Source organism: Protobothrops mucrosquamatus, unplaced genomic scaffold (assembly GCF_001527695.2).
Source record: "Protobothrops mucrosquamatus isolate PMUCROS unplaced genomic scaffold, P.Mucros_1.0 scaffold209, whole genome shotgun sequence".
NCBI lineage: Eukaryota > Metazoa > Chordata > Lepidosauria > Squamata > Viperidae > Protobothrops > Protobothrops mucrosquamatus.
The window spans coordinates 1,274,974-1,343,706 of record NW_015386563.1 but is presented as its reverse complement, the minus strand read 5'-3'; the positions used below and the strand labels follow the sequence as shown (position 1 = coordinate 1,343,706).

Here is a 68,733-nt window from a genome sequence, read left to right as displayed (position 1 = left end):
GCCTTACCTCCCTTGGGCTGGGCCAGCTGGTGGTCGGCCTGCTCCGTCTCTGCCGCTTGCCAGCTACGCCTCGGCCGGCGCAGGGGGCGGAACCACGCATGCGCGGCGCTCCCGGGCAGGGAAAGTCCTCGACTTACGACCGGTTGGGTAGTCCTCGACTTACGACCGGTTTAGTCCTCGACTTACAACCGGTTTAGTCTTCGACTTACGACCGGTTGGGGGTCACGGCATTAAAAAGGTTGAGAACCACTGCAATAGAGGTCACACATTCATTAGATCTGGTCTGTCTTGGGGGAGGTTGACATCAGCTGCTTGCCATGGTCAGATCGGCCCATCCAGCCAACGGGTAGGTTTCAAAAGGAGTTGGGGGTCTTCTTGAAGCTCTGACATGTGGTTTGGCTAAAGCACGGGTGTCAAACTCACCACGTCACGTGACATGTCGCAACGTATCATGACTTTTTTCGCATTGCTGGAGCTGGAGTGGGTGTGGCCTCCGCACGATGCAACCAGCCCACGGGCCGGCAGTTTGACACCCCTGGGCTAAAGCCTCAGTCACAGCTTAGAATAATCTGACAAGGCTCCTGAATCAAACTCGCCTATGCAGATTATCTGGATCATGGATCTAACAGGTTATCCAAGGAGCTAGGAGAGATGAAATAACACAAGAGACTCAAGAAGGGACGCAAACATGACACAGACTTTAGAAGAACATTGGGCTTAAGCCACATTTTCCAAACCCCTTGAATGGTATCTTAGGAACACTAGAAGCCATAACTCTAGTTTTAAGTCAGTCACTGTGAAATGTGCTCTTCCCCAAGCCAGTTGCCTTGTTTTCTGCTACTATGGAGCTCTATTCAAATCTGCTGCTGCACAGCAACCAGGGGAGATCGTTTGTGTTAACTACACACTACTTACCAAGTAACTATGCAGCAACATGGACAGACTCGCAAGGAATGCTATCACATTTAGGCAAGGGAAATCAAGGTGGGACTGAATGACTCAGCCAGGGTAAATGACTCACATTCCTCTGAACAAAAAGGCCTGACTATAGCAGGCAAAATCCATCAGGAATTTCCCATATGTTCAGCCCTGGTGAATTTCAGTGAACTGTAGTGGTTGAGTAAGATCACAGTTGCAATCTTGCTCAATTTCTATTCAGATAAATCTAATGGGGGTGAAGAAGACAATGCCAGGAGATTAGGTGTCACCATTTTTACTGGACTGTACTTCTCTCAGGTATCAAAGGTAAATTTACTCTGCCACTTCCCATATAATAGCTTAGGAGTCTACATAACTCATTTTGCATATAGACGGCATGCCCTTGGATACTTGCTGTAGAACATTATCTCATGAGAGGTTTGATTCAGGCATCACACTGAATTTTGTCTTAGCATAAACAAGGAATGACTTCATGCAGCGCTACTCAGTTGTCTCCCTTTGGCTCCTATCACTGGTGGAAACAGCTGAACAAACCAGCAAATATTCATCTGTAATTTTTGCAGGGCTAGCCAGCTTTTGGCCAACCGCATGTTTCTGAATTATAATTCCTGCATCCCTGACCATCAGTCATACTAACACAGGATTGAATTCGGACAATGTCTGAAAGTCTAAAGGCTACTCATCTCTGATTCAATATAACATCATGATCAAAGCCACAACATCCTAAGAAGCCAGAGTTTGAGCCAAGGACAAAGCTGCTTATTTACACTAAGCTAGAATTAGAACAATTCTTACTCTGTGGTATCCAAATATAGTTCTTAAATGGTGCTTTCCTCTGTACCTACTGTCCCTGATACAACCATCAGTGGCTGAAGCATATACTTCATCTCCATGCATGTGATACATACATACTAAATATCAACAATGGTGACTTCTGACATATATCCAGTGTGTGATCCATACTTCTCACATGCATAAGTAAGTGCACTATCTGCATATCCAGACAGCATATGAGAAGCCAAATACTAAAGTGCAGCCTATGATCTCATGGCTATATTAATAATGAATTAGCTCAAATTATGTCTAGCCCAACACATGTGTTAAGGACACACACACATAATCTCAAATTCTGCATTGGGCTAATGAAAGCAATAATAAATGGGTGGAAAGATTTATTGGGACAACAGACCAATATTTATGTGATCAAACTTAAATTAGTACATTCATTGAACAAATAAATAAATCTCTACATAAATCTGTAATAGACTATTGAGTAGGGGGATGAATGTTATGATCCATCTCTGGAGGAGAAGAATCTAAATGTTTTTGGTGGCTTTCAAGATATTTTCCTACAGATTTAAATCCATAGGGGAAAATATAGAAATGTTTTGAGTCTCAGAGAGGCTGAGGAACTTATTTAGAGCTGTCTAACAATTAGTTATGAGAACAAGCAACAGGACCTTACTAGTAGTCTCTCACTTGTGAATTGCTTCTGATTGTTATCTGCCAGATTCTATCTTCAAGAGCCAAAAGGTGTCTTACAGATTATCTACAAATAAGTAAATAAACCCATAACAGGGTACAATTGAAAAGATTAAAAGGCCTTTGCAATGTTTCCAAATCATAGAACTGATACCAGTCTCACCAGAAGAATATTACAACTGTGAAACCTCTAAGCCAGGGGTGTCAAACTGCTGGCTTCACGTGGAAGCCGCGCCCATCCCATTGCCTGCAACGGCAAAACAGTCCCGATACATTGCGTGATGTCACGTGACGTCGCGAGTTTGACATGTCTGCTCTAAACCAATTTTCATTTGCCTTATCCCAGACTAAAGAAGGATTCCCAAAAGTTATTCCAAAGTAATTTGCACTGTCCAATCTGGAATATTTGCTGTTTTTTAAAAACTGGTATCAGTTCTTTTTTTAGTCTTGAAATACCTTATAATCAAGAAGGTTTCATAAAGACCCTCTTCTTTTTGTCTCAAGCATCTATCTCGGGAGTTGTTAATCTGGGATCCAAATTAAGATTTCAGGAGTCTATGAACTTGGAAGGGGAATAAAAGGTACAACTTTATTATCACAGACCTCTAAAATTTAGCATTAAATTCAATAATGGATAGAGGCACCTAATTGATTTTTGGCTTCTAGACCTCCAAAGTATTTATTAATCTCTCTCTCTAAAATTATATGACTTATTTTAAATACTTTGATACTTGTGTTTGAACATAATGGGCTTCCTTTCTAACACAATCCATGCTAGAGGGAATCAGAAAGAGCTACAGATTTACAATTAAAGAACCCTTAAATTTGACTTACTAATACAGAATAAAGCAAAATAATGGGTACATTGAAGGATGTAGTTGAACCATGGACCCAGAAATTAATCTAAAAAGCTCTTGCCACTGCAAATAGACTGTGCCTAAAAGATGGTGTGGAAGAGGAACAAATTATTGGATAAGACTGAGAATGATTTGAAAGTGGGTTTAAAAATGACAGATTATTTGTATGATATGGAAAAAGATGCTATACTAACTGAGTGGTCCTTGGTGTTCTCTGAGCTTGGTTGTTTCCTTGCAGACATTTCATTACTCAAACCAGGTAACATGATGTTACCTGGTATGGGTAATGAAATGTCTGCAAAAAAATAACCAAGGTCAAACAGCACCAAGGATGCCTAATTTCAACCCTGAACTACAAATATTCTCCTTTATTGGAACCAGCTGATGTCTTAATAATTAAAAGAGATATATAAATAACAAACCAAAGGAGTGACCTGGATAACTTTCCTATATTGGTTACAAAAGAGACAGTTCTTAAGGAATTTGTGAGAAGGGACAAAGGAAAATGAAAAGAAATCAAACTTTAGGACAGTATTTCAAAGGATTAAAGATCAAGGTGGTTAAAAGTAAAAAGAAGGACTATAAAGTAGGTTTATTTGATCAAGGTTACATAAATATGTTATCTCTGGTAATATTTAATGGGCTTTGGTTGACTAGAACTCAAGAATGAGATTTTAAGCATTTGTTTACAGATAAAGGATATGGGAAGAAGAGATTATTTGTTGTATTCTGATGAGTGATGTCACTAAGATTGTTTATACTTATGATGAAGAGAGAAGTCATTTCTTTATATATATTTTGTATTATTTTTCCTATTTTTCTTTTTCCTCACTTTCTATTTTTTCTTGTTATGCCTTTGTTGTTTTTAGTTTGTATTAATCCTTGTCTTTTTAACGGCAATGTTCAATAAAATTATTATAAAAAGAAAGGAATTGTTGGGGAATGAAAAACTCTTTTAAGTTATGATCACTTGAGTAAAAGAAACCTGAGAGGACAGAGCGACATCGGCGGCGGGTGAGGGGAGTGGGAGAGTGGTTCAGAGCTTTCCCACAACTTGAACAATCCTTCGGGATTCCCTTAGCCTTATCGTCTGAATCCGCAAGGATTTCAAGGGGGCGGCGATTGTTTTGCAATGTTTTATTCAAGTGCTTGCAGCCAGCGAGACTGCCGCCTACCCCTTCGAGAATGTTTTTAGAAGTATCCAGGAGGTCTGGAATGTGCCTTAGGTTTAAGGTGACTGATGCCCCTGCCTCCGGCGGCGACGTCCGCCCTGCTATCTGAGGTTACCTCAGCGTGTCAGCTTCGGCTCCAGCAGCTTGCAAAGGAGGCGACTCCAAGGCTGGAAGGAGCCAATTTGAACGAGGAAATGCCGCGAGAGATCGCTAGGCGGCGCATGATGGAAACGATCAGCCACACATAGTAACCTCCGCGAATTGTCAAACATTGCCATGGTTAAAAGGGCCGGAGAGAGACAGTGATCAGGTAATGCGAGCCACAGACTTTTTTTCCCCCTCCTCGTTGTTTCGGTTTTTCCCGACTGCTTCTCATTTGCGAGGGTTTAATGTATACTGGTTGGGATGGTGCGTTTGCTTGTTTTCCTCACCTTTCTTTTTGGAATGCATCCTTCGTGTTTCTTTTTCGTTGATTTTAATTCACATCCAGGCTGCTGAACCAGGTGGGAGTCCTTACGCATGAATGAAGCAAAGCTTTCTCCCGCCCTTCCTCCCCTTCTTTAAGAATAAAACAAAATTAAGCCTTAGACTATAAATATCCTCCCATTTGCAGGCTGGAGTTGAGAGATTTTATAGCTTGAAGAACCCACTAGGAAAAACTGACGGAGAAAATACAGTGACTATAGTGGTCACACTTACTAAAGATCTAAAATGTAATAGGGGACTGTGAGTGTCATCTGGCTTCAGCAAGCAGTGGCTTTGCTTGGTTCTGTAAAATATATGTGGCAGATAGAGCTTAAGGGGGAAAAAAGATTGAAGGAATAAAACCTTTACAGATGTTTCAAATAAATTGAAACACATTTTCTACACTGTCCAGGATTTGCTTCACTCTATTGTAACACCTTAAGCTAAAAGTAGGCTGATAAATCCTCAATACATTTTTTATATTGCATGCAATGTATTTTTTTAAAAAAATAGAGGATAATCTAAAATCTACAAATCATATTGTCTAAATTGAAATGTGATGGTTCTTATGCTTTTTTTCCCCTTTTTTTCCAATCTCTGCTTTATATCAATTAGTTTCTGTTTTGAACAAATGTGTTTAGGGTAGTGAGATTGCTTTAAAGATAAGAAAATCTGTTTATTTCCTTTTAAAAATTGCTTACATTTAATAATGCCATTTAGATCTTTCTTTAACATGGAGCCGTACATGCTGGAGATAAAATGCTACATTTCCATAAAGTTTGTAGTCTACATCAATGTCACTCATCTGATAAATTTGATTAAATATTGCAGGAGTGAACAGATTTTTGACAGTATTGTAGATTTGTATTGAAAGAGCTAATTCAGCACTGGCAGAAGCAGGAAAAGATTGGTGACCTTGGACCTCTTTTGAATGTAAAGGGGGAGGGGGAAGCAGCTCTCCCCTCTTTGTGGCACTGTGCTTAGGCCTGACAAAATAATCCTATACAAGACCATGTGATTCTATGTCATTCAGTTCTAAGAAAGACTTGAATCCTTCTTCCAAACTCAAGCAAAAATCTTCAAATGTCTCTAGGAAAAAGCTTAACTCTTCATACGTGTAGTGAAAAAACATGCACATTTCTACTTATTTTTGCTACATTACCATCCAAGGTAGAGAAAAGGATCCAACCTATTACAGTTTTAATTTTTCACCCACTGATTGTAACATAAAAAGGTTATAATATAGCAACATTTTGGCTTTATCTTATACATTTGCTTTATAATGCTATGGAAGAAGGATGATCACTTTAACATATTATACTACTTACTTCTGAGTGATTTATGAAGATAAGGCTGTCTGAGCATTTTTCTTGCACAATTACTGCTGCCCTACAATACTGTCCCTCCCCCCACACACATACAAACTTCTCCTTGAAAATGATAGTGAAACAAGGCCAACATAAATCCTATTATTGCTACTTACTGAACCAAATCTATAAATCACAATAAACCACGAAGTCCAGAGTCATATAGGAATACTTTGAAATGTTGCAAAGCCATCTTTGGAACTGCTGTATCACTAAGCATTCTTCATGAGGAAACAATTTGAATACATTGGTCCTTTGTAGGAAGCTTTTACCATCAATCTATAGAGGTTGTGAAAGGTCCATTTCTGGAGATTTTGAAGAAACAATGGAACAGCCACCTCTTGTAGATGATTTAATTGGTTTTCCTGCATATTCCACAGAGGTGGACAAGTTGATCCTTGTAACTTTCTCCAATTCTGCACTTCTAAGATTATATAACACAGAGTACCTACATTTGCAACAGACTCCAAAGACATGATCAACTGTTCTTGCAGTGTTAAAATCAAATCAAATACAATACTTCTCATCCACCCTTTCTACGTAGTTCTAGATTTATCTGTAACACACAATGACAAGACCTATATACAGACTTTAGAAACAAAAATCTCAGAACTATTTTTGCAGTAAATCCTTCAGAACTCAGTAGGACCTAATAGTTAAGATGCAAATTACTGGATTATCCTTTGTCCCCTGAACATTTAGGATTCTATGCTATGCTACCTCTTCAGAATGTCTGCTTTGAAAATCTCCTGAATTTATAGAAGAAAAATTACCTGGAAATTAATTGCTTTCTGTTTCTACTTGTACACTTAAATATAGCTATTAAGAAGCTCACTGAATACTATAGGACTAAGCAATATAAATTATATAGCCAAGTAAGTACTCATAGAATGGTACTGATATATTTCCTGTAAAAATTACAAATCTAGTCAATCTTGCTGAAATGTAAGAAACCCACTGAATACTATAGGACTTATCAATATAAAGATATATAGTATTGAACACAGTGGAACATAGATCTACCTGGAGAGAGAATTACTCATTAGTCAGTTGTAAATATATGGCACAAAAAGAAAATGTCATTGTTCCTTAATCTTGATTTCCAAGTATAGAGTTGTTCACATATTTTATTTGGGGATTATATTTAAAGTAATTGGAAACAGCTTATGCATGAGATGAAACACATCTTGTCTGAAATTTTATAGAAATCAGGGAGGACGGCCTATTGGAGCATTGTTTTCCCTCAAATTCTTCAAAAAAGGACTTGAAGGAAAAGAACCCTTTTTTTTAAAGCAACAATCAAGTTTATTAGCAGGACCTGAGAGTTTAGTATCCCAATATTCTCTTTGAAAGGAAATATCTGGCCTTTTGGACACTGGCTCTGCAAGGGCACAAGCACATGGTTCCTGAATGTGCTGAGTTTTGGAAAAATCCCTTTTCTTGGGATCAATTTATCCTAAAGAGCATGGAAATTAACTGAACTCTTCTGGAGTAAGCTATTCATGGCTACAATCCAGTCCATACTTCCTTGGAAATAAAATCCACTGATTTCCTTCCAAATACACATACTGTACCAGCATATATGTTATACACGTATTTAGATACTCAGAGGAAGTGTTAAAATTGATCCACTCGAGATTTGGCTGAAACAAAATGGACTCAACTGGCAATCGGAATGCAGGGCTAACCTGTGTTCTGCTGGTAAAACCAGAAAGATGGTTTGTCAGTAGCCACTATCAGTGACGGCAGAAGACATTTACTTTACTTGGGAAGGTCTCTAGAAATCTGGATGCCGAGTGGCGCGTGTGTTTTACCCATCTACTTACTCCAGGTAAAATATCTGCTTTGCAGCGGGACTGGAAAGAAGACATCCCGCATGCTTAAGCCAACAGAATGCCCAGAATTTAATCTATGCTTTGCTTGATTGTCAGCAACAGTACCGGGACGGAAGCAGTTTAGCCTGGATAATCACTTGACCCCTCCTGTAGGCGTAAGCGTGATGCTTCTAAAGCGCTCAAGTGTGGGGCAGACGGGAAACCTCGTTCCTAAAGGGTAACTCGCTTGGTAAAGCTGGAGGAGAGGGGGTGGGGGAGGAATCAAAACACCTTCTCGTTCCATAAGTACCCTAATGTCGCCCATTGTTTCAGGATTCCGTTGTGGAACGTTCCCGGGAGGGAAGCATTGTGACGTCAACGCACCTACTAATCCTCCCTGTTGAGGGGGAGCCTGGAGCCATGAGGTCATCGAAGCGGCCAGTGTAACTATCCCGAGAGCAGCGCCAGCGCCAGCAGCAGCAGCAGCAGCAGCTTCAGCGGCGGGGGAGGGGAGCCTGCCCAAGCAAGGCCGCCTGGGATCTCGCAGCCGCACTCCAGCTGCAACCGAGGCTCGCCGCCGCCGCGAGTTTCTGGCAAAAGCATGGAGGAGGCTGACACGAAAGAGCTGCAGGTCGGCTCCTGGCTGCCGGTGCTGGTGGAGCAAATGGTGAACGATACCCTGGTAGTCACCTTGAGCTGCGGGGAGAGGCGGTTTACCGGGATCCTTCTGGATTGCACTAAAAAGTAGGAGCATTAATCGCTTTGATGATTATTCTCTTTGCCCCCCCCCCCCTCCATAGAAAAGAAAATATAATTTCGGGAAAGGAAAGAGGGGGAATTGTAGCTGAGAAGTTTACTGTCCCCACTAGGCCCTGCTGGAGGGCGAGGACAGAGCAGCTGGGCAGAAGGCGGGATTAGGCCATAATCAGATTAAAGAGTTGCATGGCTCATTGCATGGGGGAAGGGAGAAAAATCAGGGAGAGGAGAGGAGTAAATGGTCACGTCGGTTCTCTTTCTCTCTCCCTTTCCCCTCCTTTTTTTTTTTTTATAATGGCATATTTTAGTTTCATTTTCTGTTCGGAATCCAGCGTGGAAGAAATGTTTCTCTTTCTGAAAAAAAAAAAAAAAAGTCAGCTTTCTAGTTTGTGCACTGTACAATCATGTCCTCCTTCAGTGACGTTTTCGAAGCGGAGTTGCTGTCGTGCTTTTCTGAAAAGGCTGCTGAAATGAGCCATATTTTCCTATGGGGTTAGGCCCTTAAAAAAAGGTGTGTCTCTCGCTAGTGGGGGAGGGGAAGGGAAATTATTGTCTTTACCTTCCAGGAACAGACTCCAGAAGATCAGGTCGCCTCCTTTTGCAAACCTTACAACTTTGCTGAAGTTTTTTTTTTTTTTTTTTGCTCTCCTCTATTTCTTGAGGAGATTTCATTGGTGCTACATATGGACTGCTGCTGATGTAGCACAATAATGTTCTCATGAAGACACATGTTGCCATAATTACAGACTTCTTTGTTTAGGAGATTCTGCACACTTCAAAAAGCTTTTATCTTGAGTTGAAACTGCCCCAGCTTGCCATTTTTTCCCTTTTCACATTCAGCAAGAAAGATGGGCCTCCTTCAGAGAGGGTTTGCATGCCTGAGAAACATAATGCATACATAAATGCAGAGTAACAGCAACGCTTATTTCCTTTCCTGTTTTGCAGTTCAGGATACATTCACTTATTTAATGAAACACCAGTGCCTATAAATAGTGGTTGAGTTAATAATGTAATACTTCCAAAACTGCATCTCTTTCAGGATCTTCCAAACAAAAGAGTTGCCTAGATTGGCTATTACTGGAGATGTAATAGTTTGATAAAAGTATACAAATAGCTCTATAAAGGCAGAATATCTGAAAAGCTGAAACTTGGCAAGCTGTCAGTGCTAGAAAAATGAAAGCCTACTTAGTGGCCTTCTATTTAAAACATTTTCTATTGTTTCTTTCTGAACAATTGGATATAATCTTTCTCCCTCCTGTCCTTGGTATGCATGCCTTCAGTACAAAACAAAATTTCAAATAATCTGTTGGCAGGCAAGATTCCCAAAGCCTGGGGTTGTCTCCTTACCATTGAATTTTCTGAGTAGAAATTATAAATAAATGCCTGCCACTTTTGAAGGCCCCAAATTCATTTTTCTTAATGAGAACTCCATCTTGGCGACAGCTTCTCCATTTCCTCCCCTCCCCCCCAGCAACATGCATTCATTAGCCTTTGACAATTATCTGCAAGAATTATCTAATTAGCAGATACACCAGCATCCATTAACAGTAAACAGATGTAACTTAACACAGGGCTCCTTATAAATCTCAAACAAATAGTTTGTATGTAGACATACATAAATTTTCTGTTTAAAATGTATGATAATATGTTTAAGCTAACTGGGAATGCTGTGTTACTCTCCTTTCCTCCTGCCATTCCATTGTCCTGATGGCTAAGTTAATGTTGCTGATGTTGTTAAATAGGCACCAAAGCCTTGCTGCAGCTGTATTGATTTCTTTCTGGCACTTGAGACTGTGAAGCAAATAAAAATGGCATGATGCACTGGGAATCTTTGCACATGAGCAGGTTGCCACAAATTGCAAGGATGCAAAAACTAAGGAGAATTAAAAAATATCATACTAATTTTCACAGGCCAAATACAATAATAATTCTCTGCTACATTGTGACTATGAGCTGTGTTATGCCTCTGTATCAGTGTATTCCGTTCTCTCGATGCATGGCTCATAGATTTGAGAGTCTTTTAAGATTCATATGGTTAAACTCTGTGTGGGACTGAAACAACCAGGGAGTGGGGGCAGAGCCCAAATATGAGTCCCTTTCCTCTCCTTATTCTGCAGGAAAAAGTCAGGTAACTCTTATCTAACATCCTTTGCAAGGGTGATTTGAGTTTAAGATCTAACATGAAGTTAGCCTTATAACGGGCTAAAGCCCTAAGGCTGCAAATTGTTTGCCCCAATTTTAAATGGTGTGAAACCATTGGTCTTGGTAGCTTACTTCTTGCTTACTACTCCAAGGGACAGCATTTCTCTGCATGTAGGAAAAGCCCTTTTTATCACCACTGCTCAGGTCCTTTTATCTGTAGAGTCCCAAGACAAGGCATACCATTAGCCCCTCCCTATGCTATATAAGCAGAAAAGTTGCCCTTGATTTTATACAGTTTTAATGCATTATTACATCCACCATCTTAGCTCATTTGACATATTTACTGGATACATAATTGTTTTCCAGAAAAGAAGTTTAAGGAACATCTGTGCTGACATTCCTGGCTTGGCTGGAGAATTGTTTGCCTTTGAGGAGACCTTCCTAAATAAATTGGATCTTTCAGTTCCTTAAGTGCAAGGCTTAAATAGCTTTATCTCATGATTTCTTTTCCAAACCACCCAGCCAGTTCAAAAGCTTGATGTGTATCCATTCTGAACATGCTTCCCCTCCTCCTGGTTTTTCTAACCTCCTCCTTCTATTTGGAAGGATAAGTTGCTTCAAACTAGTTGAATATATTCCGTATCAGATGGTAAAAATGTTTCCATCCAGCTATTTTTAATATTCTAGAGTCACTCTGCCTATTAATATGTAGTATTGAATGTTGATCATGCATTCCCAAATATTCCAGTAAAGCCAGAAGTCTAGATGGTTACCACAAAACTCTTAAGTGCTTTGAAGAAGATGAAAATGAAATAAGGGAGAGGAAAAATCTAAAATAAACAGCATTGAAACAGCTCAGCAGACAGTAAGAAATTAAAGGCAAATTAGAAGGAGGGAGAAAGAGGCCTGGACCATAAATCAGTGCAGATGAAAGCAGACTAACAAAAAATATTTGAAAGGAAGTATCTAGAAAGGAAAATTAAAAACTCGGGAATGAAGAGCTAAAATGTTTAAAGATAACATTCCTGGAAATAAATGTGAAAATGTTAGAGTTTGATTTAGGAAGGAGCTTGTCCTAGAACATTTTTTTAAAGATTTCCAGTTCTTAGCTGTGTAACAATAGCAGCAAATCAAGATTTGTGAGCCTGTTCCCATCATACTGCTGAAGAAGCCTGAAATAATAGTTGATATTTGCAAGGAGATGGAACTTCAGTTAAAATCAGTTCCTGCACTACCAACGCCTTATTTCCAAATATCTTTACTTAACACCACATTCTACTTAAGGGGATCATAGAAGTTGCTTGCAGATGTATGTGTGTGTGTTGTGTGTCTCCCCTTTATTACCCACCAGACTGTCCCTTACAGGGATCATTTGTGCATACGCTCTCTCTCGCTTGTTCATTCCCCTTCCTTCAAGAAGCTGTGAGCAATTTTGCTGGGAAGAGAGTCAGCCTTCTTCCGTCTAACAATCTATTGCAGATTGCTGGTTTTCCATTATGAGAAAGGGTGACTTCAGGCAGTCATGGGAAAGGGAGGATAGGAAGAGAAAAAGGTGCCCTCCCTCTCAGCTAATTGCAGAGGGAAACAAATGATCTTAAGCTGGGTCATTGAAAGGAAAAGAGAAAGCAGCAAGGTTTTATAGCCCCTCTACAAGCTGCTGGTTTTTCATTGGGCTTAGCAGGAGAGAAATTAGGGAAGGGGTCTCTGTTAGCCAGCTGATTAGCTGGCTCCTGGGAGAAGCTGGTAGTGCTTTGTATGCCAGGATAAACTACTTTTTTGGGGGGAGGTTGATTTAGGACTAAATATATCTTGCTTTAGTGGGCTTTTTTTCTTTTTGATAAAAATTCAGAGACAGAGATTAATTGATTTTCTGTAGGCTTGAAGTATGGGCGTGTTGTTGATTCCAAAAGAGATGGCTTTGTCTTTCAGGTGATTTAATTATGCACAGGAATGTTTAGATTGCATTTAACTAATAGTAACTGATATTAGCAGGAAGCTTTTTGAGTAGGCTTTAAAAAAAAAGGTTTTCAGTTTCTAACCATTCTGGATCTCTTCTGGTAGAGAAATTTGCATCTGATGTTGCTTTCCCATATGGCGAGATTCCATCTCTGGCTGTTCTTTCATATTTCAACGGTGATTAAGAATGAAATAAAATTCTGCTTATTTATATATTGTTCGGGACCCAGAAGACATGAGTCTGCTCCCATGTCAGCTGTTATTTGTGGTGGATTTCTTGATCACAATAAAAGGGCTCAGGAGGGAACAGCAAGTTCTCCTTTCACGAGTGCATTGATATAGAGCAGGGGTGTCAAACTGCCAGCCAGTGGGCCAGTTGCATCATGCGGAGGCTGCGCCCACCCCAGCTCCAGCAATGCAAAAAAACTTGTGATATGTTGCGACATGTCATGTGATGTGAGTTTGACACCCATGATATAGAGGGTACTAAGAACCCAGAATTTTGTCTGCTGCAACAGAGATTTCTGTTTCTGCCTTTCTTCCAACTTCAGGGTAATCCTCAACTTATAACCACAACTGGGACTGAACTTCCATTGCTAAGTGAGGCCATAATTAAGCAAGTCATGCTTGATTTTATGACCTATTTTGGCACAGTTCTTAAGTGAATCACCATAGTTAATCTGTGGTTGTTAAGCGAATCCAGCTTCCACCATTGATTTTGCTTGTCAGAAGCCAGCTGGGAAGGTTGCAAATGGTGATCACGTGACCCCGGGGTATTGCAGCAATTGTAAACACATGCCTGTGGCCAAGCGCTCAAATTGTTATCATGGGACTGCAGAGATACATGTAGTCCTCAACATACAACTGTTCACTTAATGACCATTCAGAGTTACAACGGCACTGAAAAAAGTGACTTATGACCATTGCAGCATCCCCGTGGTCATGTGATTTACATTCAGACACTTGACAACTGACTCACATTTATGACGGTTGCAGTGTCCCAGGGTCACATGACCCCCTTTTGCAACCTTCTGACGAGCAAAGTCAATGGGGAAGCCGGATTCACTTAACAACCGTGTTACTAACTTAATAAACTGCAGTGGTTCAGATTTAGCAAGAAAAGTCGTAAAATGGGGCAAGATTCACTTAACAAATTTCTCACTTAGCAACATACATTTTGGACTCAATTGTGGTCGTAATTTGAGGACTACCTGTACCGCAATGGTCATTACTGCAAGGACCGATCACTTTTTTCAGCACCGCTGTAACTGAATAAGTTGCTAAACAAATGGACATAAGTTGAGAATTACCTGTATAATGAAGGTTAAATTTCTGAGTAGGGGATGTCTGAATAGCTGCTGCTTTTGTTTTGCCTATCACAGCAGTTCCCAACCTTTTCTATACCCCACACCCCTAGAATGCTTCTGATATATTCTCGCACCACCTTACAAAAGTTCAAAATAACGGCAACAAATTATGCATATATACTATAATTTTGAGATTTCTAAACCCAGGTTTTCGCACCCCCTGGAATATCGTTTCGCACCCTCAGGGGTTGCAAGCACCCCTGGTTGGAAACCCCTTGCCTATCAGAAGACCAGGAAACAAAGCTGTTGGATAGATCTATTATCATTTTGTTATAAGTTGGCCACATGTGAAAATATGTTGAACCCATTTTACATCATCTCTAGAATTATTTTTTTTAAAAACCCATTATACACAGATATTTTTCTGTATGACTAATGTTTCACCAAAAATAAGAGGACAATGAGGGAAAATGAACTACTCTGTCCACCTATTCCTTCTTTTGGCTAGACTAGTTTCAATAGTATTTGCTGATTGGATGGAGAAAAACAATAATGGAGATTTTTCCCTCTTTTCATTGGATGCTAGATTTCTAAAAACAATCTGCAAAATTTTGATCAGCAGTCAGATAAACTCCTAGCCTTAGTTGAATTGCAGTGTGCCTTAATCCACCATTATCTTCTTCTTTCTATATAAATAAAAATGTAAATGTTCGTTTGTTCAAAATCTTAAATCTCCGAAAGTTCTTCACCGATTGCTTTGAAATTTCGACACAACGTTGCATTTGAATACGCACGTGTTTTTATATACCTACTATTATATAGATGCCACACCTGTGACAGGTAAAACATGCTTTTTTAAAAAAACAGTGCCATCTGTTGGACGTAAAAGCAACACGCTACGATTTTACGATTCCATTTCAATGTTTCCGATTTACGATCCATTTACGATTTCCAAATTTCCAATTTTACGATTCCATTTCAATGTTTCCGTTTGCATTATCAAATTGAATTTTCATAGATTTTGATTTATTTTCATTTTGATTTAATTATTTCGTGTGACATTGCGTTGGAATGTGCGCTTTCTCTCTTTTTTCTTTTCCATTTAACCAGACTGAGCCACAGCAATGCGTGGCCGGGTACAGCTAGTTGTGAATAAATTTGTAAGCCATTTCTGTTCATGTTTCCTGAGAGGTAATTATAATTGCAACTTACTCCCAAGTAAATGTGCATAGGATTATAACTTTCCTGGTGCTCTCTGGTGGTTTGTGAATTCTAGGAGCTGTCAGGTTATAAGCAATCAAGATCTGTCAGGTTATAAGTAACTGGTATGGCAGTGGGAAGGTAGCAACAGAGTAGCAGACAAAAATAACACACATATTATATTAAATGACAAATGTAGCAGGGTGGCGGAATCATATACAGCAGTAAAGAAGTAGAAGCTTTTGTTCCCTCAGCCGGAAAGGGATTTGTGAAAATATTTAAACCAGGGGTGGGGAATATATGGACTTCCAAATGTTGCTGAAATACAGTTTTCAGCAGCTCTAGTTCGAATAGCTAATGATGCTCTTAGTATTGGGCAATTACTGGAGGATCACATATTCTGATCTTTTATAATCTCAGTCTTTCCAGTTCTAAGCCAAAATACTAGCTGTTGCATTAAAAACTTTCCAGGTGGGTAGTTGATTTGTCTATTTCAGCCTCTGCTGACCTACTCTCCAAATACGTTGGACTGTACCTACTGCTCAGTGGATGGAAATGACGGGAGTTGTAGACCCACGCATGTAAGGTATGCACAAGTTACTCCAGGGTTTATCGTTGTGATAGGCTTGATTCCTGTATCTTTTTCAGGCATTCAGAAATTTGTACAGTGAGCAGGTTGAACAAGGATAGAGGAGGTGGCATCATAGCATCCAGCTGGAGATGACATACATACAACATACAACATGTTTATGAAAATGCCTGAAGGGAGTCCTTATGTGCTTATAGGCATTCGAAATGGACATGCATGCAGTTGGAGAAGTAGACTCACACACACCTTCATATGTGCGATCATTGTATTTTGTTAACCAAGTCATTGTTTATAAACTATGGTGGGCTTATTGTTATGTCTGAATTGGATCCCTTTAGATTCTTCATCTTAACTATTTTTCCCAAACTGACACCATACAAATATATTGGACTTCAGCTCCCAGAATCTCAGCAATGCCAGTCTGTCTGGGGTATGCCAAATTGAAAGAGACTAGCTTTGTGCTGCATGTGAACTTAGGCATTGTGTAGTGGGAAGAGTTTTGGGAAGCCTCAGCTCTAGTCCAGGTTTGGTCATAAATCTCTGTCACCTATGGCTCATACTAACCTGCCACACCCTGCCACATATTTGAACAGATTGTTGTGAAGACAAATAATATATTGACTTACCATAAGCTATTTTGAAGGTGAGTTAGGACATCATTGTAATAAATCCGTTCTTATGCTGCAAAAAGTTGGATAATGAGTATATTCTGAATATTGTTTAGGGAAGACTGGGTGGGTCGTTTTGTCACTGTCTGCTCTCTCTCACTTCAGTGCAAATTCTACAATACAATACAGATCTGAAGTCCTTATCAATGAAGGCATTTCAAAATCAGCATCTTCTTGGGGTGATTAAAGCTTTGAGCAATGAGGGCAGGCGAAGAGGTTCCCTGATTGCCTTCAATGTAGATTCTCTTGTGTAAACAATAACCTTGTTGGGCCAAGTCATTTTTTTTAGAATTTAACGATGTTTTGAGTGCTCCTGTAAAATGGCTGCCATGTAGGATTACATATTCATAAAATGGCTGTCCTGGTGGATTGGAGTAAGATAACCTATCAGGTTATTCTCTGCCACACTCTGTTTCCATAAGACATTCCTTGCCATCCATATTTACCTTTCTCTTTCTTTTAGAGGTGAGCTCACATTCACCCAAAATGCTTAGCCTTTAGCTGATCGACCCAACCTGTTTTATTTTCTTTACACTGTCTGTGGCATCTCCTTGTAGCCCAGGACATCCATGGTATACAGATGGTATTGGATGGTGGGCCTCTGCTTTGCAACATGCATGTCTCCCCTTTTATCTTTTTTTTTAAGTGAATCTTTTAAAGATAAAATCAAATGGGACGGGGAATCTGGGATACAGTGAAGGAACTATCCTGAACAATGGGCATCTGGTTTGCTTGTCTTTGTCATAGTGGAGCAATTGTGAGAGAGCTGCTTTCATTGTGTGTGTGTGTATGTGTGCATATACAATCACAGATACACACAGGCACATATATACAACTGCTTAGGAAGGAAAAAAAAGAACCAAGGCATCTGAATTCCACAGACTGAAATGTTTGTAATAACGATGTCAGTACATGGCTTAAGGCACGTTTCCCCCCCCCCCCCTCGCTGGATGAGGACTGCAAGCTTTGAGAGCACAACTGCAACCTTTACGGGCAAGCTTGATTTTAACTGCTACTCACAATTTTTGACCTGAAGGGCTGAACAAAACGGCAAGTGGGAAGTCAGGCCGAGAAGTGGGAGCAGATGTCTTAAAAATGAAGGATTGCTCTTTTTAACAGATATTTGACAGATCCTTATTGAATGTTAGCCCCTTCACATCTGTGGGAGGGGAAAGGGGGGGCAGGATGATGAAAGCATCATCAGGGTATTAGAATCAGACTGGTAAAGGCACTTTGATCTGGGTTCAGGAGTAGATGAGGTGCTGTTTCGCTGTGCTTGCTTGTTCTCTAGATCAGGGCTTTTCAACCTTTTCACCCATTGTACCACTTTTAGAATATGGCAACATCCGAGTACCACCAGTCGCCTAGCAAGGTGTCAAAAACTTGATGACCCAAAAAAAAAGGAAAAAAGTGATAAAGTACAGGTAGTCCTCGACTTACAACAGTGCACTTAGTGACTGTTCGAAGTTACAATGGCACTGAAAAAAGTGCCCCCCAAGCCACAGCCGAGCAAGACACCTGCCTGCCCGTCCGGCCGCACTCTTCCTCCTGTCCGAGGTTTTCATTGTTGTGAGCATTTCTGTTGAGGATTGGCAGCGGGAGGTGGGGTGGGGGTGTTTGGTTTTTATTCCCCCCGTCTGCTGGGTGGTTGCAGCAAGTTTTGGTCACTTCGCATGACCCTGGGACACTGTGACCATCATAAACATGAATCAGTTGCCAAGCATCTGAATGTAAATCACAAGACCCTGGAGATGCTGCAACATTCCAGCTGATCGGCGCTTCTTCTGGGCTCGGCAGAAGCACCAGGATCAGTGCTGCTTTCCAGCTGATTGGTGCTTCTTCAGGGCTCAGCAGAAGCACCAGGATCAGCGCTGAGCCTGGTGTTGATCCTTGCGCTTCTGCTGAGTCCTGACAGCCCCGAAGAAGTGCCGATCCTGACGCTTCCTCTGAGCCCTGACAGCCCTGCAGCTCCAGCCATCTCTCGCTCAGACTTGTGCGATGCTGCCACTGGTTCAGCTCATTCCCCTTCCCCACTACCACTTTTCTAGGATGGTCGCGTACCACCTGCCAGGTGCCAATGTACCACAGGTGGTACCCGTACCACTGGTTGAAAAGCCCTGGACTAGATGATGCTGAGCTCCAGACAAAGCTCCGAATTCCAGAGAGGATTCCCATCAGGAGAAGCTGCTCACCAGAGCTTGTGGTCCTGGCAGTTGAATGAGAGTCCTAGTATAGTCTTGGATCCCATAACAATCTTGGATCTTACAAGTGGTAGTAGCAGTGATTGCGGAGGATTTACTCCTTTACACAATGTCAGTGGGGAAGCTGGCGTTAAGTCACAATTCACAGTCATGTGATGTTGCGCTTAATGATAGCAGCAGACCTGCCATTGTAAATCAGTCACAGTCATTTGATGTTTTGCTTAATGACCTGTCACTTAGCTAGGAAGTTGCCAAACCCAATTTCTATTGTTAAGTGAGGACTACTGGTACGTGAAATAAAGCATATAAAAATATTCAAGAACAGAATTTCAACAGAAGATTCAGGGATTCAGAATTCAACAAAAGTTTATTTATGAATGCATTTAAACACGCAAACATTGATATATACCAATACCTGTATGGTACTGATTTTATGACTGAGGCTGGTTAACAGCCATAACTGAACAAGGAACAAGTTCTTGGGTACTTGTACTAAGCATGTCCTATCAGGTGAATGTACAACATATTCCAGGTAGATGTAGTAGCTATTTCAGCGGAAGACTGCATCCAAACAGAAAAGCTTGAAATACTTGAAGCGTCATAGGAACAGATTGAGTATATCTTCAGTTTCTGAGAATACGGAAAACTAAAAATGGATTCTCCATGCCCTTGTTCTTCTGATTATCAGAGCCATAGAAGTGCCATCAGAAGAGCTCTCCTCCAAAAAGCGTGGTTCCTGAGGGCTTCATATTTTTCACACTTGTCATGTTCTGTTCCTTGTCGTGACCCAATAGTAATGGGTCACAGTTTTCTTCATAGGCTATGGTATCTGTCAGGTCAAAGTCTTCTAACTCGGCAGCCCCCAACTTTTTGGGTGCCAGAGACCAGTTCCATGGAGAGAGGCTTTTCCGCAGACCGGAGGGCATGGTTTTGTGTGCTGCTTGCATCCTGTGCGTGTCTGGGTGGAGCGTCACTCCTTCACATGGCCCCGTTTCTGGTGTGCTGCGGACCAGTGCCAATCCGGGGGTTGGGGACCCCTGCTGTAACTAATGGTGGGATTCAAATATGTGAACAACCGGTTCTCTGTGTGAATGCCGCTTGCAGAAGTCCATTCTGGGCCTGGACAACAAAAAATTAGCTACTGGTTCTGCTGAAGTGGTGCGAACCGGCTGAATCCCACCACTGGTTACCTCCCTCCTTTTGACCCTGTTTTCGCATGGAAAAAAGAACCTGATTTTTTGCTGCTGCATCCACTCTCCATGATCAGAGAAAACACTCCAGGTTTAGTGGCTGGCTTAATCATGTTGTATGTCAATTTCATTTAGTAGCTCTTAACTGATGGGATGTTAGAAGGGCTGTGAAGGGCTCAGGGGGCTTCAGAGTAATCATCTTGGACCATCTATATCTGACCTGGCATAAAACAACATCTCAGACTCCAACTACTGGCTGAAAATACAGAAAAAGGGTGGAATGTGATTGTCCTACATATTTTGAAAATACAGTTGGGGGAAAAAAGGAATGATTGCCTTCCAGATGTTTTGGGTTACAGTTCCATGGGCCATGCTTGACAGAATTATAAGACCTGTAAATAAAATATCTGGAAGGTAGCAGTTTCCCTTTTCCTATTCTACAGAGAAGTGTATACGTGGCTGCAGATGCATGTAGTGAATATGCATCATTTTTTTAAGGTAGTGCCTTCCTGCTTAAATACAACATATCATTTTTTTCAATTTCACCTATCTTTGTTATGACCTTGATAATAAGTTAAGAAAGACATGATTGAGTGGCTTTTTCTGTTCTGTGAAACTGTACAATAGTATTGATGTCTTCAGAAGCAGTTCTGAATCTAGAAAATACTAGAGCAGTGATGGCAAACCTATGGCACGGGTGCCAGAGGCGGCACTCAGAGCCCTCTCTGAGGGCACACGCACCATTGCCCCAGCCCCGCCTCCCCCCACGGCTCCCTCCTCACCAGCAACCCCCCTGGAGGAGAGTCACCCCCAAGCACAGTCGGTGCGGAGCAGCACAGCCAAGGACATGGCAGCAGGGCAGTGGAGACAAGACTCTGCCCTCACGCCCCGTCGCGCGCAGTTGATGCTGTGGGGCACGGGCAGAGGACATGGCTGCCATGGTGCTGTTGGGATGCTTGGGCGATCTGTGGTAGGCCGTGGAGGTGGTGGGTGGCCCTTCAGGTGGGTGGGGTGGGGGTGGGATGGGGTGGGGCAGGGGGGACGGGGAGGGAGAGGGGATAGGGGCAGAGTGGGGGCGGGGCGGGGATGGTTTTTGGGCACTCAGTCTCTAAAAGGTTCGTCATCACTACTAGAGTTTGTGCCAAGTGAAGAAAAATAAAATCAGATTTTGAACTGGCAAGTAGGCATTCTAAGCTCATAATTATTGTACCTAAAATATTAATTTATTTGCTTAATTCAGCTTTTTCTATGTTTTTCCCCCCAAATTAATTATTTTGCAAGAGATTTGGGGGGGGGGGAACACGATATAACTGAAAGCAAATTGATTTGTGGAAAAAGGCTTTCCAAATCAATGCTACAGGTATTATTCAATGCTACAATGAAAAATGTGTTTGGATTAGACAGGGAGCTGCAACAGAACTGGCCAGCTACTGGTAGATGGCGAGAAGTGCATTGTGTGATGTATCCAAAATGGGACAGAAAGAGTTCCTTTGAGGTGGTTCTTTTTATATCTTACATTCAGTTGTCAAAAGGTCTGATACTGTTATGCTTCGTATGTTTTCTATCACAAATAGAAGGTTATCTGTCGTGTTGTTGATTTCCTTAATTGTCACGAGGGGCCAGGAGCCCAAATCATTGTAGTTTAGATGTTGTTTAGGTAGTCCTTGAATCAAGGACCACAGTTAGGACCGGAATCTCAGTCTTTGAATGAAGCAGTCATAAGCAAGACATCATATGATAGCTTCACTTGATGACTGCACACCCAGCACTCCTCATTGCAGTCATTAACTGATTTGTGGTTTGTTAAGTAGCAGAGTCCTAGGTAAGGAACATGGCTTGTTTAGGGGAGGGCGCTCCTAGGAGGCATACAAGTGTCTGTCTGCTCAGGAGCTGCAAATCCTTTCTGCCAAAATCCAAGAAGGACTTGTAGCCCCTGAGCTGAAAGGCACTCGCGTGCAGCCAGTATCAGGCCTGCCACAATTCCCTCCCGCCCCTGCCAATCGCCCAGGCCAGGGGTCGGCAACCTGAAAAAGTGAAAGAGCCACTTTGACCCGTTTACCTCAGAAAAAAAAAACCTGGGAGCCGCAAAATGCGTGCGTGCGTACGTGTGCGTGCGCGCACAGGCGCAGAACAGGGAACTTGATTGAAGAGGCTGGATCAGCTTCATTTTCTTCCCTCCGAGGCCAGAACCCCCCCCCAACGCCCCTCCCCACCTTGATCCAGAACACCGAATTGGTCCCTTCCAGCAAGTTGCCAAGCCTCCCCTCCCTCCTCCTTCCCTGGCAGCTACTGTATTTAAATTTGCTTTTTCTTGGGTGGCTACAGAGCTTCCTTCGTTTTCTTTCCTTCCTATCCCTCTTCTCTCCCCCTTCCCCCCGCCTTCCCTTCAATGCCCTTGCGCTGCGGTGTATTCTCCTCCCCCATACATGTTAATTTTTTTAAGTATGGGCAGCTCTGCCGTCCTGGCTTCTCCCCTTGGAGAAGACTGCTCTCCCCCCACCCCGCGCTCTCCCTCTCTGGGACTTTCTTCTTTCTGCCTTTTGGCACGAAGGTTCCCAGGGAGCGGAGGAGGCGGCTGACGGGGAGAAAGAGCTGCTGCGGCAAATCTTCCAAGGCGGCAGCAGACAGCTGCTCGGGCTCGCATATCAGCCTGCTGCGGGAGGCCAGAGTTCTGCCTCCGGAGGAAGGCAAAGGGACACAGCTGCCCGTTCGCCACCCCAGCTGGGATTGCTGCTCGGCCCGGCAAGACATGTGGCCGGCTCGGCTTCCCAGGGAGCGATGCCCCCGCCAGCCGCCGCCCCAGCCATGACTGCCGCCCGGCCCGGCCTAGGGAGACACGTAGCCAGCTCGGCTGCCCAGGGACGGCACAGGGAGCAATGCCCCCGCCGGCCACCCCCCTGCCAGGACTGCCAGCTGGACCAGCTCGGGGAGACGTGTGGCCGGCTCGGCTGCCCAGGGAGCAATGCTGGCGCCGACCACCACCCCAGCCTGGACTGCTGTCCAGGGGGAAGCAAGAGGAAGAAGGGGAGGAGGAGGGCTAGAAAGCTGCCGCCGCTGGGACTGTCCACTGCCCAGCCTCGCCCTCCGCCCATCCGATGTAGCCGCGGGGGCTGGTGCTGCGCGGGCCGCTGGCCCTGGCCACGATGCTGCGGCTGCTCTGCCAGACCGGCCCCTGCCAGCCCCTTCGCTGGGCCGGCTGCTTCCTCCCGGGCACCCCTCTTGCCCTGGCACCCGCCCGAGAGGCAGCAGGAGGAAGAAGGGGGGGAGGAGGGTTGAGGAAGCCGCTGCCCCAGCTGGCACTCCATACTGCCCGACCTCGCCCTCCGCCCATCCGATGTAGCTGCGGCGGGCTGCAGCGGGGGCTGGTGCCGGGCGGGCCGCTGGCCCTGGCCACGATGCTGCGGCTGCTCTGCCAGACCGGCCCCTGCCAGCCCCTTCGCTGGGCCGGCTGCTTCCTCCCGGGCACCCCTCTTGCCCCGGCACCCGCCCGAGAGGCAGCAGGAGGAAGAAGGGGAGGAGGGTTGAGGAAGCTGCTGCCGCTGCCCCAGCTGGCACTCCATACTGCCCGGCCTCGCCCTCCACCCATCCGATGTAGCTGCGGCGGGCTGCAGCGGGGGCTGGTGCCGCGCGGGCCGCTGGCCCTGGCCACTATGCTGCGGCTGCTCTGCCAGACCGGCCCCTGCCAGCCTCTTTGCCGGCCCGGCTGCTTCCTCCCGGGCACCCCTCTTGCCCTGGCACCCGCCCAAGAGCCAGCAGGAGGAAGAAGGGGAGGAGGAGGGTTGAGGAAGCTGCTGCCGCCGCCCCAGCTGGGACTCCACACTGCCCGGCCTCGCCCTCCGCCCATCCGATGTAGCTGCAGTGGGCCGCGGTGGGGGCCGGTGCCGCGGGGGCCGCTGGCCCTGGCCACAATGCTGCAGCTGCTCTGCCTGACCAGCCCCTCCGCCGGCCCGGATGGCACCCACCGGTACCCTCTTGCCCTGCCGCCCGCCCGAGCCGCCCGTGGGGCAGCAGGAGGAAGAAGGGGAGGAGGAGGGCAAGGAAGCAGGCCCCAGGAGGAGGCTCTCCTCTCCTACCATTGCTGCATCTCCCTCTTCCTTCACGGCAGCTGGGACTCCGGGCGCGCCTTCCCGGCTGGCGGGGCCAACGGTCCCGCTGGCTGGGGATTGCAGGGGCTGCTCTCCCTTGGGCTGCGGTTTGTGGGAGGGCTGGCCCGCTCTCAGCGGGGATCCTGGGGCTTCCCCGTGCGGCTCCACGGCCACGTCCGCCTCGGACGGGGCCAGCCCAGGAAAGGGAATTTCTGGCGCGCTTCTCCCAGGGGGCGGGGCACCCGGGCGTTCCGGAGCCGCAGGTGATGGCTCAAAGAGACGCATGTGGCTCCGGAGCCGCGGATTGCCGACCCGTGGCCCAGGCGATCCATACTCCTTACCTGGAACTCTATTCACTTAACAATCCCCCTGAGGCACCTTTCCTTACCTCAGTGCCTCTTTGCTCTGGAGCTGAAAATCCTCTCTAACAACATCCAAGCTTGCAGTCTTCCCTGACCACTTCCCCGTTGACTTCTGGAGGGAAATTGACAGAAAAGATTGCAAATGGTGATCACATGGCAACCCATCATAAATGTGAACAGCTTGCTAAGTACCCAGATCACAATCACCTGACCATGGGTGTGCATGCAACATTTTGCATGGTCAGAAGTGCTTTTACTGGCCATAAAGTGCCATTTCTGAGGCCACCAAATCCCGTTTCACCTTGCTGTGTTTATGAGTGTCCAGTAAGCTCAACTAAAAATGTTAGAAAAGCAAATTTGATTCCTTGGTGAAATTGTAGGCGTCAGGTAGAATGGGTTTGGAAAGAACCAGGATATGAGGATAAGTTGTATTAATCACCTTAATTACAGGCCATAGGATGCATCTTACCAGACTAATTTTAAGGAGACATTTTTATGGAAGCCTCTTGACCTGTGTTACACAGAAATTCTTTCCCTAGGCATAGAAACTATACACCTGAGTGTTGTTGCTTGCTGAGTTTGACCCTTGAATTGCAGATCTGAGACAAAGTCATTGCTGCAGACCCTCCACAAAGAAAGCTGAGGCTTCAGATGCTGCCAACACGACTTCAGTCAGCCAGTCCAGTGTCTTGTCAGCTGTTTTCTCTCTGTTGTACTAATATTGCAACAGCTTTTAAATTCTTTCTTCTATAGATTTGCAGATTCCTTTTTTTCTCTGTAAAGGATGCTTTATTCAACTGTCTGAAATATATACGTAAGGAATGCCGTATGGGGACATGTGAATTTCAATAGAATAGCAAGTCATTATCAAAATAATGGATGCAACGTGAAAAGCATAAATCAGGTGCCTAAAATGTAGATTAATATGTTGGTTTTTCAATATGTGGTAAAATCAAGACCTCTGAAATAATCACAAAAGCAGGAGAGCATCTCAAAAGCCTTACAAACCCAAATATCTGCCAGTGCAGGATAGTCTGTACCATAAACTCCTTGGAACCCACCTCAGTAGACTGTTGTTTCATTGTCAGACCTTTAATTCTTACAGGGCATTGATTCTACAAACCCGAACCCTTTTATTTAAAATCTGTTCTCTGCACCAGGGTTAATTAACGCATAGGAGACATGCTGGCTGTTCCCAGCCCTGTCCTCTTTTGTTGCCAAATTTTAGTGACATACTATATTTCTCTTAATATAATTGCTCTGCTTTGACATTGCTTTATTTCACCCTGGTCCTTGTATGGTCACTGTGCTGGTACTGCAAGACAGTTGACAGTTTGGCTCTGTTTAGGGTCATCTCCCACCTCCCCCCCCCCCAATAAAAGTTCATTGCAGCTGGCCAAAATGTGCACTGTGTGATGTATGAAATAAATAAATTAGTGGGTTAATGAGATGGCACAAAAGAATTATATGTCAGTGAGAAATAAGAAGAAGCTAAGAGGAAAAGGAAAACAAGGCATGTGATCATTTTGTAGTCCAACACCACCAATTTTGGGCATGTGATTTCTCCACTGAATACATTCCTTGATCCAAGTGTGCCAGCTCCTGTTTCTGCCTAACAGAAAAGACATTTAGTCTGTTGTCTGAGAGAGCACTTTCTTTGCTCCTAGATGATGAACGCAGAGCTTTAGCTGATGACCATGTTTGAGAAACAGGGCTTAGAGTTTGGCTTATATTTTAATACAGACTGTAAAACAAAGCTTCGAATTGAGATAGGGTCTTTTTATTAGACAAAGATGGTGAAGATGTTGAGTATTCCTTCTCCCCTACCAGTATTAAAACGCCATAGTCAATTTATGAATAAGATGGAAAAACCAATATTAAAACACCATACTCAATTTATGAATAAGATAGAAAAAGATTCCATACAACTTAATATGTTTACATCACACAGTCATGAATGATGTGAGGGTAGGCAATGTGGAAGAACATCTGAGTTGGTGTAGTCCAATCAACATTGTCTATCTTCACATCATCCATGACCATGTGATATGAACATATCAAATTGTAAGTACTTATGGAATAGAACGTAATTTTATCTTACTTTCCCCAAAAATATTTATATTGTAGCGTGTTCCACATCTCTATTAAATTCATCAGTAAATTCTTTGGGTTTTATTGGGTTAGAGGCACGTTTGGAGTTTGTATAATGTGATTGGGCTTTAAAGTTCACGATTGTTGCCAGAAGATTTGAGTTTGGAGTCTTCAGTTCCAGCAAGCATTAAAGTTTCACTAGAAAATGTAGTTAATAGGTCATCCAAGCTACTTCCTTCTTTTATCATTGCTAAGTGCCAAATTGCCTCCAAATTAAAAATTGCCTCCTCGACATTTCAACCCTTACATCAGGGGTCTTCAAACTTTTATGATTTGTGGACTTCAACTCCCAGAATTCCTCAGCCAGAGTGCCTAGCTGAGGAATTCTGGGAGTTGAAGTCCACAAGTCATAAAAGGGCCAAGTTTGAAGACCCTTGCCTTATATCACAGGTGTCAAACTTGCAACGTCATGTGACGTGTCGCGACACGTCACACCTTTTTTCCCATTGGGGTGGGCGCGGTTTTAGTGTGATGCATCCGAGCCGTGGCCGGCAGTTTGACACCCCTGCCTTACATTAATGTCATTGCTGTGTTGAGACTAGTAATGGATTATTTTGAAGTTAAATTAAATCCATCATATATTTCTGTATAGAGTCGGTCATCCTTCTTTGTAAAGCTCATTGAGAGTATTGCTATTTTTGAAATGGCTTGAGCAAAAATAAGGAAGATGGTGCAAGTAATCTTCATCATACAACCATTGGTTTAATGACAATAGCATTGACAAAAAGTGTCTTAGGGTCATGTGATTGTCATTTGCAACCTTCCCAGCTGGCTTCTGACAAGCAAAGTCAATGGGGGAAGTCAGATTTGCTTAACAACTGCCTTGCTGAGCCACAGAAATGTTGGCTGCAGTTGGGGTTGTAAATCAAGAACTACCTGTATATTGTGTTTTTAGATACAAAATTAGATACATATCTTGGCACCTCTCTTTAAATCCACGTTCCATTCAAAGATAATACGGAAGCTCCCTTATGGCCAGTGAAAACTCAGACTTTTTTTATAGCATTTCCTTTGCAGTTGCCAAAATGAATTCTGTAGCGTAATTTTTCTCTAAACTCATGCTACTTCAGGTCAGGTTACATTCCCCAGTATAAAGCTGTTTCTTCTTTCTATTGAAACGCTGTTCCTCCTATAACATTTTAATTTGTTCGTATTTATTTATTTATAGGGCTCATAGGCTTCTCCAATTAGCTGATCCAGAGCAATATGCAATTTCCCAATGCATAATTTGGATTAAAAACAACGATACAAATGAAATTAAAAGCAGCACTGTATAATGTAATCAATTATAAAACAGACTCCTGATCAGACCTCAAAAACCAACTCATATTCCAGAGGGATAGTCATTACAACCCCCCGTGGTTGTTATGACAACCTCTACCAATTTTTCTACCAGTTTTCTGAAGACCAGGAGGAAAGAGACCAATCACCTGTCGAAGAAATGTTATTCCTAACAGTTGGAAACAATGTGCTTCCTTGGCACCTGAAAATGGTAATCTTGAATTTAGGGGGCACTTAGAGGATCTGCCCTAGTAGTCTTTTTGAGAGGGAGGTAGATATTACTGGGAACAGGCAGTCCTATGGATGCCCAAGCTCTGAAGCAGGGTGGACTTTCAAGGTGACAACCAGCACCTTGAAATGTACCCAGAAGCCAATTGGCAACCAGGCCATCTCTCCAAGTATAGGTGTTACATGGGGGTCCGGAAGTGTACCCATAACTGCTTGAATTGTTGCATTCTGGGCCAATTGTTAGGGCAGCTGTAAGGGTAGCCCCACGTAGAGCATATTACAGAAGTCCAATTAAAGGATGGCAAAAGTGAATGTCAGGAGATGTTTCCAGGAGAAGTTGCTATTTATTGGTTAAATTTATTGGCCACCCATCTTACAATAAGGTAACTTTGGGCGTCTTATAGTTACATCTAAGCTAAAAGATAAAAAGTTAAAATCAAACATTAAAACCAAAGACACATGGGGAGGGCAGAGGTGGAGTGGGGGAGAGGTGGGATCTGTTATTACTTAGTCAGCCACCTCCATTGCGCAGTTCCCCTACTGGGACCCCAAACCGACTGGCAAAGCCACATCTTTAGGCCCTTATGAAAAGATAGGAGGGTTGGGGTCAACCTCACACCCAGGGTGCAAGATGTTCCAGAGGGCAGGAGCAACAGCAGAGAAGACCCTCCTGCTGGACCCCACCGGCCGGAATAAATGGGCTGATGGGACCCGCAGCATGCCTCCTCTGCCGGTATGAGTGGTATGGGCCAGTCCTGTACAATTGCCACAATAAAATGGAGCCTCTTGGTCACAATGGCACCTGAACCTTAAGCAGCAGCTATGAGTCCAGGAGGACCCCCATAGTGCAAATCACCTGCCTCAGGGAGTACAATCCCATTCAGAGTTAACAGCAGAATCTCCTTGGAGTTGGTGGTCTTTCCAAGGCAAAGTCACTTTTATCAGGCTGGTATGGAGTCTCGACTAGTTCTTCCCCAGCCAGACTGGGAGAACCTCCAGGCACCCGAACAGCACTTTAATAGCGCTTATTTGATGATTTTGAAACCAGTCCATGTTGTTCCAGTTCCTTCCCCAACTGCCTCAAGATGACCTTATATGTGTCTGGAGGTACTTTTTGATGAGATCTGTATTGGCATCCACTTGAAATTCTTGAAGTCAACAGTCGTGCTACAGTATCTTTAGTTAACCAAATACCTTTTTAATTCAGAAAAAAAATTGCCCCAAGCATTTCAGATGCATTTAATTTGGCCTGCTTTTCCATTGAAAAAGATTATGGTGATCCAAGTTGTAATTTCAGGCTATATCATGGACTTAATTAAAAGCTTACACCTAAAAATCTGAATTGTCTGCAAATTCTCAGCTGCAGGTTTTTTTTTTCAAACTATACTTGCTATTAAATATTTTCTTTAAAAGATTCTACTGTGATTCCCCAAAAATAAGACCTACCCCAAAAATAAGCCCTAGTTTTGGGGCGAGGCACACGCCTAAAAATCAAGCTAGGGTGGGGGTGGAGCTTACCATTGCAGCCAGGCCTCCCATGGATTAACACCTGCTTTGCTGGCCCACTTCTTCTGCGGCCGAAGGAGCAGCTTCATTCTGCAGCTGAAAATGGAGCTCCGGCCTGCATTTCGCATTCAGAGGCCATTCCAGAAGGCTTCTGCAGCCAAGAACCGAGCTATGGATTGAATCTGTAGCTCGGTTTTCGGCCTTCCGGAAAAGCCTGTGACTGCCAAATGCAGGCCCAAGCTCCATTCTCAGCTGCAGAATGAAGCTGCTCTTTCAGCCATAGAAAAGAAGTAGACCGGCAGGGCAAGGCGAGTGGAAAAGACACCCCCCCACTTCTCAGAAATAAGACCTGGTGCCTCTTTTGGAGGCAAATAAAAAAATAAGACCAGGTGTTATTTTCGGGCAAACACGGTATCAGAAAGTGTTATTTTATAAGCCTTATTTTCAACAATTGAAGTCTGCTTCCTGTAGACTGATCTAGCTCAAATACAGGCAAATGAATCAGCATCAAATGGGAAAAGTTAAGTTTAAAGGAAATGCTTATGAGAACTGGTCATGTTTGTTATTGGTTCCCTGTGTACAGCAGAGATTGCTAATAGGAATTCTGTCAGACCTGCCACAGCTTAAACCTCTAGATAGAAATGATCCTTGGTTCCATTTGTTGAGAAATTTATAGTTTTATTAGAGTTGTGTATTGCAGTATTGCATAGCCAGAACTGAGAATCAGGCACCAAAATTCCTAAGTTCTACTTTTCCCTCCCGTAACTATCTCTCATTGCCTATCCCAGTGTAACCCAATCAGATTCATGGAAGATGTTTTCATAATGGTCAGTCCAGCGCACTTGAGGCAGCATATGGAGGAGATACAGCACTATCGTTTCCCCAAGTATTCCCCCCTTCATTCTCCCTCACCACATAGTAGCGAAACACAAGCCATCATAAAGTGGCAACTGACAAATTCATTTGAAAAGGAGATAAATGTTTGTGTGGGGCTTAAAACATTTTCTCACCACATTTAGAGTAAATGTCTATCTTGTTTATGAGGGGGATGTCCAAACTCCCCTTCTTACACCTTTGTTTTCCCTTGAATTTCCCTTAAAGGGCCCACATAGACAGTAAAGTTTGATTGTTTTAATGACTTAAAAGTTGGACTTCAGATGATACTTCTCATGGTAACTGGTGTGGATTCAATACGAAGCACAAGGGATGTGGTCCTGCTAGCAGTCACAAATAGATAGGGACATGATGAAACTGATTGGCTTTTGAACAAAAGAATACACTGAAGTTTTGTTTAAATCTTCTTTCTAGGCTGCCCCAAAATTGTTCATCTTTGCCTAGCTTGATATAAAAGCAACACATTTCAGTAGAATTTCTCATTTGAGTTTTGTGATAGGGAAATACCTGTTTTTCTATAATAGAACTTGATAACCAGCTGACTAGAAGTGCTATAGTGTTACAGAAGTGGAATAATTTAGTACAGGTAGTCCTTGACTTACAACCACAATTGAGTCCAAAATTGCTGTTGCTTAACATTTGTTAAGTGAGTTTTGCCCTAGTTTATGACTTTTCTTGCCACATTTGTAAGTGAATCACTGCAGTTGTTAAATTAGTAACACTGTTGTTAAGTCAATCTGGCTTCCCCGTTGACTTTGCTTGTCAGAAGGTTGCAAAAGGTAATCACATGATTCAACTATCATAAATATGAACCAGTTGTCAAGGATACGAATGTAAGTCACGTGACCATGGGGGTGCTGCAATGATCATAAGCGTAAAAAATAGTCATAACTCACTTTTTTCTATGCCTTTGTAACTTCAAATGGTCACCAAAAAAACTGTTGTAAGTTGAGGACTACGTGTAAATTCTTGTTAGCAACTACTTTTCTCTGATGCAGACAGCTACTACTCTAGAAACATTTCCTCAAGTAAAACATTCCTCTGCTCTAAGACATCACAATGTTTGCTTGCTCTGTTATATACCTTCATATCTTTGTTTGAGTACCTATGTATAAAATAGGCACCTTGTATTTAATCGGTAGCCTGGTAGCCATAAATTGCAAATTTCTACCTAAGCAAGATGGGTTAATAGAAGGAAAAAATGGAAATGCTACAAAATGGACATTGGGCTATTGCAAGAAGGACAAAATTGGTTTTAAAAGAGGTAATTAAATAAATAGATTACCTTTCACTCCCATTAAGCTATTTTTTATAAAAAAAACAGGCTACTGATTCCTTGCATTTTTGGAATAAACCCTTTTATACAATAGTCTTGTGGCATTTTAAAGAATAACACATTTATTCATTAAGTCAAATTATATACTGTCTAATATAACTTACAAACTTACTCTTGTGTTATTAGACTTCATGAACTGCAGTCCAATTTCTCACATGTTGGACTTTGAAAATGGAAATCAAGCTTTTTCAAGATTGTGGAATGAACATGTTATTTCATGTTTGTAATTGTAGAAGTTTAATGTTGACCTTTGTCATGTCCTATATAATCTTAAATGGAAAGTACAGTTCAATGTGTTCTGATGTTGCACTTTCTTTTCTTTCCTTGTTTCTTTCTACAATGATCTAGGTCTGGACTATTTTGCGTTCCACCAGCTTCCTTACCAAAGACAGAGGATCCTCTTAGCAAAAGTTGCACTAATGGGAAAACTGAAGACAGACCATCCATAGAGCTGGAGGCTGACCAGTGGTGTTCAGAAGGAAAACCCACCAAGGCCAATGGAGAGGAGCAAGTCCCGCCCCTCTTGCCTCCTCCACCAACGGGCAGTGTTCCTCCTTATCCTCCCTATTTTGAAGGAGCTCCCTTCCCCCCTCCATTATGGTTACGGCACACATATAATCAGTGGGTACCTCAGCCACCTCCAAGAACTATAAAAAGGACAAAGAGGCGCTTGTCCCGGAACAGAGACCCTGGGAGGCTCATCATGAGCACAATTAGGCTGAGACCGAGGCAAGTGCTTTGTGAGAAATGCAAGAACACTCTGAATCCAGAGGAAGGTATCAAAGCCCATCAAAATGCAAAAACCCAGAGGAAACTAAGCATCCAAGATAAGGAACAGAAAAGACACAGTGAATCTGAATATGTAGAAAAAAAGAGCAAAAGAGAAAGGCGAGAGGAGGAAAAGTTTTCCGGGGAACAGCTGCAAAGGACTCCAGTTATAAAAATATCTTACAGCACCCCTCAGGGAAAAGGTGAAGTTGTGAAAATTCCCTCCCGCATCCATGGTTCCGGGAAGCCATTTTGCCCTCAGCGACTTCTCCAGAATGGTGGGGAGGACCAAGAAGAGGCCCAAGACTCAGAACAAGATCAGGAAAGCAAATGTTTTATGGACAAGCAGTCCAGTGGGCACCATGCTTCCATTCCAAAGCTAAAGTTAACTAGGCCTGTGCATTCCAGTGCAGATGTGCCCCCTCCCAAAATCCGTCTGAAGCCCCATCGGCTCAGTGAGGGGGATAATGTTTCCATTTACAAAGCCGAACTTATCGATGAGATGAATGTTCTTCCCAGCAGTGGAGAGTCTCCTGCGGCGACGGCAGCTGCTTTTTACAGTGAGTCTGCAGAACGGAGTCTAGCTGAAATGTCTTCAGGGAGTTCCTGTGAAGATGATGACTTCAAAAGGTTTCCTCAAGGCAAAGATGGACACGATAACTTGGCTTTTCTCATGAATTATCGCAAACGGAAAGCAGACTCTTCTAGCTTGTCAGTGTGCAGCAATGACAGCCTTGATGAATCTAAATCTTCCAGCTCAGAAGTACCATCGCCAGAAATATGTGACTTTTTACCTGGGGATGACGCCTCTGTCTCTTCATCTTCTAAAGATGACCGTAAAATTGTGCCCCCACTGACTGTTAGACTACACACCCAAAGTGTCTCCAAATGTGTGACTGACGATGGTAGGACTGTTTCAGTCGGAGACGTTGTCTGGGGCAAAATCCATGGCTTCCCTTGGTGGCCCGCCCGTGTTCTTGACATAAATCTTAGCCAAAAGGAAAATGGAGACCCTTCCTGGCAGGAAGCAAAGGTTTCATGGTTTGGTTCTCCAACAACGTCTTTCTTGTCACTATCAAAACTATCCCCTTTTTCTGAATATTTCAAACTACGATTTAACCGTAAGAAGAAAGGGATGTATCGGAAAGCTATTACGGAAGCTGCGAAGGCAGTGGAACACTTGACTCCAGAAATAAGAGACCTCTTAACACAATTTGAAACATAATTTTGTCTTCAAAAACAAGTAAGTTATGGAGGTGCATAACCCCCTTTGTAGTATAGCAATTGGTTTAAAGTTACATGTGTTGGTTTGCTTTTGAAGGTTCAAGAGGATACTCCTATTTCGGGGGGGGGGGAGAGAACACACTAGAGATATGCTATTTAATACTTTCTCAAACACACCAGTGTAACTACTGAAAATCATAAGGATTATTCCTAATTGCTAACAAACCATCCAGAAGCTTCTGTATTTGAAATACAGCCACATTGATGTAATCCTTCATTTAAAAAAAAATTGAACAGATATTTATTGAGTGTCTTTCTGGTTTAAATGACTTATCAAAGCTATATTTTGTCTTTTTTTCTTCATCTTGTTTTTTTTATCAAAGTGAACAAAACATCAATTTGAAAGAAATTTGAACATATGTTCTGGCATGTTCTTATGGTAATTGCTTTGTATTGATTCTATGTTATGTGACAGGCAATATATTTTAGGGAATTCCTTTATTCCTTAGGCCTTGAGTTTGGATGACCATAGAAATAAAAGTTTCCTTTTAAAGAATAAAAAAATGGGGGCCTGATTTTTTTTGAAGCAGATTCTATGTCTTCCAAATTCTGTTCAGGCTTTTTCCTGTGCTACATAATTTTGGCATGCTTATAAACCTTTGCCATAGAAAAGTGTGCACATTAACTTGAGCCATTAAAAAGGGGGTAAAGGGTAATCTATGTCTGACAAAGAAAAGGATGAGAGAAGTCTCTTTCAATGATCTAGTTTTCATAGTTTATTCAACATTAAGAGAATTTAGTATTTTACAATTGTCTAGATTTCAATTCTGGAAATCAGCCTTTAGGTTATTCTTGAGACTGTGATGCTTGGATTCTTGAATGTAATGATGAGCTTGCTAAGACAATCACAATTTACATCTCTAGCCAATTAGAAGTCAGTAATTAAGACTCTGGGGAGAAGATTTGAAACTGGAAGAAAGAGAAATGCTTCTGGCATGGCTAGTGATGTATGGGTCTTTTTCCTGAGAAGAACCTGGGACTTTCAAGACAATCTGATACAATCTAATTAGCATGTTCACAGCCTACTTCCACATTATGTTAAAGCGGTAGCTGAATACAGATTCAAGGTGTTGGATTTCATCCATTTTTTAAATTACTGTCATTCTCCTCCCCCTTCATTTTTTGTTTTTATTTTTAACAGTTGTCATTTTTTCCTGAACTAGAATCCTGAAGAACTCAAGCTCTGCACAGTGTTTTCTAGTCTCGAGTTAACCATATTTGTTCTAATGTGAATTAGCAACACAATTAATTTAGGTCTGCATTTTAATTACTAAGACCAAAGGTTAAATTCCTGGTTTAAACATTTAATATTGATTAGGAAACAAGCTAAACCTTTGAGTATTGAACTCAAACAGAACCAAGGAAAGATTAGCAATATTAGCAATATTTTCTTCAGGAGAAGAAAATTATTTTTTGCGTGTGTTTTTTGTTCACATAGTAACTTCTTCAGCAGTCTCCTATTATGAATATAACCACTTCCAGAAGGAAAAAAAAGTTAGCTGTTTTGTTACACTGAAAGAGTTAATTCTGTAAAAAATAAATTTTGCTTCCAGGGGTACAAGTGATGGTCTAAGTTGAGACAAGGAATTTGAAGGAGCATCTCCGCTGCATGATTGTAATGATGCATGTGAAGTAACTCTTAAGAATAATTCCTTGTACACCAAGGGTCTTTTCCTGTTAGCAAAGGCTGGCTCTTTGGTCACTTGGCTTAGAGTAGAGCATGGCTGGCTCAGAATTCTGGGATTTGAAGTCCACAAATCATAAAAGGACCATAGTTCCATCACCCCTGGAGGAACCTGCAGATGGCATTATAATGCTCAGCATGTAAGCATTAAGATGATTCCTCTTCAAACTCTTAAAGAGATCTAGAACTAGAAATCCGTGGGAATCAGGTAGTTTATTCAAAACTGATCATGTGATAAACTGAGAAGAAATACTTTGGTAGGAAGCAAAAGGTAATTGCAGCTCTCTGACCCATAGATTTGTAATTTGTAACAACCAGTAGCATTTTGAAATAATTCAAAATGTAAATTATAACTACCAGATACTAATAAGAATGCAGGGCTCTTTGGGAAGAAATGACAATTAGTGCTTTAGCCCAGGGCAGTGGTGGCGAACCTATGGTACGCGTGCCAGAGGCGGCACTCAGAGCTCTCTCTGTTGGCACGCACGCCACCCCCGCCAGCAGCAGGTCCATCAGGCCACCACTGCCACCTGGAGCAGGAGCCCCACCCAGCACAAAGGAAGTGAAGCAGCCGACTAGCAAGCTTGAGTAGAAGTGGTAGAGCAGAGGTCACCAACCATTGTCGATTGGTGGACTGGAAGAAAAAGGAGGGGGAAGCATTTTACATGCGTGCATGCGCGCACGGGGCCGCTGCAAATGGGGCAGAGCTAGTGCCTGCATGATACTCACTAGCCCTGCCCTGTTCTTGCATGGTGCAGCGCCTTGTATCTGCACCCCGCGGTGTGGCGGTGACCGTTTTTGCACTTTGCAGCACAGTGGCCCATTTTTGCACCCCCGGTTTTTGCGTGCCAGAGGCGGCACTCAGAGGCACCTCCCTGCCCCCCCCCCAGTGCACCACAATGCTGATGCGGCCCTGGCACTTTGTGATACATAAGTGGGTTTTGGGTTGTAGTTTGGGCACTCGGTCTCTAAAAGGTTCGCCACCACTGGCCCAGGGGTCTCCAACTCTTGGGCCGTGGGCCAGTACCGGGCCACGGCCTGTTTGAAACTGGGCCATGGGAGAGATGGGCAAGCGCGCACATGTGAAGCTCCACTTGCGTGAGCAGTGGACAAGTGCACAAAGCTCCACTTGCACGAGCAGAGGGCACTTGTGCTCATGCACGAAGATTCACTTGCATCAGTGAAAGGCGCTTGCGCTCCGTGGAAGCTCCACTCAAGTGAATGGAGCTTCGCACATGAACATCCTCTGTTTGCACAAGTGGAGGTTTGCATACGAGCACAAGCGCCCTCTGCTTGCGCAAATGGAGCTTCACGCATGAGCCCAAACACCTTCCACTAGCACATGAAGCTCCATTCATGTGAGTGGAGGTTGTGTGCACCTGCCACTCACACAAATGGAGCTGTTTGTGTGCATGTCTACCTGCCACTCACACGCCCGGCCCCTGCGCCGGGCTAGGCTGCCAAGCTGGAAAAGTTGGGAAGCGCTGCTTTAGCCAATGGTGGAATGAACTAAGTTTACACAGGCTTTGAGAAAAACAGGCAGTAATCTGAACAGAATTGTTTTAAGAAATGCAAGTTCTTCATTTCATTTTAACCTTGTAAGGTTTTTTCCCCTTAACGCTATGAAGCAAGATCAGTATGACTGCAAGGAAGAAAACAATTTCTGAGAATCATGTCCTACTTTGCAATATTAAGTATCTCTTAAGGCTGCAGTCGTATTTTTGCCTAAGTTAAAGAGCTGAAATGAGCTGGTCGTTACTGTAGTTTTCTTAACAACAATACAGAAATGCCTTTCTTTGGGATATATATTTATTTATTTTCCAGTTTAGCTTATAGCCCTGAAATTTCCTGGTGTTCCCCACCCAAGTGTTAACCAGGTACAGTTCGGTTAGTCTTTTTGAGATCAGCTAAATTGGCTAAGCAATTTGTATCATCAGATAATTTATGAAGTCAAAGGATATTCTACTTCGATGTGGAGTTCAGAATTTTATAGTTGGTTTTCTTCGCATTTGCAAAGCACCATTAAATATATTTAGTTTTGCTGTTAAAGTATAAAATGAGGACAGGTGAAATTGCAATTGTTAAGAACTAGCATTAGGCAGCTATTGTTAAAGGACCAGAGGCATCTGGGTTATTTATGTGGAAGGGTATAAATAGTAATGCTGAAGTTCATGTAAGGTTGAGAAGTGAGAGGCAAGGGATATTGAAAGATACCCTGTAATTTATCCCTTGACTTCATAAATTATCTGAGGATAATGTAATTTATGGAATTTTAAAATATCTGTACAGGGGTCCCAACACGCTACCTGCATGGAAGCACAGCTATTGATTGATACCCTGAAGAGCCAGCATGGTATAGTGGTTAAGGTGTTGACTAGGATTAGAGAGACTCTTGAAGTCCAGAGTCTTAAAAGTTCCCTAGATGACTTTAGACTAATCATTCTCAGCCTAACCTACTGAAAGAATTGTTGTGGGTAATAATTGAAAGAATATATATTACTTTTTGGCTACGGGAGGAAAAGTAGGGCCTAAACAAAATAAATATATGTATGCAAACATTTTGAGTTTTACTTTTTATTTTTAACACTCAAGAAGTATCCTAATTTGAAGGCCTTTGCCCTTGAAGGAATCAAAATCAGAACTCTTCCAGAAAAGTCAAAATGATTTTGCACATTTCTAAAGATAATTCTGTTAGGGGAGGATCCTAGCCACTTTAGAATCACTGGGTTAAAGTTTAATACTTCCTTGGCTCCAAATTAGCAGAAGAATGGGGAGACTGAGACTGTGCAAAATACTGGTTAAGTGTATTTTGCAAAATAAGTTAATCTGAGCAATGTCTTTCCTTCCTTCAAATATTAAAGCAGCCACATCCCTTGAAGCTTCACATGGCTGCTTTGATTAGCTGGTGGTCACGACAGAAGTGCTTGTACCTGCTTGCACAGATTGGAGGAAATGGCATATGCATTAAACTTTGGATCTAGCAGTCTAAAAAGTGTTCACCTGCAGTATAAGACCCAGCAATATTCCTGGGGCTTATAGTAAATTTGTAAACAAAGAACATTGTACCAAAGACACATGGATGTGAGGGCATCTGACTGCAACCTCTGTCACCCCATTGATTGCCAGGGTTGATTCAGCTTCCTTCCTCACAGCTCCATGTGCATCTCTTCCAATGCTGCATACTTGGTGGAAGAAGGCGACCATCCCAGACAGGAGTGTACCAATCTTCAGTCAAGGATATACAATAGCTGCACTCCCCTGCTAGAATCTCCAAAAGACACATGGTAGAAGTCATAGGATCCACATTGCTGACTGGAAATTGAGGTCCACACATCTTAAAGTTGCCAAGATTGCAAATCAATTAAAGTTGCACCAAAACCAGCAACAGAAATTCGGATTTTGTGACTTTTATAGTGCATCTTTTACTCAGTGTTCTTTGTTACATATGTACTATAAGCCCCAGAATTTTTTCTGTGTCTTAGATTGCACGTGAACATTTTTTAGACTTCTGGATCTGTAATGTATACGTATGAAAGAGAAGAATTTCCTAAAATCCAAAGTTTATCAATATAGATTCAAATGGTCTTAGTGAAGACTCCCCTGGCGCATGCACTTAAAATTGAGGAATAAAATATTATGAACACAAGCTATCCAGGAAATTTGTTTTCAGCACAGTAGAACAAGTAGCATTTGAAAACCAGCCTTGTTTCCCCCGCCCCATTTTTTTTGTTAATATAGTAGTTTCAACCAAAGTTGAAGGAAAGTTCTTTCGATTGTTCTTATTGTGAGTGACAAACTCTTGCGATTTACTGATAGATCCACCCTCTTCCTGATCCTGCTTTAGGCTCTTGTTTAGTACCATAACTATTTGTTTTCAAGTTGAAATGAGCCATGAAAGTTACATATTCTCTTTGAAAATGGTTTTCTTTTTAGCAGTGATGTTATGTATATCTTTGTGTTCCAAGATTCATGTCATAGCAGACAGACCTGGTGTTAGTAATGAAATTGCTCATGGTCCAAACTGTGAAGTTAGCTTTTTAATGTCACTGGGTTCTAATGTTTGGCCACTTCTATCTCAGCAAATTTACAAAACATATATTTGTCTTAGGCAGTGGCCTGACTGTTCAAGACTTTTTGATACTTGAAAATAGTGAAAGTTAAGGGCATGAGAAGAGGGTTGCTTTTCTTTGTAGTCAGAAACCTGGTTAAGCTATGAAACTGAAGTCTTTCTATTCTAGTTTTGAATGTGCTCACCACTAAAAGTTTGATAATTGAGTAAACTGTAAGCTTTACGCAGAGCATAGCTGGTTTAGACACCACCTGGATTGTGTGCATATTTTGGTGCAGTGGTTAAGTGGCTGGCCTCAGGCATGAAAAACCAGCTGGATGACTTGGGCCAGTCACTCTCTCTCAGCCCAACCCACCTCACAAGGTGGTTGTAGGAAAAATAGGAAGTAGGAGTATTAGATTTGTTTAATGCCTTTAGTTGACCAAAATATATTTTTTTAAAAAGGACAAAATTATATTTATATAATATTTCCTAAAATTATTTCTTAGTATTTGTAATACATGATTTATCATTATTATCATTATTAATTATAACTAGTGCTTATTGGCATACTGGGTACCTATCAAAAAAGTTTGGACAGCTGTTAGAAATTCTATATTTTGACAAAATTTCCATCAGTCATTTGCAAAAGGCCACACTACTTGGCTTGGCACATATACTACACCGATTCATTACAATGTTCTGGCTTCTTGGAAAGAACTCAATGTGGATGGAGGCCAATACCAGCTAAAGAACTGGCAGCTGTAAATAATGATAATGAACATCTGCCCATCTACCTGCGGTAGGCAGATGTTCTTCAACAATATCAAATATTTGCCTCTCTCAGGTCCTTGGGAAGGACTCAATAGGTGGATAAAAATGCCAAATCCAGTCTTAACATCTTGCTGACAATGCAACCAATGTAATAATAGAAAGAGAATTGCAGATGAAATGGCAAAGATTTTTCATAGCCTCAGATCTTCAAGGTTTTTCCTTAACATCCTTTTGTCTGTTGTAAATGTGACATGCTTTGCATTTGTCAGTCATTCCTTAGAATCCGTTTCATAAAGCAAAGCAAACTTTAAGATCTCTGGGTTTCTGTTTTATGCCCAGTCATAACCTCCTTATTTTCTGCTTTTTTGCAGAAAAAACAAAGTGATGGGTAGAACCCTCTTTTCCACAGAGAATGGCCAAAACCAGAATATATTTGTGACACTTTTTGTTTTGCATAGCTTTTGACCTTGTCCAGTCCCAATTTAAGCTTGCACATTCATACATTTTTAGTATAAAACATCTTAACTGAATATGTTTGGCCTGGAAGCATTTGATTGTATACAACTCACACTTTTTCCCTTTTCATTTTTTAAGAATGGGAACATTTTGAAATATAGCTATAGGTGAAGGTTAACTAAGAAAATATATCCTGTGGGATCAGTGCACTGATAATGTTACCCACCTGGGTAATGAAACATCTACAAGAAAACCAACAAGTTCAGAGAGCACCAAGGACCCCTAGTTCAACCCTACCCTATCAAAAACATGTCTCTTTTTGTAACCCTTAATGAAAAGGAGGACATTTGTGCTGTTATAAAATTAAATCGTTACTAAAACAATAGGGAAGACTGACATTTTCTATTTCCCAACATTTACTATATTTTAGCATTTCAAATATAATTCAAGCATTCCAAATACAAAGAGCTCTGTCTTTTCCCACATTAGGCAGGGTTCTCAAGATGAGAGGAAAGCTCTCCAGTTCAAAACATGAAGGCACGAACAAAGGTGAAACCAAGACTGAAAGTTCCCCTCCCCAAAAGGTTACAAAGCAAAAGTTGAACTCCCTACCCCTTAGTGTGCCATAAATCACAATCCCCAGTTAATACTCCAGCCCGCCAAACAGTTAGGCTGCTTGACCTTGGTTCCCACAAGAAAGTTATTGCTTTGACTAAACTATAAGAATGCATCTCCCATTGCTGTGGCAACCGAAAAACGAAGAAACATGGCTGTATTCTGAGCGTTTAAAGGCTTGACAACTGGCTGGGAAGGTTCTATTCTCTTTGGCAGCTAAAGCAGAAATGACCATAGATCATGGAGCTCTGTGGCCACGTGGGAGAGACCTGCAAGTTGCCAGTTTTCCTCCACCATCTTCCTCCATGCAAACCAGGAAATCTGGAAGTTAGGAGGCAGCCTTGTAATTTTCACTAAAGTGGCTTTGATCTGGCTTCAGCTTGGCATCCAGAGAGAATCTGCCTCCTAGGACAAGACTATGTTGGTAGCTGCTGCACCTTTATTCCACTATCTCCTGCATGCTCAAGAGGTTTTTTGGGGGTTTTTTTTTGCCAAAGATGCCTACGTTTGGAATGTTTCATATGATTAAAATGGCAGTTTTTTAAAAAGAGATTTTTTTTAAAGTGCATAAACAGTTTCTCATTTCCTTTTCAAATTATTTTCTTTCCCCTCTTTCTCTCAGTTCTCTGATTCATGGGAGGCTTGTATTTTAACAAAGAAAAGGAGGAAATGTGAGTTGTTATTTCAGCAGAAGTATCAAAAGCACAAAAAAAGCCATCTTCGTAAAAACTGCTAACAAATAATGCTTGGATAAAGTTTTGTTATGAAAAAAATGAGAATTTCAGTTTAACTGTGCTTGTTATTTCCTTATAAGATCATCTAAGTTTGTTTGTTCCTTGTTTCTTTGGGGCAGAAAAAATGAAAATGGTTTATTATTTTCTTAATGATTAACGCTGAATAATACTTGAGGATCTTGTGTAAAATATTTGTGTACTTTCCAGTTAAGAAAGTCTTATTGCTGTTCATGAAGAAAAGAAATGGAAATCCATATTAACTCAATAGTTTTGGAAGTTCAGAAACCCATTCTTTTATAAATCTTCTGTTGGCTTACCGTAATTAAAGTAGTCCTTGACTTACAACTAGTGACTGTTCAAAGTTACAACGGCACTGGAAAAAAAATGACGTATGTCAGAGAATTACACAGCATGTGTCCAAATGAAGTCAGAGACGCTGATACGAACTTGTGGTTTTATATAAACATATTTTACATCTATGTATACAGCAAAGAAGATAGTCAGGCAAAACAGGAACATCATGAGGTAAATCACAGGGCACACAGAAGAAAAAAAGGCGGAATAACAGCTTCTTATTACATGATGCAAATCCAAGGAAACAATCAACTAAAAGTCTAAGTTTCATAGGGCTTATAATCAGATGAATCAATATGGATTAATCTTATTTGGGTGTAATATGAAAAATATAGTGGATTTCCCTAATAGAAATGCTTGCATTTGTGCAAGTGCCCAGTCTCTATTTTTTTTGCTAATCTGCTGTTCTACTCACATTTTCTGTTGCTTACAAAATAATGATTGTTTAAAGTTGGAAGTTCTCCTGAACCAGTTGGATTAATGGACCGGAGGGCTAGAGCAGGAAAAGAAGGTGGGATTGGTGAATCTTGTCCATGCTTAAAAAATGAAATTGCTGCTAGTGCAAAGAATCTGTTTGATAATCAGATGTGGATAATTCCTCTAAAGAACAGCATCTGGCACTTGATATTTAGCTGAAGCTTCAAGATGAGACTTCATATGTAAGCATTAATTTCTATGTGCTATTTTAGGAAGGAAACTGAACTGTTGTTACCACAATAATAAACTTCAATTTTACAGCATTTGTATCGGTAGTCATCAACTTACAAAAATTTGTTTAGTGACCATTCAACATTATAATGGCACTGAAAAAAGTGACTTATGATTATTTTTCACACGTGATCAAAATTTGGATGTTTGGCAACTAACTCATATTTATGGCCGTTGCAGTGTCTGGGGTCATGTGATCATCTTTTGCAAAGTCAATGGAGAAGCCAGATTACTTAACAAACGTATTACTAACTTAACAGCTGCAGTGATTCACTTAGCAACTGTGGTGAGAAAGGATGTAAAATGGGGCAAAACTCATTTAACAGGTCTCACTTAGTAACAGAAATTTTATGCTCAATTATGGTCATAAGTTGAGGATTGCCTGTACTTCAAATACATTTCCACTTTAATTTTTTTACTTAGATATAGGTGTAGCAAAGGATTCGGTAAAATCTATCAAGGAGAAGTCAATGATATGAAAAAATTCTAATTGCTGCCTTGATCAAGATGGGTGGTTCTTTTCCCCTCATTCCCTAGCAGATGGTACTTTAACTCTAGTTATCTAGGATGAACCAGGTTATTTAATGAAACTGTAGCTGTGCCTCTCCGGTTTTCTGTGACCAAATTAGACTGTGAGGTTTGGAGCTATATTTAGATAGGTGGTTGTGTGATCACTTTTTGTACTCCAGGACTATTTGATGCAATTCTCTGTAACCTCTCCCTCTTTTCACTTTCTTCAAGGTAACAGAAGACAAGAGCACAGCTGTCCTAGAGTTTCACAAAGTCTGTAAACATCCTGACACGCTTCCCTCGGAGAATCGTGAGGTTTCATTGCACAAGGTGGCAGGATAAGTTTCCAGACTGGCCTTGCTCATCATCTGTGAAAGAGAGCTGGCACCTGGATTGCTTAGCAAGTCTTCCAGAGGCTGGTCTGACCAAATGTCATACGGCTACTTAACACAAGAGAAGCAACTTGACCAGTAGTATCTCGAAGAATTTGGGGTAGAATGAAATACTACACCTTGGAATGTATTTATTACCTATAAAATGTTAGCTACTCTTTATAATTTCCCCCTTCTTCCTCTCCTCCTCCTCCCCCTCCTCCTCCTCCTCCCCCTCCGTTAGATAAATGTTGCTGCTGCTTTTCCGTAACAAGATTTATCATGTACTCTTGTTTAATTTTAACAATGGAAAACTGTTGACTCCAATTATGCACATTCTTGAGAAGGGATATGCAATAGAAAGAATCAGTGTAGTCTTAAAGTAAAATGGACTCACTTGTGTCTATTAAAATCTGAAAACTGTTGAACTCAACTTCCTTGGATGACTTTTATTATGAAAAATATGCTTGAACTCTTATTTGCCTATTTTAGGATTATACAATCTGCCCGTTGCCTTCAGACATTCCATGAGTATCGAATTAGGCATCATATTTTTCAGGCACAGTCATAGCAAGGAGACAAATGTACTGTGCGGTTGCCTTTTAAAATAATAATAATAATTGTGCCAAGGTTTCTTAGTGCAAACCTGGGCAGCATTTTAGGCTGGGAGAGCATTGAAAGGGTTGAACATATACTGTAAGTCCTCTAAAAATAACGCTTGCCGTGAAAGACTTTCCCATTTACAAAATGGCAACAACGCTTGGCATGGCTAGCCACAAAGCACCGTATTATAAGAAAGCAATCTACTCTCTACTACTCCAAGAATTCTTTCCAAGAATTCATTATAGTCTAATCTTTGCAGTCATTGCTGAAAATAAATGCAGTGTTTAAATGCAAGAGATCAGTTCCCAATTTTAAAAAAATCTGATGGGACCAAGTACTTAGAAGACATCAGGAAAGGGAACTGGGGGCTCACTGGTACTCATGGGCACCACTTACCTAACCAGAAGCTAGGGTATTTTGACTTCCTGAAGTGTACAAATTCAAGGCTTGGATGGTTCCCTTGGACAACAGATTTTGTTAACCTAGTGCAGGGGTAGGCAACCTTGACTCTTTTATGACTCGTGGACTTCAACTCCCAGCTGGCTCAGGAATTCAACTCCCAGCTGGCTCAGGAATTCTGGGAGTTGAAGTCCATGAGTCATAAAAGAGCCAAGGTTGCCTACTCCTGACGTAGTGGAAGCCTTTTTGTTGTTATGGTTGAGTTCAGCCATATCCTCTTCTAAAGTGCCGGTTGCCATCATGCACCCTGTGCTTCCTTACAACTCCCAGAATTTCCAGCAATTGATGAGAGCACCAGACATCCAGCCATGGAATTATCTAATCTTTTGCTTCTACAGGGACATCTATCCCATTCTTACCTTTTCAAAGGTCTGCTTTTTCAGACTAGGAAAAAGAACTGTCAGCCAGCCTTCTGAGTTTCTCCTGTTTGGAAAAAACCAGGATCACTGTTGGAATTCTTGAAAACATCCAGCAGGCAGCCATATCTGGATACAGATAATTATTTTGGTGATTGAAAGATCTAATCATCTCAGAATTGCTTGTTGTTAGAATAGATAATCCATATTGGATGGGCATTTTAGACGTCCACAGTTCTACACAATTGAGAAATAATTCTCATTGAATTGTAGGGAATTGCTAGTATATACAAACAGGAATATAGAAACATCTGTATATTAATTTACACAAGTGGGAATATATTGGTAAAATGCTTGCTATGCAGTGCTATGTTAAACAAATGACTGCTGATTTTTAGTTTTTATTGCATGCTATAATTTTATAACATCTTACTTTGGGGAAACTTAGTCAATGAGAAGGTTGAAAATTGCTATATAAAAACCCCATTTATAAGAAAAAATTCTTATAAGAAAACCCACATTTTACTTATTATTTATTTTCTAGATTAAGGTAAGGATATGTGGTTCCAAATTACAAAATTGTTGATTTTTTTTTTTAAATTAAGCCAGGGTAGGATGTAAAACATTTAGAATTCAGACCAGTTTGAATTTAAAGGACTTAAAAATTTGAAACATGCTGCCTCAAGTATTTAAAGCAACTGTTTTGAGCTTGAAACAAACATGTTTTGATCATTTGGAAATCTATCAAATTAAGAGCATGAATGCATATTTTGAAATGTTTTCTACATCCTTACCCAAAGCTTGTTTTATTTGGGCAGGAAGTGTAAGAGAACTGAAGTAATAAACATGAAGTAGAAGAAAAACTAAGAATCGGCACTGAGAATAGGAGCAGGCAAACTATAGCCCTCCAAATGAAACTTTCATCATGTGTTACCATTTTCATGCTGTCCAGAACACTTGATCATAGTTTAGCAATTTCTAAAGGGTTATTGTATGAAAAACAGTGTAATTATTCCCAGAAGATTTTGTGCCATCCCATTCTGAGAATAATTTCATCTAAACAGCTGAGATACCTTGAACTCATTCCTGTTCTAGGAGACTTGAGTCCAAAAATGCATAAACAGCTCAACTCAACCTCTTCCATGAGAAAATGGAACGGTCCACATTGCTTTGCACTTTACTATTAAAAAGTTATGATAATACCTAGCATTTAAAAAACATAGAAACACCTGCTGTGTTCCTTTCTTGACAGAGTAATGATAAACTGCCCCTTGTGAACCAGGTCTGCATTTAACATGGAAAACAGTCAATCAGCAATTCTGTATGTCTCAAAGGAGGGTTAAATGTAAAAATAACATCGATTAATCCTCTGTGGTTTTGCAGACATTGTTTATAGGAGGAAAATGGATTTGTGCTAAATTGTACAGAAACATTGCCTTTGGTCAAATTAAGGTTGGCTGATTAGTGATGCATATTATTTGGAGCTATTATTAAATAGTGTAGTCAAGCTATTGTTGGTTTCAATGAGATTGTTCATATTATTGTTAATTTGTGCCATCTCCTGATTCAGATCCAAAAATGCTGCTCATTACAATCTTTTAAAGTTTTGAAGAATTGAAACTTAGGACTTGTCTCTGGGGACATTATCTGCTTTATAGAAGTTTGCCTGTCTTTCAGTTCTATCTGTAGAGAACAGGGGTCTTCAAACTTGGGCCCTTTTATGACTTGTGGACTTCAACTCCCATAATTCCTCAGCCAGGCATGCTGGCTGAGGAATTATGGGAGTTGAAGTCCACAAGTCATAAAAGGGCCAAGTTTGAAGACTCCTGGTAGAGAACATGGCATTCTGTCCCACCAATGCAAATGGTAATGACTTTCGGCTGGACTTTCTCAGAAGTAATGCTAAGGCAGTGTGAGACCTTCTATATCTAACCCTGAAAATAACGTTTTTCTATCAGTCCTTTAATTACAACTGTCTTTTGCTAGTATGCTTTTATCATTTTTTGTTTGGATTGGTTTGGCTGAGAGCCAAACTGGATTAGGAGAAGGGAAGTCCAGGTACTACTCTTGCCTTAGGCATGGCAGCCAGCTGCGTGATTTGGGGCCAGTAAGTCTCTCTCAGCACTGGGAAGAAAACCATGGCAAGTGACTTCTGAAAATATTTCCAAGACAACTGCAGGGACATGTTCCTGTAGTTGCTAGGAGTCAAGGCTGATTTGAAGCCACCAAGAAGAAGGGGAAAAAATGATTTAACTGCTCCTGATTTCTGATCTATAGATTGCTTTTTGTATTTTAAAAAAGTGTGGAAATTTCTCTGAGAGCCTTCAAGCAGAAGGCAATATATAAAAATAAAATGTTTAGAACAAAGCACAAAGTGGAGACAAGCGATAACTTGCTCAGATAATGGATGATGATTAAAAAAGAGAATGCTGCATTGCAGGGTGCTCATGCCACTTGTCTCTTATAATCAGGTTTGGCAGACATTTTGCATTGTTTCCCAAACCTGTTAGACTAGCAGTGAAAGTGTGATAAAATCAATGTATAATACACCTTGGGAAGCAATCTATAATACACTTGGGAAGCAATTGCAGTCACTTTCTGATGTATGTAAAACTGGATTGTATCATGTCTTGGTTGCTGGAAGTTTATTTGACCCCATCAGAATTCTTACTTTAGCAGGATCATCATAGCTGGAATTGTACAAAGATTGCTGGAATGACGAAAAGCATCCCTCTGGTTACAGTCCAAGTTAGCAATAATCAAAACCGGCCTTCAGCCTTCTTCTGCTTTCAGAAGCTACAATGAGACCAATGATTCTGCTTTGGAGATTGAGTCTAGTACAGTAGAACTCACTGACTCTACTCATAATTGCAAGTTCTGGCATTAATGAAACACCAGCCTGCTATTTCTTATACTGTTGCATTTTCAAAGAATGCTCAAAGGATCATATGGTTTTGCTGGAAAGATAGCATATCAGCTAGCAATATGGAACTAAGCATGTTAATTAGCCTGCAACAATGGGCAGGCTGCTTTAAAAGTATTCAACTCGTGAAAGATATAGATCTGAGCACAGAGTGATGATGTCTGAATGAGATGTGAGAAACATTTTTAATAAAAGGATTGGCAAGGCTTTAGTCATAGAATGGGAGAAGGGCGATTATCAAGAGTAACATTGCTTAAAAGTTCTGGAACAAACTTAGCATCATCTAACTAAAAATGATATTATAATCTTATATGTGATGTACTTTTAATTGTGTTACCTTTTCTGGCTCAGAGTGGTTCCTCCCAAATTGCACACATTTTGTGAGGCATGCTAGTCCTTTGGAGAAATCTCAGTCATTACTTTTCATAATTTGCAAAATATCTGGGATTTTTTTTATTATGACTTTTGGGTGGCTGGTGGCCTAAATTTGTATTCTGGCTAATATTTTGGTGGAACCCTGTTGCTGAACTATCTTTACATGCAATTATTGATAACGAAAAGCAAAAATGTAGTGGGTCATACATCATGAAGCTTCGATGAATGGGATGTGTACTGATTTTTTTAAAAAATGTAGGTGTTCTGAGCAAGCTTACTGTTTTTTTGCAAGAAGTACTTAAGCACAAAACGTCTGATTTAAAGCTGCAAAATAAAAAGAAACTCAGCTGGATCTCTTGTATGTTGAAATAAATTTCACTGTTCCATTTTGCTAATGTAAACTATTTCCTGTCCTCCTTTGATTGAATAATTTGATAATACATTCTGTGGCATCAAATAAAATTGAGTTTGAATATGAAGAGGCAGTTTACAAGTTAGGTTAAAGTGGAGAAGCTGAGAGCTACAGAAGCAGGCTGAAGAAATATTTGCTCAGCTGAGGAAATGGTCCCAGGTTCTGACCAAGTGAAGTTAAGTCTTAAAAAATTAGTGGCAATACACCAGTTCAGGAAGTTCTCATATAATTTGGAACTGAGTTTGCAAGAGAAGCTTTAAAGAAATTACTTTTCTCAGCATTCATTAATCCTGAAAAAAAGTATTTGCTATTTAATATGTCAATTCAAATGACCTTTAATAGCTGAAGACTAAATTGGATCTCTGCCACCTTACAATGTGTGTATCTGTATATGTGAAACTGTGTCTGTGTGTGTGTGTCTCATGGGAGTCACCCTGAAGCACAGAAAGACAGGTGAATTGTAAGCAGTTCTTGTAATCTCTGTAGCTGGAAAAAAATGTCTGAAATGATGATAGGAAAGTTGCTGACATTATCCATAGTTTATCTATTACATTTTCCACAATGAATAACCAAAGATCAGCAGGTCAGTTATCAGAACAATGTATAATGTATAAGCTGATGGTTTTTTAAAGTTTGTTTTGGTTTTGGTTTTTCAAAAACAATTTACGGGGGGGGAGTATTTCTTCCAAATGGGGAGATCATTTAATGAAGTTGAGCATGCATCCGAAAATCAGAAATCAGAATAGAAGAATTTTTTTGATTGGAAGGAAGGTGAAAAGATGGCAACAGAAAATGTGTTTCTGTAACTCTTGGTTCACATAGAAGAGATGTTAACTTCACTATCAAATTGGAATCTGAACTTTTGTCTTGGTGTTCTTTCTGCATTGAATAGTCTTGTTTAGAGTTGGCTTGATCATTTACAAGATTTATATCCATCAAGGCTTCCCGAGAGCTTATATTTTATCCCATTTCTCATTCATTGTTTTTATTTCCATTGTACAAATCTTAACTGTGGAGATAAATAAACCGAAGATGAAGGATAGCATTGCCAATTAGGAATTGACCAATTTGCTGCTCTTCTTGCAGCTCCAGGAGCTTTGGAGATGGGATGGAACGGATTTTGAAAGGTGCTGCAACTAGATGAGAGAGCTGTCAAGGGGAGAGTTGAGCTTCACAAGAAGACATCAGCTGATGCAACATTGGACTTTGCCATCTTATGCTTCTTAAGTGATTTTTCAAGCATCTATGCTAGTTCTCAGTTTAGGGAGCCTTGAAGCAGAGGTTGTAAATTACACCACAGACTGGATAATTAGAATGCAGTACATAAAAGCCATCTTGGAAAGAGCAGGAACTTCAATTACCTCCATCCTGCTGTTAAAATAACAGAAACAACTGGATTATTTTGACTTAAATCTCTTTTCATAGGGAGGGTCTCCTATTCTCCCACGGTTGATTTCATGTGAGAGAATAGACCCAAATCTTGATGTATCACTTGGAATGCACTTTTTTATATTGAGTAGCAATTTGAGCACTAAACTTAAATAAAAGCAGGTTCCAGATTTATCTGGCTTTGTGGTTATTGAAAAGTTCTATCCAAACATTTAATAACCAGTATAAATTGCATTTCAATAGGTTAGGTTGGTGGACTTGTTTGGGGAGGATATGTCCATTATTCATGAGTTGTTAATGGATTGTTAATATATATATTTATACACACACACACACACATCTCTGTTGGAGGTGTGTGTGTATTAGCCATTGCCAATCCACTGCAGGATGAAGGCCTCTTCCGCATGTTTCCAACCAATACGGTCCTGAGTTTTCTTTTGCCAATTGGACCTGCAATACTTGCTGATATGGTCAATCCATCTTGTTTTAGGTCTTTTTCGTGGACACTTTTGATCAAGTGGGATCCATTCTATGACTGCCTTGGTCCACGTGCCCTCAGTTCTTGCTATGTGACCAGCCATTTCCATTTCAATTCTTTTACTCTCTTGATGGTATCGTATACTTTTGTTTGTTCTCTAATCCATGTGCAGGTTTTTCTATCTTGTCTTGTAATGCTGAGCATGTATCTTTCCATGGCTCTTTGCGCCACTCGTAGCTTTTGTGTGTGTATATATTAACCTAACAATTGATATAAAGGCTACCATACACACACACACACGCACACACACATATATACAGTGCTTTTTTTGTCATAGAACTCACCGGAACGGAGTTCTGGCACCTTTTTCTTGACAGATTTTCCAAGTTTTAAAAGTAACTTTTGAAAATTTGATGTTTGGTCCACATGGACTTGAATCACCCTGTTGAGTGTAGCAGGTTGGCGGCAAAATCATTAAAATGGTGCATGGGGGCTGTGTGTCAAGTCCAATGCATGCATACTTCGTCCGGCTGCTCAGCTTGGGGCATTGCTTGGCTTGTGATACAACCTACTGTATTATAGATATTAAACTAAATATGACAAAAGGAAAATAATCAGTTGATGTGGAAGATATGCAGTAGAATTGCTTCCATGTTGTCCAATCATATTCTCTCTATTAAATTTTCTAGAATCAAGTTTCTCTTTGTGATGTCCAACTTTATGCTGAGGTTATCTGAACAAATCCAGTATAATGAAATGCAAAAGCACTGCAGCCTTCACCATGGACCCATTTGTACAACACATTTACCGTAATTGTGTCATGAGGTAAACATGAGGTAAAATTGTGTCATGAGGTAAACTGAATGGTTGACTTCAATTAACCCAGATGGGATAAGAATAAAAACAGGCCCAGGCACATTGAAGACTATGTTCCTTGGATCCTTAGCCCCATCCCACTTCTGACAGTCAATGCCATTTTGTTCCATACCTCAGTTTGAATCCTGACTGAAAGGAATCCAAATACATCACTTCTCTGGAGCTATCACACTTTGTCTACAGCCTTAATGGTACGTTAAATGTATCAAGGATGGGTTATTTATGAAGCATGTATCATATAACAAGAAGAAAAATGGTCAAGCATGGTTTGCGAGGGTATGGAGAATGGTGTTGATATAAACCACATTTAGTTAGATTGCCCCGTTTTCCCCTCTTTTCTCTTGCTCTCAAGTTTCTTTTGCTTACTAATTCTTATTCCTTTTCTGCACATCAACATAACTTCTTTCCCCTAAAAGGAATAGAATGATGGACATGTAGGTATGTTTGCCACTTTTGAGCAGAGGAATATGAATCATGTCAGCTATTTTGCAGCAGCAACTGCCCCACTCCAAGTAATAAGCCTGATCTGGCATCTATGGATCCGTGATGTCACAGGGTCTGTGAAGGCTTGAAGAAATGTTATTATTTAAATCTTGAATTAAGTCCGTGGCCACAAAGGATATTTAAAGGGGGTCCATGAAGAAGAACAGGTCGAGAACCACTGTGTTAGACAGTAGAGAGTGCGCTTTCTCACGTATTAATATATGCAAGCCCAGCCCAGCATTGAAATAAGTTGGTAGGCCTGCCATCTGCCTGTTGTCTTTAGGAGATGAAACAGAAGATTGCACAGAGCAGTGCTTCCAGAGCTACAAAGCCTGGGGATTGGGAATGTCTTAGAAATGCATAAATGCAAATTTCTTCTGATGAAGCAGAACCAAACCTACATATTTCTAACAGCTACCTGAGGACTGGGATGGGTGCTGAATGTTTTGAATGATATCCCTTCCCCCCCCCCACTCCTGCTATGTAAATTGTATAGATTCACTGCTGTTAAAGCTAGTCTTTCTTGCTCATGCCAGATCTGAAAACAATTCGTTTTGATTAGGAGTAAAGGAGTCTGATAATTTTAATCTGTGTTTAACCCGTCCACTTTAACATTCATTTTATCCCCATTCGGTGTCAAACAATGCATTGTAGTCCTCTTCTTACCTTACAGGCAAAAAACTGGCCTGAAAATTATATAAAGAAAAAAATAAATTCTGGAAATTCTTGTAGATTTCTCCTAAAAGTGTATGTGTGTTTGTAAGCTTTTTTTAAAAGGAAAATTAAAAACTAATATAAACTAAGAGAACGAAAAAGAAATAAAGAGAAAGCTAAAATGCAAGAAAGGAAAGAAAACATAGAAAAGAAATAAAAAAATATACAAAGAAGAAGTTTTCAATCTTTACAACAGTTACAATTCTAAATTTCCCTCTTTATGGTTACAACATAACTTTTTTTCTATAATCTATCCTGTCCAATCATCAAAACATATAAGTTCATTTTTTTCTGTTTCATGTAAAAAGTATATGAGGTTTCCAGTCAGCAATAAATGAATATATTGTCTTTTCTCTGATCAAAAAGTCAATTTAGGCATCTTAGCAAGTTCCATCATTTTCACCAACCATTCCTTCGTTGTGGGCAATGCTGAATCTTTCCATCTTTGTGCATACAATAACCTTGCTTAGGTTATTACGTACAAAATCAAAGTTCAATAACTTTTTTCCGATTGTTTGTCCACCAATCCCAAAAGACAAACCTCTGCTCTCAGTCATGTATTAATCTGTAAAAATCCTCTGAATTGGTATGAGTATTTGAATCTAGAATTTTCTGTCTTTTTTATATATCCACCAAACATAGTAAACATTTTCATAGAACATTTCTAAGACGGTGGTTTGAAAACAGTTTCTCTAAACCAGGGGCGTCAAACTGCCGGCCCGCGGGCCAGATTCATCATAGCAAAACCATGCCCACCCCATTGCCAGCAATGGCAAAAAAGTCACAATACGTCGTGACATGTCACGTGACGTTGCGAGTTTGACACCCCTACTCTAAACCTGTTTGTGCATCAAGGAGTCAAGATGGTGGCTGGCCTTGTATGATCAAAGCCCTGCCCTTTTTCAGAGCTTTCAAAACAGCACAGCTGGCTCCTACTTGAGAGGGGAATAACACTGCAATTTTGCTTTGAAGGGTTGGAAAACTGCAAACTTCATCAGAGCAAAACCTCTCTTCCAATCTCTGCATGCCTCTTGCCTCCACTACACAATTTTTTTCCACTCTGCCTAGGCAAGCTCACTGGCTAGAAATGTGAACAAATTAAAATGTACGATTGAAGCATATATTATTCCTGTCAGGGCCTTGGTTTTACCTGTGCATGTAACAGAGAATCTCTAGCAAAATTAGTCTGGGCCTTCCTTTCTGGACCAGCTGGATAAACAAGCTTGTCCAAGCAGAGCAGGAAAAATGTGAGCCGTTGCCTGTCTCTTGGTTCTCGCAGAAACGTGGCTGAACTGGCCAGATAACAACCTGCTGAAAACTACTGTGGAATTGCTGTCATGAGCAGATATGAAAGTTTTGCTTTAATGTTTGAGAATGTCTTTTGTGTAGTCCTGCTTTTACTAAACTTTAACATTAAATTATCCTCTGGATTGTGAAGTCCTTAGTGTTCTCTGAGCATGTGCTTTGTCTGCACATGTTACCTATCAGCTCTGATGAGATAACCTAGTCAGGTAATGAAATATCTACAAGCAAGCAAGCAACTCTGAGAACACCAAGGACTTCACAGTTCAATCCTGAGCTATACATAATTTCTTCTACTGGTATTTTTTGAATGTCATGCTATTCTTACCATATGGCTTTTCTGACATGAGGTTCGAAGGCTACAACCTTACATATTCATTCATCCAAATTTCCAGCTAGCTTTGTGGTGGTTACATCATGTTCTTTTATTCAATGACTGGTATTTCAGTGAGCACCAAATTTGATCAAACATACCAGTAGTAAATTTCAGATCTTTCTCAGAATGTTTTGGATGCTCAAAAACATGGCGTCTCTTTATGGTAGAAACCCACAGGCTTGTATCATCTTATGCAGTTCCATTTGCTATGGTTATTTATCCAAATAGTTGAAGTATGAAAAGTAATGAGATTCCTCAGAACTGATGGCAAAACAGAACCTCTGACCTGTAGATATGGGACTGGAAATGATGGCAATAGACTCTTGGAGAACAACAGGATTTTTCTTGTTGGGTGTTCTGATGCAAGCCTGCATCATCATTTTATTAATAATCTGCATTCATTGAGACTATAAAATTACAAACAAATAAAATTTATGTGTTGCCAACACAACCTTGTGATCTGGACCCTATTGTAGGCAAGAGGGAATAGACAGCCTTATAGTTAAAAACACTATTGATTCTCCCAAACCTAATCAAAGGTATAAAAGCAGGTCTGAGTATATTAAAACAACTAAAGCCATCGTTTGTGAGAGGAAAGTAATGTGGAATTTTTCTGTGAAATACAATGTGAATTTCATGAGGACTCAGAATGTAGAATGCTGGATATCAGCCTAAAGTCAAAAGGAATGGATTGCGTAGTTTCCAACTGTAGCCAAAAGACTATTGTGCAACAAGTTTTTCTTGCCTAAGAATCCAAACGATCCATTTAACCTCTCTCTCCTGATCTCTTTAATTACATCAGAGGCCATTAGCATTCACCCTTCATGATGCAGAAAGCCAAGTCAACTTTCACCCTAACATTATTTCCTGGAATGATAAGGGTTTTTTTTCCCCTTGCAAGTCAGATGACTGTGTGGCAAGCAATGTAGCCTTCCTTTGTGCACGTTGCATACTATTTTTCCACTGTCAAAATTCAGCTTTTTTTCCTTTCTTTAATGAAAAATGTTCGTTCAACATTAATATGTATCAACTCTTCTCTTTGCTTTGCTTTTTTGCTATCACAGGAAGAAAGTGTGTGCTCATGGAAAAAGTTTGTAACGTTGGATCATTAGTAGTATTATGGTCTATAAAGTTATTCACTGTTTGGGCTCTCTGTTTTCAAGACATTAGTCCTGGCTAGGCTTAGCATTACTAAGATTGGCTATTACACAATAATATGGAATTGGGATTGCAGCCCTACAACATCCTGGTCACAATCTTCTAATACTTTCCTATGTGGCAAAGATAGCAATCATGCTTTTAGTAAAAAAAAAATCCTTCAAATACTTTCCTTCTCCCATTTTGCTTGTCAGTGTTCAATTTAATGCTTATGTTCAGAAATTGGTGCTGGAGAAGACTCTCAAGAGTCTCTTGGACTGCAAGGAGATCGAATCAATTAATCCTAAAGGAAATCAAACCTGACTGCTCTTTGGAAGGACAGATACTGAAGCTCAAATACTTTGGCCATCATTGAAAAAGACCCTGATGTTGGGATTGAAGACAAAAGGAGAAGGGGGTGGCAGGGGATGAGATGGGTTAGATAGTGTTATCAACTCAATGAATATGAATTTGGGCAAACTCCAGGAGACAGTGGAGGACAGGGCAGCCTGCAGTACTATGGTCTATGGAGTCGCAAAGAGTCAGACACAGTGACTGAACAGGTGCAGAAACTGGAAAAGTGTGTGCGTGCATGTGTTAGAGAGAGAAATATTTGGAGTTTGCTATAAAATTGTGGTTGACACATTATCTCATAAAATCTCTCTATCTCTCTCTCTCTCTCTCTCTCTCTCTCTCTCAATATATGCATAGTTCATTCAATTTTACAGTGTGTTTGAATTCCTACCATGCTTTATTATTCCTTATGTGCAAGTAATTGAATGGCAAACCAGTGCTCCTTTGCATCCTGAGTATACCAGGATGTTTCAAGAACATGCTTAAAAGCAATTATATTTTTCAAATACCCACTTACTATCGCAGTGAGTGGCTCTAAGTAAACCATGAATCAATTGCTAATTAACTCTTGTGTCTTGCCTGCAACAAAGCAATTGGTTTTACTTCCTGCTTCATTGCACACTTCATGCATATATAAATTGCTCTGGCTTTGTTACTCATCTTATACCTAATTTGAGCTGCTTCCAAACTATTTATCTCTAAATTGTATATTAGTGATTGGTGATCTCTTATTCTTCCCGGAAAACCATCTTGCCTTAAAACGTACCAGACTGAAAAGGAAAGAGCCTGTTCTAGTTCTTAATCATAGCTAAAACTACAATCTTTAGACATGCAGATGGTTGAGCACATTTGATTTCTCTTCAGTTGTGTTGGGGGCCAACTCTGTCCAAATGGCTGTCTTTGTGTATATATAGGACTTTGTTTTAGCTGAGAGTTGAATACGATATATATGAAAGATACAATTTTGGGTTCTAAGTCTTTGTGGTAGCTCATGCTCAAATATTAAGATAATAAGAATTGTTAGGGAGGAGAAACCTGTAAATGTGTAGAGTTTATATGAGATTACTATAATGATGGAAAAGCTACAGAAAAGAACACATATTTCATCAAAACTGGAGGCCAGAAAAACATCCCATGCTTAGTATACAACTAGAAAAATAAGTAGTTGATTCTTCTGAATCTTTGTGGTTGAGAAGTTGCTCAGCCTACAGATCCACAGGATTCTAGAAGAAGCAGATTATCTGGATTTTTTTCAGTTAAGGATTCAGACCGGTTCTAGCTCTAAGACAGCCCTGATTGCACTTATTGATGACCTCTGGCAGATTCAGGATGATGGCAGTGCATCCATTTTGCCCTCCTTGATCTCTCAGAGGTCTTCAGTGTTATTAATTATAGTATAATGACCAGCTCAGGAGGTTGGGAGTGAAAGCATAACCATTGTAGTGGTTCCCTTCCTTTCTCCAGGGCAGGTTCTAGTTGGTATTAATAAGGGAGGTGGGTGGAAGAGAGTTGTGTTTATGGCTTCTTATCAGACAAACCAGAAGTTTCTTAGATTTATTCATTTATTTAAATCTAAGAAACTACTGGTTTGCCCAATAAGAAGCCAAAAACAGAGTACAAATTAACATACCATATCAGAAACAAAAACATTATTCTTTTGGGAATCCAGAGAGGTGTCATTCCAAAATCCAAGTTCAGGACAATTTTAGAGACTTTTTTAATTTAAGATCATTATGCTAATATTTTAGGATATCAACAAGATATATTCAAGTGAGAAAGGTTATTTTCACCAGCTGCAAGGGGGGGAGGGAGGGAGGAAGGAAGGAAGGAAGGAAGGAAGGAAGGAAGGAAGGAAGGAAGGAAGAGATGGAGTTGTGGACATTTTGTGAGGGGAAAATGAAATTTTCATTGAGCATGGTTATCTAGTAATCTACATTTTTTATTAATTTGTTATGCTTAAAAATGCTATTATGATAGGTATTTTATACCTTTTGTGAAAATTTTGTTTGATTTATAAAGTTTTATGGCAATTTACACCGCTGCTTTAAAATAATTGACTCATGTTTATTTTAAAAAGCTCTTGTGACAGCTCTAATATATATGCATTAGATCAGACTTTCCAAGCGCTTGTGCTGAGTGGAAGGCGAAATCCAATATACACTGAAGGCATGAAGAAATGACATTGGTAGATTCTGCATATCATAGGGGTGGAAGGATTCTTTACTTTTTCTGCATCAGTCACAACCAGGTGAGAAGGTGTTTTGATTTCTTTCCTTGCTCCAACTGCACACCTTATTAATTCCCCCCCAAGGATTTTTTTCCCAAATTCAATTTTTCAAGTTTTTCCCATTCCGTACATCTGAAACAACCACTCATTTTCAGCTAGCATATTTAGGTAAAAAGAACTAGCCTGTTCTTAAAATATTTTTTTTTAAAAAAACAACATCTGGAATGAAACAGGATATTGTGAAATGCATAAGCAGCTAAGCTCATATGCATATTATGGGGATGAGCCTTCTGCACCTGTATATATGCATATTTTTCAAAAGCCCATGCGCTCAGCCCCAGCAGTGTAAATTGCCATAAAAAGGAATGTTCTCTTCACTAAATGTGCACTGCAAAATCCATACAATTAATCCATGGCTTAGTGTGACATGCGAACCAAGGTGGAAACACTCCTGAGAAAAAAAGATAAGCCAGTTTTCTTTTAACCACCTACTTACCTGGGGCACAGTCTAAATATAGAAGTTGCTTTCCGGCAGGAATAATTTTCATTCCACAAGCAAGTAATTTTAAAACGGTTTCAATGTATTAAGCTTGACGGGCTAAAGTAAGTAGACACGATGAGTATTTTGGAAGGTGCTACAGGTAGTCCTCGATTTACAACAGTTCATTTAGTGACCCTTCAAAGTTACCATGTCCCTGAAAAAAGTGATTTATGACCGTTTTTCACACTTATGACCGTTGCAGCATCCCCACAGTCATGTGATCAAAATTCAGACGCTTGGGCAACTGGTTCATATTTATGATGGTCATGTGATCAACTTTTGAGACCTAACAAGCACAATCAATGGGGAAGCCAGATTCACTTAACAGTGGTGTCACTAATTTAACAACTGCAGTGATTCACTTAACAACTGTGGCAAGAAAGGTCATAAAATGGGGCAAAACTCATTTAACAAATGTTTTGCTTAGCAACAGAAAATTTGGGGCTCAATTGTGGCGATAAGTTGAGAACTACTTGTATTTTTCAGAAGATGTACGTGCATATTTTTATACATACACACAAACATGCACATATCACTCATAAACACACAGCCCACACACTGTTGACTGACACCTACACATTGTTGAGTAATCAGAAGAGCAACAGGAGTGACAACTGAGAAATTGGCTATGACAGACTGTTTTTGAAGGACAAACTGTACAATATTTGTAGCTCAGGATTGAACTGTGAGATCCTTGATGCTCTCTAAACTTGGTTGTTTTCCTGCAAACATTCAGAAGAAAATGTCTGCAAGACAGCAACCAACCTCAGAGGGCACCAAGAACCCCATACAACAGATTGCTTTCTGTCTCAGATAACAAGAAGAGGAATTAGGCAACAACAGAAAAATGGGTAAAATATTGTGGGGGGGGGGGGTTGAGAGGAAGGAAGGGAAGCCCATTGGTAGGCAGAGAAGGGACAGAGAGTGATGTTTGACAGAGGAGGTAAGAAATGTGTCAACAACGAATAAAACAAGAATGAGACTATGTGAGGATAGACATGGACACGAAGCAGGGTAAACACACAAAATGGCAGACAGGAATAAGAACATTGAAGGAGATGGAGTATGCAATTGCACTTGTGCTAAGCCATAAGTTAGGGTTTACACATCATAGTAGCTGAGATCATTCCATCTGCTAAGCTGAATCAAACATATGCCCTTATGGCTGCCTGTCAATCTAGTTACTTTTTTTCTGGAACAATGTGGGAAACAAAGTGGGATGAACAAAGGGAAGAGAGGGTGTGCAGTTCACACAGAAGAGCCAAATTAACTCACAATGTACAGGGTTGGGACTAAAAAAATCAATAAAAATTTCACCTCCTTATTTCTGGGCTTAGTTCAAACCCCACATTTATAAAAGGATGACAGCATTTGTTGTTTGGCTCTTGCTGAAATCAAGTAGGGAGGAAAATCTGATTTAGTTCTTTGTTTCAGCATAAACCATTTTCACCATTGCACAAAATAGCTATAAGCTGTGACTATTTTCTTCCTATGATTAAAGCTACATAGATTGATCATGAACAGTGATCTGTTACTCCTATAATGGTAGCCTACTGATTTTCAATTTATTTTCTCTTCTAGGGGATTCTCATTACTGTAACATTTTACTTGCTCTTCTTAATTATTGTTAGTATTTTATTAAATAAAAATAAAAAATGAAATACAAAGAAATCAGTGAATACGAAACACATTATTTGTCAATGTGCATTTAAATCGTATTTATTTAGGCATATTTTGTGGGAGACTCAGATTTTCGGCTATAATTTTTGTGGTTCATATATGGGCACATTTATCATTCCAAAGCTTTCAAGTCTTTTGAAAAAAATGGATGAAAACAATTTCCCTTAAGTTACCTGATGACATAAAAATCACATTCAGCCAACAAATGAATAACAATGAACAAAATGTACAAAAATGGAAGACATGCTCTGCCTGCAGATATGTTTCATAAATCTTGTTCATAGATGTGGAGTTGGCTTTAATGTTTTTCACAACCTAAGCTGAAGGTTCTGTATGGTACATTTATTTAGGAGTAAGTTGAAGAAATCATTGCCTTCAATTTTTGCATAAGATTTTGTTGTCATTTATCTTTCTTTGTTCTAAATTTAATGTCTCACAAAACAGGCAATGTGTTCACGTGAAAGTCCATCAAAGCGTGTCCAAGATCCTTTAAAAGGGAATGGAGGATTGAAGCAGCTATTAGAGGCAATTGGTAGAATGGTCCAAAGGCATCACATCTTATATGGTCTGAACTATAGTGAGGATGACTTTCAACATCAGCCTTTCAGTATCATAGGAGGATGTTAGAGTCTAATGCTCCTTTGTCTGGTCACTCCATCTATCAGATCTCTCATGTACCACATTCAGCAAGGAAGAAATTTTGGATTGCTGCAAGCCACTACACACAAGTGGGGATAGATCAAACTTAGCAGTGATGGTCTGGTGGTCCATCTCTTGCCAAGCAACCAGCATTCCAAATGAGAAAATGTTCTCTAGGGCAGTTATGGGTGGACTCTTAAGAATAAGCTCCCTCAATGGACTGTTCCTGTACGTCACTTGGGGACAAAAACTGAAGGCTAGCGCCTCTAGGACAATTTGCCACAGCCAACTTGCCACGGTCAACTCACTGCAGCCAACTTGCCACAGGACAACTCGCCATGACCTACTTGCTGCAGGACAACTCACTGTGGAACAAGAGTTACACTAATATAGAAGAAATGGTGTAATAGAATCATTAAAGAAATGATGCAAAAGGAGGGACAAAATGAAATGTGAATGACAAAAGTTAAAATATTTTTTAAATTATTTTAAATAAATAAATCAAATTGTTGAATTGTCCCATGACGAGTTGTCCCATGATGAGTAGGCCACGGTAAGTTGGCCATAGCAAGTTGTCCCATTCCGCATACAAAAGCCTCCTCTCATATATTGTATACTAGATCATTCAGGGTGCTCTGCATCTGACATTTGATACCAGATACAGCAGAACCATCATGAAGACAATTTTCTGGATAGCAGCTGAGCAGAACATTATAACCCAAACAAGAAGAAGCTTGGTAATTGCTTCTTTTTTTCTCCTCTTTCCTTTTTTATCAGTTCATTGCTAAGGGGAACTTCATGTGGCAACTCAATGGCTTAGCCTCCAAAAGAAAGCAAATAAATGTATGCACAATCAAGTTTTACACAGAAGGGAAACTGGAGTTGGGACTAGTACAACATTGGGAACTGAAGCTAAAACATATAAAGAACGGTTGCAGGAATTGGGTATGTCTAGTTTAATGAAAAGAAGGACTAGGTGTGACATGATAACAGTATTCCAGTATTTGAGGGGCAGCCACAAAGAAGAGGGAGTCAAGCTATTCTCCAAGGCATCCAAAGACAGAACAAGAAGCAATGGATGGAAAATAATCAAGAACAGAAGCAATCTAGATCTAAGGAGAAATTTCCTGACAGTTCAAACAATCAGTAGAACAACTTGCCTCCAGAAGTTGTGGATGTTCCACGACTGGGTTTTTTAAAGAACAGATTGGATAACCATTTGTCTGAAATGGTATAGAGGGCTGGACTAGAAGACCTCCAAGATCCCTTCCAACTCTCTTATTCTGTTAACATTGACTTTGGCTGCTTTATTCAGATATCAAGGAGATTCTGCTCTGCATCCTTATGTGACCGACTGAATATTCAGAGGGCATAGAAGTGAAAGTGAAGACACTATTTAAGATTGTTTGGGAAGCTTTATACTCTCCCTTGTTCTGTGCCTGTCTTCTGCTTAATGTTTGCTGTGTTGGGTCTGGGAATGTGTACGTGCGTGACTCTTGTCCTATCAGAATGTATTTCTGTGGTTTTGGCCCACTGGGACAATACTATATTATTGCTAGCCTATAACCATCCTCATGTTTTTCTACTTATTCAAGCAAAAATTGTAATAAACTGCATTACTTAACTTAAAAATTATTTTTAAATTATTTGAATCAAGATAGCAACAAAGCCAACAGGAATGAGAAAACATACAGTAAATCAAGTGTCTCTGTGTCTGGGCCTGCATCTGGTTGCTTCCGGCTTAGCTGGCAGCTAGTGCTGTGAGGTGTCAAATAGTGTTAAAGAATGCTAATGAAAAAAAATTCTCTCTCTCTCTCTCTCTCTCTCTCTCTCTCTCTCTCTCTCTCTCTCTCTGTCTGTCTGTCTCCCCCTCCCTCCCTCCCTCCCTCATCTATCTATCTATCTATCTATCTATCTATCTATCTATCTATCTATCTATCTATCTATCTATCTATCTATCTATCTATCTATCTATCTATCTATCTATCTATCTATCTATCTATCTATCATCTTTTAGCTGAGCACCTTAGGATGTTTCTTTACATAATTAAATGATTTAGTTAGCCTTAGACATTCTTTATAGAGAGTTCCCGCGGTTTTGTTTTTAATGTTCCTTTCTCCAATCTTTGTATAAGTTAGCTAGCTGGTAGCACTTGTCCACTTATTTATTCTGGGTGGTTCTGGATGTAAAACTTGAGAGAAAGAAGCTGATTCCAAGTTCCTATTGCCTCCTAAAGCCATGAAACCCAAGTTTTTTCATCAAACTATTCAAACTATTCCAAATTTAATTCCATAGCTATGCTGCTGAATTTTTCCATTCAGACATTAGGAATAGGGCTGGTTTGTTCTGAACTGAAAACAAAGGATATGTTCTATTCCAGGCACTTCCCTAGAACAGTATTAAGCATGAAATTTTGGTACCCAAACTGGATTCTAGTAAATCTAGCATTCTCTAATAATAAATTCTGGGTTCTAGAGCCACTATTTGCATGGGCTGATAGGTATGAGATGGGAGACATTCAAACCAGGGAGTTATTTTAAGTACTAGAGGAGATTTTCTTTTTAAAATCAAATTTAAATGTTACCCATGTAGAGTCCTTGAGATAGGGTTAAGCTAGAAACTGATCCATGTGTACTGGTTTGCTGACAAACTGAATGTTTTCCTATAAAGCAATCATATCATGAGAATAGGAAGCGTGAACTTCCAATGGATACCTTGAGGGTTTTGTGACCAATGCCAATCATACTGAGAAATACTGAACTGCAGGAATCTGTAGAAAATGTAAACAAACTTCATAGTATGTAATCTGATTTGGGGGCGGGGGAGGTTTAACTTTAAATTCTGTTTTCATTATTAGAAGTCATAGCTGTCTTGTACACAGTTAATCTAATAGCTTTATAAATGTTTCCATTTTAATAAAGCTATCTGTACCCAATCATTATTTACCAACAAGAACACTATTTTCTGGAGAATTCTCCATTACACAACATCTCTGTTTTTAACTACATTATACCCTCCTCAGAAATGCGTTCAGTGGAAATTATTCAACCATAAAGCATAAAAATGTAATACTGATTATTTTATCCTGAAGTGAAAGAACCTACTGTTTTACCCCAAGTTACCAGCACAGGCACCATTCTAAGTAAACATATACAAGATTACACCACAAACATTTGTTCTACTCAAGATCATTAAATTTACTGTTATGGTCAGTGAACACCACACCTCGCATAGGAGCAACTGCAAGAAAGGTTGTGAAATATAAGAATACAATGTACAACGAGACCCTTCAACTGTGTGTAATTCTCAGGTTGTAAAGATGCCTTAACATGAGAAGGTTGTTGCAAACATTATTTAGATTTCCAAAATATTTCTCTGCAAAGTTCTCCTGTCATCCATGGTCGGAAACAAACACTGTATGGATAAGTGTATGTCATCTGAAATAGGTATAGCTGGAAGAAAGCAGGCTTAGTGGGTGACATGCGATAAATAATAATTTAGAGCTGTGTTTCTTTAAAAAAAAAATCTTTCAGGACCCCTTCTGCTTTTAAAAATGACCCCAAAAGAGTATTTGCTTTTAAGGGTTATATTTATTAATATTTACCATATTAGAAATTAAAATTGATGAATTTGCTGTCACTGTTGCTTCTCACAGTTGTTTCATGGGATCTCGATATTGTATTGTTCAACATAAACCGGCAAATTTTGATTTTGCAGACCCCTGAGATGGTCATGGGGGGACCCTTAACTGTGGTTTTTCAGACCACACTTTAAGAAACACTGTCTAGAGGTATGTGCTTATTGTTGTCAATATATGAGGACCAATGAGGATTTGGAAGGAAGGAGTATTTTTTCTTATTTTTTAAAAACATATTGTTCTATTATTGTAAAATACAAGTATACATTATATTATTGGGGAACAGTGGCATTTTACAGCTAAAGCTAAATGTGAAATTAATAAACAGCTGCTTATATAATATGGGTGTCTGCTTAATACTTAATACTAAGGCCTCTATACTATTGTTATTTATTGTTTGTGCATATTAAAAAAGAAACAAACACCAACAAAATAACCAAAAACAGTAAAAAGAATTATTGGCTTCTAATTCACACACGCACCCCTTTTTAATCCCTCTATCAGTTGTGGTGTTTATAAGCATTTAGGCGTCCCACCACCACTTAAAAGCCCCACTGTAAATATTTATACTTGTCATATTGTATAATATATTGTATATATGAGAACCAGGGGGTATGGGGAGCAGATGTTGACCACAGCAGTCCTGATTTATGACTATACGTTTAAAACAGTTTGAAGTTACAACAGTCTCAGAAAAAGTGACTTATGATCTATCCACGAAGTTACACCGTTTGTACCATTACCATGGTCACCTTGTTACAGTCTTGAGGCTTGGCAACCGGTTTGCATTTACAATGATTCCAGTGTCATGTGGTCAATTTGCGACCTTCCCATGTGGTTTCCAACAAGCAAAGTTAGCTGGGGAAGCCAGATTCACTTAATGAGCATGAGATTCGCTCAACAACCCTAGTAAAAATGGTCATAAAATCAGGTCGGGCCACATGATGACCATTTAACTTAGCAATTCCACATATATACATACACACACACAATATGTGTATGTGTATGTATGTGTGTATGTGTATATGTATATGAATATGTATTCCTTGACTTACAACCACAACTGAGCCTAAAATTTATGTTGTTAAATGAGATATATGTTAAGTTAGTTTTGCCCCATTTTACGACCTTTCTTGCCACAGTTGTTAAGTGAATCACTGCGGTTGTTAAGTTAGTAACATGGTTGTTAAGTGAATCTGGCTTCACTTATTAGAAGGTCACAAAAGGTGATCACATGCAACCATGTACACACAAACACACAATTTATGCTAGTAATATTCATAAGTAAAAAGGCCCAATATAAGAAACTTTGAGAAGATCCTATAAGAAAAAAGTGTATTGCATTTCAGAATGTTAAAGACTGACCCCCTTTGTCTGAAGATATATTAAATTTGCCTTATTAAACAGAGTGTTGCTCTTTTCTAGGCCAGATCTTAGCCATAGATACCTGCATACCCCAGTCTATCCTTCAATGGATGGCCTCTGCCCAGCAGCATTTAAACCACTGGGGTCAGCATGGTGCCAGTTTCATCTGGACTAGCAGAGTAAAATGTTTTAGCAGAGCCCTGAAACATCAGTCTGTGAAACTGGCATTATACATTGATGAATGTTTTAATAAAGAAACCGCAGGCTAACTTCTGCTGCTCTCTTGAGATTGAGCACAGGGAACATTTTCATATTTCAAAAAATATTGCGTGCAGGATGGAATTTGGCCATTTCACCACCCCGTCCTCCCATGAGCCCATTACCTGTATTTTTTATTTTTTTTTACTGTACAGCTAATCTAGCCAAGTCAGAAAGAACAATTCTGCCTACCAGGGAGAATCTGGCATCCCCTTTTCTGACTAACAAAATAAAATTCCTCCTAATTTTTTGCTTTACAGACCAATATGCTTCTCTTATTTTACATACCATTGACACTAGAAAAGAAAGATGACCATTATTAAAAATAATCAGCATAAATCTGTACAATAAATGAACCCAAAACTCTTTATCAGCTCATTGAAAAGGAAAAGCTTGCAATGATATCACATGTTAAAAAAACTGGAATGATTCAGAGTGACAGCTGAATATAGTCCCTCATTAATCAACAGAATTTGTGTTAATTTACAACGGTTTTCCTTTTGTTGATGGCTGGATTTTCTCAAATTTAAAATCAGTTCAGCTGTCAGTTACAGCAGGGGCCGCTTCTTAGCCAACTTTTACTGAAATTGAGAAAGCTAAGCAGGATTGGATATGGATGAGAGACCACAAGAGATCTCCAGCATCCAAAATAGACTGTGAAAAATGGTGTGTGTGCATCACATAAGACAATCACAAAGAACTTCCATGATTTTGCTGAAGAAACTTCATGACCGTGTCCACTAAGGGATCAAGTGCATCTTCAAGGAAATTATGCAGGTAGTCCTTGACTTACGACAACAAATGAGCCCGACATTTATGTTGCTAAGTGAGACATCTGTTAAGTGAGCTTTGCCCCATTTTATGACCTTTCTTGCCACAGTTGTTAAGTGAATCACTGCATTGTTAAGTCAGAAACATGGTTGTTAAGTGAATCTTTGTTTGTCAGAAGGTCACAGAAGGTGATCACGTGACCCCGGGGCACTTCAATGGTCATAAATACGTCTGAATTTTGATCATGAGACTATGGGGATGCTACAATGGTCATAAGTGTGAAAAATGGTCATAAGTCACTTTTTTCAGTGCTATTGTAACTTCGAATGGTCACTAAATGAACTGTTGTAAGTGGACGATTACCTGTATTTCATTCTCGTACCTGTCTGTAGACAGCAGCTTAAATTCCCCTATTACTGGACTTCCAGGCTGAATAAACCTTTTCCTTCAAAGGAGTCAGTAGGGGTGAGGCTGATCTTTTCAGATAAAGACAGAGAGAAGTACATTGTGAGGTTTGCCATTTTATTCAGCTTCAAACTCGCAGTGCCTCGAGGGAAGGGAGGTGGGTGCTTCCTTCAATTATTTTCTTCCTCTGAGTGGCAGCCTGCCCACCTTATTTTTTGATTCCCCCCTCAGTTGTAGACTCATTCATAGTTAGGCTATTTCTTCAACTTGTGATATTGAACGGATTCAAATCAAATCTCTTTATTAGCCTTTGACCAGCCTTTATAGTAATAAAGAGAGTTTGACACAACAATCTGTTATTGGGAAAGAAAAAAAAACCACACAATAGGATAATAAAATGTCACATCTAAGTTTTGCACAGCTGTATAGCTTGGTGAAGATATTTGGCCATCTGATATTGGAATGTGGGTGTAATGACCCACTTCAGCTTTTCTCCCAAGAATTCGAACTCTTGAGGCAATCACTGCTTCAAACAGGATTCTTTTATTTGGGGACCAGTAACAATAGGTGATCAAGGCGAGGTCTGAGGTAAAAGTTCGTTAACACCATTTAGTCACCCAAGCCGTAAAACCCCTCCCACCAAAGCCATGCGGGGATTTGAATTGTATCCAATCAGCTGGCGTCTCGGGGCGATCAGACGTTGCTTTTGGCACGTGAC

At 40.5% G+C, this 68,733-nt stretch overlaps 1 protein-coding gene across 1 annotated transcript; it reads left to right on the top strand.

The window, feature by feature from the left end:
- Positions 1-8,609: 8,609 nt before the first annotated feature.
- On the top strand, positions 8,610-44,478 carry PWWP2B (PWWP domain containing 2B). Its single transcript, XM_015813967.1, has 3 exons — positions 8,610-8,840; positions 32,297-33,959; positions 44,115-44,478. Exons 1-2 carry the CDS (start codon positions 8,698-8,700, stop codon positions 33,939-33,941), a joined length of 1,788 nt encoding a protein of 595 aa, XP_015669453.1. The 5' UTR covers positions 8,610-8,697; the 3' UTR covers positions 33,942-33,959; positions 44,115-44,478.
- Positions 44,479-68,733: the final 24,255 nt, after the last annotated feature.

What these genes read in the sequence shown, in the direction of transcription:
- PWWP2B (XM_015813967.1), top strand. Translation starts at nt 8,698, where the DNA reads ATGGAGGAGGCTGACACGAAAGAGCTGCAGGTCGGCTCCTGGCTGCCG. An exon ending in CTTCTGGATTGCACTAAAAA is followed by an intron (nt 8,841 to 32,296) that starts GTAGGAGCATTA and finishes ACAATGATCTAG; the next exon opens with GTCTGGACTATTTTGCGTTC.